This window comes from Coffea eugenioides, chromosome 11, assembly GCF_003713205.1.
Source record: "Coffea eugenioides isolate CCC68of chromosome 11, Ceug_1.0, whole genome shotgun sequence".
NCBI classification, from domain to species: domain Eukaryota; kingdom Viridiplantae; phylum Streptophyta; class Magnoliopsida; order Gentianales; family Rubiaceae; genus Coffea; species Coffea eugenioides.
The window spans coordinates 9,547,357-9,619,445 of NC_040045.1; the positions used below are offsets into that span (position 1 = coordinate 9,547,357).

Consider the following 72,089-nt stretch of genomic DNA (forward strand, 5'->3'; position numbering starts at 1 on the left):
TTTATCAGTGATAGTGCGGCAAGACAGAATTTCCTATCAACTCAATATTTTGTGCGACTTGGGAACATGATAATTTAGCACCGAATGACTCTTTAACCTGCTGGACTCAAGCGGTGGAAACAATATAGCAAGACACGAGCAGATTTAACACACAAGACTCAATGGAATTGGCAATAACGGGACAGATTGCACAAGGTTCAATGGACACAGCAATACGGGGGCGACACTAAGAACACTAGCGGTTTGGTTTTGTTTCTCTTTTTTTTTTGGTAGCAAACTATGGAACACACAATTAGCCCAGACACAACACAATTGACTCTCCGAAATTCCAGAAATTGAAGACGACACAAGACAGAACCAAACAATGACGACCAGACTTGAAAACAAAGGAAACTCGCGGCGCGGACAGAATGCAACGTGCAAAAGATTTTTTTTTTTGAACTAATGAGATGGGCACGAATTAAGACACAAAAAAAGGGATAAATGATGTTACCAACAAGCTAGCTCTGATGCCAGATGATACGAATCTCGTTGGGAGAAGATTCGTGACCCAAGATCGCTTGTTGGATTTGACTTCGGACGCAAGAAACGGTAGCAGCGGAAACCCTACGACCCCTCTAATCCCCGTGACTACGAACTTGTTGATATTATCTCAACCCGTAATCAAACGAATTAGTGAACCTCAGGCAAGTGTAGAAGGCGCCACAATTCAAGTGCGATTCTTGAATTGATAAGCCGAATAAGAACGCTAGAATATAACTCTAAGTTGTTCAAGGGATGCTCGAAAGCTATGGAGAAAATTCTCTCAAGTATTTTATGATAAAAGTGTCTACCCTTCATTGATGTAATATGGTGCCTTATATAAGCTACAAGTGAAAAAACCTAATCTAATAAGAAGAAGGACTAAGGGTGCAGTGGATATGGGCCCTAATAAGAGACGACAATGGAAACGGAAGCTACAGGCTCAACCCTTGATGGGTTAGGCCTCACATGGGCTTTCCTTCCTAGGTAGCCCACTCTAGAAAATAATAATGAACGAAATAGCAATCCTACCCTTGGCGATTCTACGTGCAACATGCACTTAGCCAATTATTCAATCTAATCAACTAATGTGGAAATAACTAACTATGATGCTAAAATGGAAACTAGGGTTTGGCAAAACCCTAATCCTCAGGTGTAGCTTCAATACTCATTACCGGACCGCGATCACCTTCACTTGAGTGTACGAATCTTTCAAAAGACTTGTGTATGGCTTGAATAAAAACATTGAGTTGTTCACGAAGTCTCTTCGCACGAGCCCTAGTAATGGATCCGCTTGGAGTTTGCATGTGATCCTCAGCCCCTCGGTCACGTATCATGATGCTATCACACTCAATCTTACATCTTTTCACCTCAAATTCACCGTACAAACTTAAAACAACTTGGAGATCATCTTGGACTAGGAAGAGGGCTTCATTCTCACAGTTTTCTTGGAGTTCTAGTGACCAAAATTTTCTGGTTTATCATCACCTAGGAGGTAATCATCATCCAACCTTTGAATCTTAGTTCTAGTGAGTTAAATTTCACTTAGAAGCTTGTAGCTTCATGTGGGTAACTTGGGTTGGTTGAAAATCATGTGAGTGGGCTCTATGAAATCCCACAATGGACTTGTTGGGCTGATATCATGATTTTGGATATTATTTATGTTGATTAAGTGTTAGATTAGTGGATATAAGTTGAAAAAGTGAAAAGAAAATCAAAGGAAACCAAAAGCTAAGAAGGGCCGATTCTGCCCTGTTCTTGCCGCAACCTTAGTTCGAAAGTTTTGTGATCAAATTGCCTTGATTTTGATAGAGATATGTTGTATAGGTTGTGTGGAAAGTTTTCACCAAAAATCACTTGATTTGGTTGGCTAAAGGTTGCATTTTCAAAAATTCTTCAAACTTGGAAAACGTGTACAGAGGTGCTCTGGCAGCGAATTTTAAATGATCATAACTCTTTGCTCCGATATCGAAATCGAGTGCCGTTTGTGGCATTTGAAACTAGACACTTCCTGTTTTCTAATGGTGTAAAATGCATCCCCTGATTCGACTTGACTGAACCGTGCTAGCTTTTCAAAATTACCTGTTCTGTTTTGTTGCTGTGCTAGAGAGTCAATGAGGTGCTGGGAGTTGTTGCTTGAATTTAAGCTAGCTATGAACAGAATTTCAAAAACGATTTCTTCTGAGAAATTATACCCTTATGAATGTAGTTTCCAACTCCACCAACTGTGCCCCATTCTAAGTTGAATTGAGTGAGTTATGGCCAAATTACAGACCTGCACCAGAGAAAGAAAACCCTAATTTTGGGCTAGCCGATGGCTTAGCTCGAATTGGGACTTGTTATTTTGAAAATTTTGGTGTTAATCACCTACCAAATGTATGTTGGATGTTTCCTAGATTTTTCCTTCATAAATGAACCATGTTTTAGATGATTTCATTGGCTAAAGGTTCGAATAAAAAAGGAAAACGGAATCATAAGGCAGAATTGCCTTGGATATTCCTGGAACTTTAGTGGTCTTGTTAACTGACTTCCCGTACGAATTTTTGCATGATATTTGATAGAGGAGTAGCCTTATATGGTAGTGAAATCATACCAAATTTGGTGCCATTCCGAGTCTATTTTAATGCCCAACTGAAGTCCCAAATTTCATGTTTCAAATCTGGGAATTCTTGATCAATGAGGAATTTTTATCCAACTTTGAGCTGCTATATCTTGGCGCTCAAAACTTCAATTTTAGTTCCACTTATTGTGTTTTAAACCTTGATTATAATTCTATTTTAGTTTCAAATTTGAGAGGTTAGTTCACATTCTTTGAATTTTTTCGAATTTTCAAAATTTGCCAAAAACCAACCCCGAATCTGTCTTGGGAGTCCAAATCAGCAACTTGAAGCCAAATTTTGAGTGTCTTCCCTTTTGAATCATGGAAAAGTACCTTCTAAGAACTTTTCGCACTTTGGAATTAGTTTCCAACGGTACCAAATTTTCCAATTTTGGACCTACGGAGAGTGAAATATGATTTTTCAAAGAATGCACCTCAAATCTGGAATTTCTGAACTTGAAGGGAATTGAGTTTTTAGAAACTCTCCATTTCCGTTCAATATTGCTTGATCATTTTACACTTGATTTCAAAGATGAAAATCAGTTTTCCTTGTATTATTAAACCCCATTTTTGAGTTTCGATTTACGAGTAATTAAGGCTCTCTTTCATGATATTTTCTTAGATTGTACAAGGGTACAATCTCTTTCTTGTTAATAAGGGGTTTAAAAGTGATAGTGTGTAATTGTAAATTATTTGTTCAGGTACGCAAGGAGACCTTCAAGAGGATCTCACAAGGGACGCCTAAATACTTGACTGTGCACCACTCTTATTTTGATTAGGTGAGTGTCAAGTGCATGACTTGATGTATTTACTTGATCTATTTTGCTCATATGCGTGAATGTTACTTGATGAGACGAGTATGTACTTTATCGTACTTGCTCTCCTTTACTCGAACTTTACTTGCATTAAACTTGATTTTTAAAGTCGATTGGAGTGAATCTCATCGGCAAAATATACCTGTTTTCATGTGCATGTCGTGTTATCGTGCGTGTCGTGATATCGAGTGGAGTGAACCTCCTCGACTTATGGGGACACCCAATTCTCTTAGCCAATCTTGCAACTCAAGCCGGCATGGGCTTGGTCGAGAAGCTTGATGAACCAAGAGAATAACAAAACAAAGCTTGATCTTTTTGAGATTTTGTTCGGCATACTTGGCGAGTATTGCCCTTTTCGTGCGTGTTTGGTTACGGATCCGAGAGTGTGGAATGATGGATGAAGGAAGTAATAAGTGAAGTTTCTATGGACATAATTACTACTCGAATGACGGAGCGTCATCACGAGGGAATATCGGATCGAACCGTGGCAAAGCAAGTGAAAATTAGCTCCTGAGAGCTCCTGTATCCTACTCAAGTGTGTTTAATTGTTAATCGTGAATTACTTGACTTTATCGCTTTATTTATGGTATAAATGTTATTGATACTTGAACTACGTGCTTGCATAATTTTCTTGGCCTCACTGAGTATCGGCTCATCCCATTATTTTGTTTTCCTTAACAGGAACTGGAATGGAAGAAGTTAAGGAAATGCCGACTTGGGAAACTTTTATATTGATGTTTTGATTGTAATCGACTATACACTTTTGGATGTTGTATATTTCGGGGAATGTGATTGTAAGTTTGAAATTGTGGTGTAAGATTAAATATTTATATATGGAAATGACTTCGTACCTTTATTTCGATTTTTATTGTTAGTATTAGACTTTAAGTTTGAATTGGAATTGTCTTGAGTCCTGGCGAGAGTTTGGCAGGTGTCCTGCGGATACCCTTGGATTCGCCCTTGGGAGAAGTGGAGCATCACAAAAAAACAAGATGACTCAAATGATCAAAGGAAAATTTTGTTGAGACTCAAATGTATTACTATTCGAGTAAGCAAAGTGACTGAAAACAAAGAAGGGAAAAACAAGATGACATTGGACATGAAATAAACTTCTAAGTAGAATTGGATTTACTACTTTCGGGTGAGTTCTATTCCTGGCAAGCTAGAAAAAATTAGCAAGATTGGTCGAAAGTCAGCTTTTAGTTTCACAAGCATAGTTCAAAAATTTTTGAGTGCTTTATTTTGTTTACTTGAATAATATGTGTAGAGGTATTATTGTAATTGATGAATACATGCAAATGAAATCTTAAACAACGATTTCAAGATGTGCCATGAAAGCCCAACTTCAGCGTAACGGGCTTCTTCTCAGTCTCAAATGGTTGATGGTAACAAACATATTGCTTTATTTAATTGTATTTAAAATAAAGAGCAAATACCCAAATAATCCCTGAAATGTACATTCTTAACTCATTCCATTGATTTGTTTTTAATTTGCTAGAATTTATGGCCTTTTGGCAGAAATTGGCATTAAAGCGATACCTTATTTTTAAAAGAACATTTTAACTTTCTCTATTACAAGAACTATTTCTCTTAACATTATTTTTGTTTTAATTTAATATGTAAGGCCTTGCATTACACATGCGAAATTGCTAGTAGAGTAAAGTATCGTAGCGCGAAATTTTTAATATGAAGAAGTGAGAAATTACCCAATATCAAGCTTTCAAGCTGAAGAAGAATCAGCAAAGAACAGAGGTAAAGGCAACAAAATTTGCGAATATTTTTGTGGACAAAGCTACAAGTAAACAATTTTTGTAGTTAGATTTAGCGCCTATGAATTCTAAAATATTTTCCAAGTGGTCAAATTCAAGTACTTATTTCTCGTTTGCTAATAGAAATGTGTTTACGGTCTCTAGCCTGATCATCCACTTGACCATAATTCAACTGGATGATCAGATTTTGTAGGACATTTAGAGGCATTGTGGTCAGAGGGCGACCTGCTGTATCTAGGAAGATGTAAAAAATAATAATAATAATAATAATAACCTAAATTTAAATTTAAAATAAAAATTTTATATATGTATCATGCATTCAACCATAATAATGTATATAATAATATATATATATATAATATTAACTCTTATACTGGCATAGCCAAAGCCCAGGAAGCAAGACAAAATAGAAACTCTTTTTTTGTTTTTTAGTATCATGTTTGGTCTGTGAGCGTAAATAGTATGCAAAAGGCTGTTCTTTTCACCGAGACTCAAAGTTTATAACTGAAGTAAATGCTTAGGGGTACTCCACCTGAGTACACGTTTTTGCAAAATCAATAGAAGTTACAGAGGTTACCAGAAAAAAAAAAAAAAGGTTTGTTTCCCGTCCAATATCATATAGAGGAAGAGAGGAAGATATTGCTTTTAAATTTTATTTTCTTTCCATTGCACAGCGCCAAAGAATAAACAAATAAATAAATAACCAAGTTGCCCAAGTTCATCTTCAAAGCTCCAATGCTTCATTACAGTTTACCATCTGATGATGCTAAAGAAAATTTTCATCGGATGATAATCCAATAGACAACCAAGCTAATAAAACTCTAGTATTTCAGCTAGACCAAAAACTTTCGGCAACATAGGATCAGGCGAAACTAGACACTGTCATAACATTCTTTCACAGTATCCATCTGAATACAATTGAAACATGAAAAAAATACAAAGCTTCCCTCAAGCAATAGATAATACGGCGCTATTATGGCCACTTAATGAGCATGAGAATCAACCAAATTTCAAAAAGAAGCGGCAAATTTTGTTTTTATCCCAAACTACATGCAAACCCCCACATCATTGAGCTTGATCTTTCAAGTGCTTCTCAAACTCTCAAATTCTAATATTCATTTCAAGAGCCCTCAATTACTCTTGTTTTCAGAGATACACTCACATAGGAATTATTAAATGCCACGGGGAGTGAATGTCTACTATATGTGTTCACCATTTCAAATGACACATGATCTGCATCTTGCAACAGGCAGAAGCCCGCACAGATAGGCAACAGAGCAATCTCTTTATCCTGGTACAGAGCTTTGCACCAAATGCAACCATATCATGGAACTGCAGCGTGAGCTTTCTTTACTGTCGTCAACAGAAGCCATTCTGGTAACAGGTCATACAGAGTGTGCACGATGCAGCAACAATAACCAATGATGTCAAGATTAAGGAACAAATTACAGCTAAACCAACAACCACCATAGAAGTAAAACGTCTAGAGAAATAACTGACAGCTTATTGCCACACAACTTTACGAGCGTAAAGCACATTGACCCCTGTCAGGGGGTAATAGGGCATCCAGACTTCATAGCATCAAATTTAAGAAAAGTTTCAGTCCAAAACTGAGAGCTTTTGAGATGAAATGTACATTCTTAACATGCAAAGAAAAGATACCACAAAGTACTACTACTATTTAGAGTTTCAAACCGTATATGAAACGCTGAATTGAAGACAGTAATTCCAGACAGAAAGCACAGATCCAATTGACTGAATCAGCAAGGTACAGCCAGAAACCTTTTAAAACATTACAAATAACACCATGTTGAACAAAATCTCTACGGTGCGACCAGAAACCTTCCCAAAATCAAGACATCGCAAAGTTCAGTTTTTCAACCCTATTGGCAACATTAAAATGTGCTCTAAGAAGATTGGTAAAACATACCTATCTAACTTTTCTAGCGTGTCCAACAAGAAAAAGAGTTGACTCCCTTGAAAAACATATTCAACTAACTGTGTTCCTAATTCATGGAACATTCTTTCAAAAGCACGCAATGCTTTTGGGAAAGAAAACACAATTATGGACCAATACTGTAGTCTACTCTTATGCTGGTTGTGGTCAACCACTACTCTGAAATTTAAAATTAGTTTTTGAAAAGAATGGGTGAATTCATAAGTTGCAGGATTACAAATACTCTTCCCAAAACACTACCAACAGGCTGCCTGAAAAAAAACCTAAAATAGAATTGCATGATCATGTTCCCATTAAGGTACATCCAGAACACTACCCCCATGAGTTTGGTTGCATGATTCTTACAAAGATCCCAAATTTGACACGGCTAGAGCTGCAATATGCACAGTTAAGCTCAGGGTTTCTTAAACTGAGGTAGCATCATTTACTTCAGGCACTCAAAACAGTTCTCTCTCTCTCTCTCTCTCTCTCTCTCTCTCTCTCTCTCTCTCACGCAGCCCCCAGATATATCATATCAGCATGGTGTAGTTGCCCAGATATATCATCATGCCCAGATAAAGCTGGAACAAGTGTTTAGTTGCCACAGGTCTAACACCCCAATATTTGGCAGTTCAAATTGAACCAAAAATGAAGCACCATTTTTCTCTTCTTCTGTGAAAGAAAGATGCCTCAGGGGAAGAGGAATGATGCAATGAGAGGACTTTTTCAGAATCGCAAGGATTACTGACAGAAAACAAAGATCTTTGTCCTCTCATGCTGCCTGACCTAGACTACAGCTCACTGACTTGATTTTTAAAAAGACTTAATTAGATGGGAATATGGGAACGGGAAACAAGAAAGCGAAACAACATGCACAAGATTCATTCTATAAAACACATTATTGGTACATCAGGTCTATGATAAGAAAGTATGTTAACACCAGAAAAGTGTAGAAGTGCAAGCTACCACATCTGAGAATAATTTTATCCTTTTAGTGGAAGCATGTATAGATTCTGCATTCTTTTTCTTTTTCTTTTTTTTCTAGTAGGGGAGGGATGGAATTTAAGAAGCGGGGAGGGGGAAGAAGGATTTGAACTCAAGACCTTCTAAGGTTCCGTTTGATAAAACTAAATCTGAATTCTGAAATCTAAATACTGAAATAATTAATTTGCTGAATTTTAAGCACTAAAAAGAAAGATATAAATGTCTGAATTTTAATGCTAAACCTATTTATACTGTTCGATAAACATTTATAACTGAATGCTTTATAAGTTAAATTTAACAATTTTGCCCTTATACCTTTACATCCAAAAAAGAAATAGAACCTATGTTTAATTAGCTTAAAATTGTTAGGTATAAAAATGACAATATTTATTTTTAGATTAAATTAATATAAAAGATGAAATATATTATATGAGGAGTATGGAGAAGGTGTGAAAGTCATTAAAAAGGGAGAAAAGAGAAATAGAAAATCATTAGATAGAGAATATTAGGTTATTTTATTAGATAAGAATTTTGAACATAATTAACAAACAATGATAGATTTAGTAGATAAGATAAGATAGTTGAAGTAATTCTATTGATTCTTATCAGAATTAAGCATTCAGTTAGGATTCTTGTACTGAAAAAAATACACACAAGTTCAGCACTATTTAACAAGTTCAGCAAATGAATTTTCATTTATCAAACACTCAAAACATCCGAATGTCTGAAAAAGTTTAGATGCAGCACTTTTTTATGTTATCAAACAGACCCTAAGTCTTGAGGTCTCAACCTCGGCCACTAGACTAAGGCCTCCTCAGCATCTAGATTCTTCATTCAATTAGCATCATTTCAATTTCAAACATGAATAAAATGCTGAAAATTCGACAAAACATGAATTTTGGTATCAAGCAAACTCTAAGTCTAAAATAAGATCCTCCACTGCCAACAAAAGAAGCCTCAAAATAGTCATGAATCAAGAGCTATAAACATCATTCGAACCTACTAGCCAACACCGCACTATATACACTCCATAAAAGCAAGTTCAAAACACATTTTATTTCCCAAGATAAGAAAAGACGGTTTAAGAACTCTTGATAAATTGCTGAATGGAACTCACTAGCTCATGTTGCTTCCTATGTAAAAGTGCCAGTGCTAGTGCATAAAGGGAGGCTCATATGCATTCATGGCTCATATTTGCAACAGAGGTGTCAATAACCACAAATTTTAATTGGATATTTCATTATAATACCTTATTGAATCCATTTACAATCTACAATGTGAACATGACAACTTGAAAAATGCACCTTCTAAGTATTAGGAATTGTAGATTAAGGTGGTCTCATGGATGCAGGCTAGAGTTTATGCATTGTGTTTGTAACCTGTGTAGAAAACCACAAAAACAAAGATTGGACTCTACTATCCAAATTACACTGGGGAGCTGCAAATATCTCATTCAAAATGGTTACTCATGTTCTCTACTAATCCAAGCAGAACCTGTATATCAAAGACAGCACACACTGTTAACATTCATTGTATCCAAGCTACAACATAGGGCCTTTTTTATAACTTTTATACAACCACCTGAGATGGTGGGGGATTTGTTAGGAGCCCCACCTAGTTTATGTCAAACCTCTTCTCTGCTTCTCTCTTTTGTCTTTTAAAATAAGATGGTCGCTCATGTTCTGCATGAGCGCAGGAAGAACCTGTACATAGAAGACGGGGGCATTCTTAACATTCATGTATCCTGTAGGGTCTTCTCATTTTTTTTTTTTGCTTTTTCTTTGTTTAAATTAACTTCAATACAATCACATGAGATTGAGGGGGTTCAATAGGACCCAACCAGATTTACATCAAAGGGAAAAAAGGGAGGGGTACTTCTCATCTTTTACTTTCTTTCTCGCACCATTTTTGGGTGTCCATGCAAGGATTTTTTTTAAAACAAGTTTTAGCGGCAAAGATGCATGATCAAGCACCTGTTGAGCTTGTAAATTATTGCGGACTCTAAAAATGGCAAGGATGTTTTTGCCATTCTCCTTCCCTTTTGCCTATTTTCTGTGTCTATACACAATAGTGTCAATTACTTTCATGTTGCCACTTGTCTAAAATCAAATCAGAAAAGTTTTCCAACTACAACAGGCTAAATATGTTTAGGCAACCAATAAGCATCATAAGTTGCATCACTATATTCAAGGGGATGATTAAAAAGTATTACTATAATAGTGCATACTCTGCAATGATCAATTGCAACCAAAACAGCAAAATCAGAAATGAACATGAGGAAACTTCTTTACTTTGAGCTATTAGTATATATAATTCGCTGATAATGCATTTCAACTAAATACCTAACATTCTGCACAAACTAAATATGAGCAAAAAGTTTTTAGGTAAAGGCAACTAGCTTTGCATTTACGTACTAGCCATCAAAGCAACAGATATTTCCAAAAAAAAAAAAAAAATTCAGAACCTTACTCATGAGGCGAGTTGAAGATGAACGTAGCCACTACATTCTGAGTGCAATAGTGCCGGTTCCACCTCAAACAACACTGCACCAGAATATGAGAGTATAACTCATTAACCTTCTTTATTCTAATGTAGAAAATATTCTAATACTCTTATAGCCAATTCCACCACAACCTAAAGTAAGTGACCCGTGATAATACAGCTAGTAAGCTGCCTTGTAGGAAAAAGCACAGTGAGTTGGAAGAAAAGAAAAAGAGTAATAATGAGATCTTAACTAAGTACCAACACAAATTTTCAGGATTAACAGGGTACAGAAATGATAGACTACCACTGCATAACTGAAAATCCTACTGGCTAAAGTGGAAATTTATTTTTCCTTTAGAAGGCTTTCTAGAAATCAAATCCAGTAGTAGTATGATTTGTATATTACAAAAATGCACAACATGATTGCAAGACGGCTTTGGTTTTCAAATTATGTGCATTATGATTACCACAACAAAAAAAAAAGGGAAGCCATATTAGCAAGTGGACCAGTTCACCAAATCCAGATTCTATAAACCATTATACATCAGTTAAGATACTTGATTTATTACTTCAGTCATGTCGTCGTCCATACAATCCAAGTCCTTCATATTCACATTAGCTTCATTTTTAGTAGCTCTGTTATTCACTCTCCTACTCTTCAGTATAATCTCTGATTCCTTCATCAGATTAATATACTTCTTCCTCACATTCGCAATTGGATGGGCCTCAATAGCTGACTTTTCACGATAAGCTTCTTTAAGGATAACAGTGCAAGTCTTGTTCCTTAAAGATAGATAAAACATATGAGGATGCCTCTCAAACGCCTTGTGAACTTTCTGTGGCAACCCCAAGCACTTTCTTAAACACAAAAGCCTTTTCCTCTCAGCAGCATGCTCAACAAAGAGACCAAGCAGCTCATGAAGAATACCAACTACCCGCTTCTCAGACAAATCACTATCCATTTTCAAGTCAGAGGAATCCTCATATGGTGAAACATATGGAAGCCTCTGAAATTCATTCATCCAATCAGAAATCTTCCTCTTCAGCCTCAAACCCTTTGATGGAAATAATGGAAATACGATTGCCTCCCTTTCACCACCAGCATAGACTCCTTTCTTCATTGCGTTCTGTTGTAGTATTGACATCATTGCTCCATCATTACCATCACTCCCAACAGCAAGTCCCTTCAACTCATCTCCCATTTCAACAATCCTGAAGTGCCCATCAAGATTGCTTTCCGGGTGCCTTAAAAACTCATCTGGCAGCCCCAAGTACCATTGCAAACCTTGAATTACCTTCAAAGGCAACACTTTTTGCTCTCCAACACTCATTAAAATCAACTTCTTTAACCTATCAACTATATCATTTTTATGTTCTTCATAAACCTCTCTCTCCTCTTTATCAAGCTGAATAGCTGTAGGGGTCAGTTTAAACCATGGTAAATTATATTGAGGACCTTCAAACTCCTCAAAAAAAGATGGGTATTTTCTCAAGAACCTAGCTACCTTAAATGGTATCCCCAATTCCAGACCTCTCTTTGAGACAGCAGAGATGGGGATGCAGTAGTCCTGTGGTGAGGCTGAGACTATGCAGTTTTTCAAGGCGATGATGGGTTTGAGTTCAATTGATCTGTGGATGGATTCAATTGATTCAAAATATGTGTCTTTCTTCCAGTCCATGTAGACATCTACATAAGCACGTCTTTGGATGAATACGTGGGAAAGATTCCGGCAGTTGGAGAGAGAATGAAGCGAATTTTGACAAGAGAAGAAGAAGATTTTTTGCAGGAGGTTTCTAGCACAACCTTTCTGGTTCGGCATGCCTATCTGATTTGAGATTCTGTGGGAAATTTCAGAGTCAATAAGATATTTTTCTCATTTTTTTGCACACCAATTTTTAATTTTGCAGTTTTCACTAGAGTGTTCGGTTTCTGTAAACTTTTAAACACGGTTCTCCCACTAGGGAATCAGAAATCAACAATCGCATAGAAAACAACAACATGAAACAAGTTTAACAGCCCAAAACTAACCTTTTGAAAAGCTACTTATGAGAAGACCCACATTTAAATTTGCAAGCATAAGTATAATTAAGAATTAACTAATAATGAATCTAAGAATTAACTAATATAATCCCAGTGGCCAACTTGAAAACATGAAAAAAGAAAGTACTTAAATTAACAATTACAGGAACATAAGGGAAATTAAATTACAGTTAACAAAAATTTTAGGGACGGAAACCAAAAACAATAAGAATCTGTCTTCCGGAACCTAATTGAAAACTTATCAAACAAAGTTCCAGGGCCAATCTGCAGACATAGAAATTAGAGGCAAAACCGAAAACAAGGAAAAGTTGATGGACTAAATTTAGAATTTTGGAAAAAAAAATCACTCTCCCAAGCGAGCAAGCTTCTGGGTCTCCATTTTCGCTCTGTTTTCTTTCCTCCAAGCTTAAGTACAGCACGAGAAAAAACCTCCTCCGGCCAGCATTTGGGCATTAAAATCTGTTTACTGGTTTCCAATTTTTCTTTCCATTTGGGCATTTTATCAAACACTAAATAGACAAGTAAAAGTCTAAGACTATTCCAGCTACAGAAAAGTCTGAAATTCTCTGTTTCAACCAAATTAACCATCTTTGCAGTAGTAACACAACAAAAGAATCACACGCAAAAAATCACACCACCATGCTAGGTTAGAAGTAAGACGGACAGTAAGGCCAATTTCACATACTCTCTGCATGAACTTCAAGAAAACTAAAAGTTGAAAGAGAAACGAGAATTTTACAGTATTTCTTTATTGAAGAAGGTTGTGGTGGCGATGGTTTTCCTGCAAAAACGACACCGGCTTGCTCCCCAGCTCGTTCTCCCGGTGGATTTTTTTTTTTTTTTGGATTGGGCAAAAATGTTTTATGAGAGATGAAAGGACTCCTTCTCCAGGTAAAGTCTTTTCATGTTGTATTCTTCTTCATTTTTTAAAATTAATAATGGGATTGGGGATTTCTGTTGGGCTCCATTTGAAAAATAAGAAAAGACAATTGGACCTACAATTCAATTGGCCTACATGCATGTTTGTCTTTTTGAACCCAAAAAGAATTAAACAGGAGGTTCAAGTGAGAATTTTCTTTGAATTCATGCCACAAGCCTAAGAAAATCGAGTTTAAAAATAAAATGCCTACACTTTTCAAAAACAAAAAAAAAAAAAGGGGTGCCTACCAGCTAATAATTTCTTTAAGGCTGCATTTGGTTCTATAGAATTGGAATCACAATTCTATAAAATTGTAATTCTATAAATTTTAATTCCAAAGCATTGGAATTCCTTGGTTTGGCAAATGCATAGAATTGATGTGAATTCATTTGAAATTCCTACTTCTTTATTGGACGGTTAAAAATTATTGAAATCCACATAGAATTAAAAATTTGTATACTATTAAATAAATAGTCCATAATAATGACAGTTTTACTATAGCCTACAACTAGATCTCTCTAAAGCTCTATTATATTGCTAGTAGACAATAATTATGTAATTCACCATCTAACATGTTACTATTAGAAATTAAGAATCTAAATTATAGAAAACCAAAATGTTATGTCAAAAAAAAAAAAAACATAGCTTTGACCTTTGACAAATATTTGAACTGTGCCTCCTGCAACAAATTCCAATATATAACTATGAAAGTAAAGTGATTAAACAAAAAAAAAAAGAAAAAGAGAGAAGCACAATTATACATTGTTCATCTGCTAGTAAATCAAAATTATGACAAGATTGTTTCTTTTAGGAAAAAAAGTGTAGACATATCATCAATTGCAGCCCTAACCACAAACATAGGGGCGTCAATTAGTCTAACTAACTCGAACACTTCTCTATTTAAACTTATATTTATAACGAGTTTAAAATTATGTTCAAACTCGTTTGTTCATTTATTGAGCCAAATCCAAATGAATTTTAATCTAAAATCGAGCTCGAACTAAATCTTTTACATGTAAATTTCAAATATTGTATTAATTGAGTCAAACTCTAATGAAATTTCAAGCTTTCATAAACACAAAATGCTATTTTTTTATTTGGTTTTAATTAGTTGGTGAACTAGATTCAAACAAGCACAAATTGAGTCAGAGTCAATTCTTCTATTAAGTATTTTTAGTCGCCGTCAATCCTAATCACAAACAGACATGCTAAAAGTACACACACTATAAAATTTATAACCTAAAAGCCAAAGCAAAAAATGTTGCTAATGAACTAAAGTGGTTGAAAATGTTACCACTGCTATTGATATTCAATAAGGAAAAAATAAAGGCATTCTTAAATCTTACATATATAAAGCGTCAATAGGCTTGTGAACAGTGCCTGGTGGACCGGTTATGCCGTGATTTGTGTGAGCTTGAGGGGCGTTTTGGTCTTTTGCTGATGGGTGGCGGTGGCTCTGCTGGTATTTTGCTTTTGTCCGCTGGCTCTCTTGCATTGTAACTTTGCTCTGTCCGCATGGCTCTCTTGCATTGTAGCTTTGCTGGCCATTTTGCTTTTGTCTGTTGACTCTTCTCAATTGTAGCTTTGCTTTGTCCGCGTGGCTCTCCATTTTGATAGTCAGCAATTACTATTAGTTAGTGGGCGGTTGGTCGGTCAGCAATATCCTTTCTTTTCTCTTAGCTTTTTTCTTCTTCTTAGGTTCTGTTCTTCTTCTTAGTTTTGTTTGGCAGCTTAAGAAATGCCGTGGAAAGTTTTCTAAAGTTTCCTATTGATGCTTTATATATGTAAAATTTCGCCTCACGTGTATGTTTGGTTTCCCAATCTCTTGTGTAATTACAGTTGTTTTGGCTCCCTAGCGATCTCTGGTTTTGCAAGGTGAAATTGGTTTCCCAATCTCTTGTGTAATTGCGATTGCTTTGCCTCCACTGGTGAGTAGGCAGTGGACGGTGTCCTCAATGATTTGTGGTTTTGCAAGGTAAAATCTTTATTGTCTCACTTAGCTGATTTTCTGATGGTTTCTGTAGATTAATGTTTGGACAATGGGTCGGAATAGAGTATATAGAACTTTAGAAGAGGCTAATGCTGAGAAAAATCGAAAGAAACGCGACCAACGTGCTGCTGCTCGCCAAAGGAGAAAAAATGATGCGCCATCAGGAGTGTGTACGCTGGCTGTCACAGCTTTTAATATACATGAACCAAATACTATTAATCAGCCAAATATGAGTGCTGGAGAATCTTCATTAGGCTCGAACCCAGTGCTGCCATCTACACAGAATAATGCAGAGCAATTTCCAAAGGTATGAGATGTTAGCTTTTATCTATTACGGATTAGATTGACTTATTTAAGCGTGTTAAACTCCCAATCTTTAACTATGCTATGGTTGTATTGCAGGAAAATGAACAAAATGTATCTAGCTCTATTGCTGATAGTGCTAACGAGGTTTCATCAACTAATATAGGTATTGGTCAATCACCATTACGTAGAAAACGTCGATCTGTAAGACGCTCTGTTACTGATCCGTTAGCCACGATAGCTACTGAGCCCACAGTATTGCCTGATGTTCCAAATTGTCCGTATTGTCATGCAAAACGATTTCATCACGAACCGACTGGTTTTTGCTGTACCTCTGGTGAGATACAACTATTATCTACTGAGATGCCGCGAGAGCTTATGTTATTGTATATTGAAGATTCTGATCAGGCTGTCGAGTTTCGCAGATGCGTTAGAAGCTATAATAATATGTTTGCATTTACCTCGATTGGTATTCATTCTGATAAATCTTTGGCTGCAAATTATAATGGAGTTTATACTTTTCGAATCCAAGGACAAATGTATCATTATATTAATGCGCTTGTTCCAGAGGATGGTGAGAAGCCACGAAACTTGCAGCTTTATTTTTTTGACACTGAGCATGAAACAACGCAGCGAATTTCAATTTCAGCTAGATTTCAAGAAACACTGGTGACAAAGCTTGAGGAAATTTTAAAGATCAATCCTTACTCTGCATTCTTTCGAGGATTACAAGATTTGCCAGACATGGATGATTATAAGATTGTGCTTGAAACTACGCCTGCTATAGATCAACGAGTTTTCAATAAACCTACTGTGTCACAAGTAGGAGCTGTTTGGACTGATAGTTCAGATTTTGAACATCTTAACTCTAAACATATACAAATTTATGAAAAGAATGGTCAAACGCAAATTGTTAAGCATTACTTTGCTTGTCATGATTCATTGCAATATCCTCTTATCTTTGCAAATGGAGAACCAGGTTGGCATCCAGGGATTGAGAGAATGCGCCGTCCGGATAGAGGCAATATTAGACCAGTTACTTGTGAGGGACAAACTGTTATAGCTACAGCTACAGCAACAACGGCAAATGATATCATTGATGCAGAAAATAGAGGTATTACCAATAATCACCTCCATATAGCATCGTTAACCTATGAATATTACATTTCCTTATCATATATGTTAATTACACATGGTCTATTATCTTTCTTCATGGATAAATAACATAAATATCATTATTTGTTTGTTTCAGCTATTAACCAAAAAAAAAGAAAACGGAACACGGTTTCATGTCGTGAGTACTATTGTTACAAACTGCAAATTCGAGATGCTGATCAGTCAATGTTATTGCATATAGGCAGATTACTGCAACAATACGTGGTCGATATGTATGTTAAGATTGAGTCAATTAGATTAGATTTCCATAGAGGGAGGAACAAACAGGCTCAACTTCGAACTGAGATTTATCAAGGCATAGTCGATAGCATTTCCAATGGTGAATCATCATCATCAGGTATTGGTAAACGTATTTTCCTTCCAGCTTCATTCATTGGTGGGCCTCGAGATATGCGACGCCGATATATGGATGCTATGTCTTTGGTTCAAAGATATGGGAAACCAGACATCTTTCCGACAATGACTTGTAACAAGAATTGGCCTGAGATTAAAAAATTGCTCCTGCCAACTGATAAAGTTGAGAACAGGCCAGATCTAATTTCTCGAGTCTTCCGTGCAAAACTTGAAGACTTGAAAGATGAACTTCTGAAGAAGAATATATTTGGAAAAATAGCAGCTTACACATATGTAATCGAATTCCAGAAAAGAGGTTTGCCCCACGCTCATTTTTTAATAATTCTGAAACAAGGATGGAAGATGTACTCTCCTAAATCATATGATCGTGTAGTATGTGCTGAGCTGCCAGATGCTAGCCGCCATCCTTATCTTCATGAACTCGTTGTTAAGCATATGATGCACGGTCCTTGTGGTGCTATGAATCCAAATTGCCCATGCATGAAACAGCATCTTGGATGCAAGGATAACTATCCTAAGGAGTTTACGGAAACCACACGGCACAGCCACAACTCCTACCCTCTCTATCGACGACGAGATTTTCAGCAATCAATAATTGTTCGTGGTCATCCTCTTGATAATCGATGGGTAATACCATACAATCCCTATTTACTGTCTAAATTTAATTGTCATATCAATGTAGAAATTTGTTCAACAATTCAAGCTGTCAAATATATATATAAATACATCTATAAAGGCCATGATAAAATTTTATATCAGGTGAGTAATACTGTGGCGACCCCACTTCCCCCTGAGGCGAACCAAAGGGTTGGCGGGCCGTCTGCCCAGCTCTCGCCAGGACTCACGCACGCACACTAACCCAAATCCTATCGAAGAATAGCCTAACTATTACAATGTCGCTTCCTTTCAAAATAAGTCAACATCTACCACATTAACTTCAGAGACAACAAGGAACTTAAAATCGCCAATCTATGGCCCTTAGACATCACATGCTCTAGAACCAAGGAATAAGGTCGTTCGTATCTAGTTACATCAATCCATAATTCACAAACACAAATATATTATCCAACCTCCGAAATAGGGTTTACACATTTTCCAGCTTCAAGCGGCAATCCCAAAAACAAAAGTACAGAATTCAAGTTAAAACACAATACAAGCCTACACAATAGCCATAATATTCGTTACATCCCATACGAGAAGAAAAGAAACATGAATAAGTCTCAGCGCTTTCAGTCTCCAGAACCTGTTAAGGAAAACAAATACGTGGGGTGAGCTAAAGCTCAGTGGTGCCCCAAAACATGCAATCACATAAATCGAACAGCGGTTAATAATTTAAATCAAATCGAAACAGTTAGGAAAGCGTGTAACAGCACAAGGTAGGATACAAGGGCTCTCAGGAGCCATTTTCCACGCTTGATCAGATACCATCGTAGTTGACTCTCCGTCAACTTTCCCTACTTAATTTCCATGTAGATACACTTATTTTAATCCTAACCCGTCACCGTTCATACCTCTGCTTTGGGCCCAAACTTCATCTACCGACGCAGTATACTCGAGATATACCCGTAATAAAATTTTGTCGAAGGATTCACCTATCGACTTTATTGTAGATCGATTCAGATGTCGAGGGATTCACCCAACGACTCACTACATTTAGATTCAAGGTTTTTGTAGATCGATTCAGATGTCGAGGGATTCACCCAACGACTCACTACATTTAGATTCACGGATTCATTAGAGAATGTTTCACACATGTCACCACTCGAACGGCTAGTGCGATAAAGTACACACTGCTCACTTCGATGGATCAAAAATCATTCATTGCATTTTGACAATTATCACATAGCGAATTGATAAAGCGCTTAACCACATAACATAGAACAAGCAGGGACACTCACAAAGAGTGAAGTTCAGATATTGGATTGAGGATCGAATTCCGCGTCCTCGTAAAATCCTAGAATATCAGAATTTAAGCCATAAGTCTTCTATTGGAACTTTTGGCTTGCACATGTAGAGTTTTCTAGCATGTTGCTAGTTTACTTTTTCTCAAAATATTTTACTTGGAATCGAGCTTGTGAGAACCGTACAATATTTCTTATAATATTCCTGGAATACTTTTCCTCGAAGAAAATACTATTATTATTTTCTTAAAATAAGTCGGCAAGATATTTAATATCAAGGCTAGAAGTATACCTTGAGAAAAAGTTCCTTTGAGTGGCGGTGCTTGCAAAATCTTTGCTAAGGCTTTAGGGTAAGGTCTATTGAAAAATGTTGCTAGAATAAGGTTTTTCTTTTCTTCTTGCCAAGCAGGTTGCTACGTTTAAAACCAAAATGATCGAGTTTCACCTTTTAAATTTTCCTTAGTTCCGACTAGCCTTAAACGATTTATAACGAAGGAAGGAATTTGGAACAAAACTAAGGTTTTGAGTCTGGGAGAATCTTTTCCCCAAATTGATAAGGCTAGTTTAACTTAAGGGATAAAAGTCATGTTGCCAAGTTTCTAAGGCAAAAATAGTAGACGCTATGTTTAGCAATATGATGCTAAATCTGTACCGTTCGAGACTTAAAGCAAAATATTTTTCATTTACTTAGTCAAGCGTTTACTTGGAGTCACAAGGTCGGTACAACTTCTCACATTTTCGATTCCGATCCAAAATCACGTTTTCTCAATAGTGCACAATTAGAATCCAAACAGTAATAACACTAGGGCTCGTTAACTCTTAGCCCTGTGTTCCAATAAATTTATATCTAGGCATAAGCAGGAAAATTTACCAAGGCTTCGTCGATACTTAGCACTTGGTAATCAGTACTTATCAACTCACAGTTTCACAAAGTAGTAGCACAGATTTCTACACAATTTCAGCAATTCAGTTATCCATGCAGGGTGGGAATTCATAGGGCCCACCTTCAATAAATTTTCAATAAATCAACCAAGACTTCATCAATCATTAGCACTTGGTTTCAGCAACCCAATATAAGCAAATAGAATAGAAGTGAAGTCCCAAGATATCAAATGATTTATTGCCAAACAGATTCCACAGACTACTTGTGCATTTAGTCATGCATTTCGTGTTCCTAACAACTTAGGGAAATACGTTCTAGAGTCAAGCCGGGAATTCTGGTTCTTAAACAAATTCGAGCAATAGAGCTAAACTTCCCAAAATTTTCAAAAATCTGCTTAGTCCACTACGGATGAATCTTGCGTGAAGGAAATTTTCTGTTTTTACTTCATTTACTTGGGTGAAGTAGGCTATTAAGCTCTCTCATTCCCATGCAATGACTTAGCTAAACAATGCAAGATTTCCATTCAGAAGTTGGAGTTAAACCACTGTTAAAATCTTTAAAGTTTCCATGTTCAAGCTATATGTAATTCACAAGGAAATTCCAGTAATAGCAATGATTCCAAAAACATTCCAGGTTCCTACTATAACCATAATCATCACACAAATCCAGAATTTGTGGTTACTAGGTTCGGATGGTAGATCATGCAATACTTTCTGTTTTCATTTTTATTTTCTTGGTTAGCCATGATACAAGACTTCAAGCAAGCTTCGGTTCACATGTTGTTAACTAGTTAGTTGCATTTATTCACTCTAGTCACCACCATAAGACAGATTGGGAATTATTTTTCAGATTCAAGATCTTCAGAAATTTTCAGTTCATAAGAATCCAATTCACAAACCAGAATTTTTCCCAAGTTCCTAGCTTCCTTATCTAATCGTGTAACTCAACATGCAGGCCCCTTAGATATTTTATCTTCCCCTAGTTAGTTAAGATAATAACCACATAACATCAAAATTAGGCTAATTAAACAAACCAGTCCTTAGACATGCTCGGCAAGAGATTAACATCAAACCAGAATTTCTTAGGTTCTTTAATACATCAATTAACATCATAGAATTAACATGCAGGGTCTTAGTCATCATCAACATTGAGATTCACTCGGCTACGCACACTTGAGAGCTCAAGTGATCACAAGCAAATAGAGTTTCAGTTACAATTCCATACTAATTCTCTCGGCAGATTCATGCACAACCAAAACAGGATTTTTTTTTTTTAATCTTATTAGTTCTTTATTTGTTAATAACATCAGTTGAGGTCTTTCAATTTTACTCCATGATTACTGATGCACAAATTCTGAATTTATTAGCTATCAAGTCAGTCCAGAAAATTCAGCTTGGCAGCTACAACAAGACATCCGTATATCTAAAAGGAAATTCTGTTTTCACCTTCTTAAATTCCAGATTAAACCAGGCCCAATTATTCTTATGCATGACACTTAATCAATTACATGCAGAGTCTAATCCTTGATATTAGCTATGTAATGATGGTTATAACTCATATCACAAAATTAAAACCAATTTAGACTGCAAAAATCAAAGTAAGCTCACGGAAATTTCTCTATTATTATGAAACAGAAATTCTTTTCAGAATTAAAATAAAATCCCATCCGGATGCCTTAACCTCCCCATGCAAGCTCTTATAAGACTTGAACTTATGGTTTTCTTTTAATTGGTTAAACAATTAATCACCTCACAGCAAGTTAAGGTGTCGGTCAGAAATTGGAGGAGTTTCTATCCTCTCGGCTCTCACACACGAAGCTGGATTGGTTGTGGCTGGTGGTTGCTGGTTTGATGCAGATGGTGATGGTCAGCAGCTCCTACGATGTCCACTAGCTCTCCCCTTCCCCTCCTCTAGCTCACGAACAGGGATGGGTATAGCAGCTCGGTCTCTCCCTCTCTTCTCTTGGCGATACAAACAAAGTGAAAGCAGAATGCAATCTGCGGTAGAGGTGAGCAGAGGTTATGGCTGATGATGTGGGTGGTGCTGCGGTTTTGGAGGGTGGTTGAGTGTCGACAGGTAAGGTGTATTGCAGTGGTGAAAGTTGTGGTTGGCCAGGCTTGGGCGGTGGTGTGTGGCAGTGGTGAAGTGAGGGATTGGGCGGCAGAGGTGGTAGAGCTGCGGTTGGCCAGCTTGGATGGCTGGTGATCATGGTGTCCGGGGGCTGTTTGGTTGAGCAGGGAATGGTTGTAGCCGTGAGTGGTTTTTGGTGAAATGGTGAGGGTATTTTAGTCTTTCTACTAATTCTCCAATTAGCCACTCCGGTCCTTGGTCCTAATTAAGCTCCAAAACTTGTCCCCAAAATGCTTTGAACGCCTACTAGAATTGCTAATCTTACAAGACTTTGATTGTTGAAATCTTAGGTTATGAATACAGTTATAGTACTTGTATTAATTTAATCTAGAAGTTTATTGATTGTAAATTAGTATTAAGCTCCCTATAAAAATCTTGGTTGGTTAGTTAAACTATTAAAATCAAGTTTGACCAAATAAAAAAAAACATCTAACATTTATGTTAATACAAGAAGAAAATTTAACCGAGCTCTACGAGTCTTAACTTAGCTTAGCGAAACCAAGAAATTCATTACTTAGGAAAATTGTATAAATTCCACGTAAACATGTTTTACGTAAAGAATTGCCAACAAATCAAAGTAGTACTAGGGAATATTAAAGGGCAAATAAAATGCAATTGATACATGGAATATTATTTATATAAGTATTTTCAGGGTTCTCACATCCTCCCCTCCTTACAAAGAATTTTGTCCTCAAAATTCACGCATTCTGAATAAACAAATCAGGGTATTTTTCCTGCATTTCTTCCTCTAACTCCCAAGTTGCTTCTTCAAGCCCATGATTCTTCCACAAAATCTTCACCAGAGGAATTTTCTTATTTCTAAGCTCTTTTATTTCTCTTTCCAGAATCCTGACCGGTCCTTCTTCATATGTCAACGTCTCATCCACTTCAATCTCTTCTAGTGGCAACACGTGACTTGGATCAGAATAGTATTTCCTAAGCATGGAAACATGGAATACATCATGGATCTTGGCCATGCTTGCAGGCAACTTCAATTGGTACGCTACTGACCCAACTTTCTTCAAAATTTCGAAAGGTCCAATATACCTTGGCTTCAGCTTCTTACCTTTTTTAGGCACTACCCCGCCCTTCAGGGGTTTAACTCTGAGAAAAACTTTGTCACCAACTTCAAATTCCAAATCCTTCCTCCTTGTGTCGGCGTAGCTCTTTTGTCTACTCTGAGCAACTTGAAGCCTTTTTCTGATTAATTTTACTTTCTCTTGAGCTTCTTCTATCCAAGGTATAGCTGTAGGGTCTACGATTTTCTTTTCTCCAACTTCATCCCAATGAATTGGAGATCGGCACCTTCTCCCATACAACGCCTCATAAGGTGCCATCTGGATTGAAGCCTGATAACTGTTATTATAAGCAAATTCCACTAAAGTCATATATTGGCTCCACTTACCTCCAAAATCCAGTATACACGACCTTAGTAGATCCTCCAAAGTCTGAATTGTCCTTTCCGACTGCCCGTCGGTTTGGGGATGGTACGCGGTACTAAACTTCAACTTGGTCCCCAAAGAATCCTGAAATTTCTGCCAAAAACGCGAGACAAACCTCGGGTCTCGATCTGACACGATACTCACTGGAATACCATGTAACCTTAAGATCTCTTCTGTGTACAACTTGACCAATTTTTCCAATGAGAAACTCATGCTTACAGGTAGGAAATGTGCAGACTTGGTGAGTCGATCGACTATTACCCAAATTGCATCAAAGCCTTTTTGACTTTTAGGTAAGCCCGTTACAAAATCCATTGTTATGTGTTCCCATTTCCATTCAGGAATTTCTAACGGCTGCAATAAACCAGAGGGTTTTTGATGTTCTGCTTTCACTTGTTGGCAGATCAAGCATTTTTGCACAAATGCTGCCACGTCCTTTTTTAAACCTTCCCACCAGTACAATCCTTTCACATCGTGGTACATCTTAGTCACACCTGGGTGTATGGTATACTTTGATCGATGTGATTCTTCCAAAATTTCTTTTCTTATCCCTTCATTTAATGGAACCACAATTCGGTCTTGAAACCTCAATACCCCTTCAGGCCCTAATTTGAAGTCTAATGATTCTCCTTTTTGTACTTTCTCCAAATTCTTCCGAATCATAGGGTCCGTTTTCTGGGCCTCCTTAACACGCTCTAGTAATGGTGATTTCAGCGATAGATTCCCAAATAATATCTTTGATTTCTCCAAGCGAGGGTTCCAATTACTTATTTCTTCTAGCATGTCCCATTCTTTAACCATCAACCCCGCTATTTGGGCCTTTCTACTTAAAGCATCAGCTACCACATTTGCTTTGCCTGGATGGTATTTGATCGAACAATCATAATCTTCCAAAAATTCTACCCATCGCCTTTGTCTCAAATTCAGTTCCTTTTGGGAGAACAAATACTTGAGGCTCTTATGATCTGTAAAAACTTCAAAAGTCACGCCATACAAGTAGTGTCTCCATTTCTTTAAGGCGAAAATCACCGCTGCTAACTCTAGGTCATGAGTTGGGTAGTTCTGTTCATGAGGCTTCAATCTCCTGGAAGCATAAGCAATTACTTTACCCTTTTGCATTAAAACACATCCGAGACCTTCTCCAGAGGCATCGGAGTACACGGCATAACCTTCGTCTCCATCAGGTAACACCAAAACAGGAGCGGATGTTAAACGCCTCTTTAACTCCTGAAAACTTGACTCGCAGTTTGGAGTCCAGATAAACTTATTTCCTTTCTTGGTTAACTCGGTCATAGGTCCTGAAATCTTCGAAAAATCCTGGATAAATCGCCTATAATAACCTGCTAAACCCAAGAAACTTCTTATTTCAGTTGGAGTTTCTGGCCGCTTCCAATTCATAACGGCTTCAACTTTTGCCGGATCCACGGCAATTCCATCTTTGGAAACCTTATGCCCTAAAAAGGAAATCTCTTCTAACCAAAACTCGCACTTGCTGAATTTTGCATACAACTTATGCTCTCTTAGTATCTGCAATACTATCTCCAAATGTTTAACGTGTTCCTCCTGAGTCTTGGAGTATATCAAAATATCATCTATGAAAACTACTACAAATTGGTCCAGGTATTTCTTAAAAATTCTCTGCATCAAATCCATAAATGCAGCTGGTGCATTAGTTAAACCAAAAGGCATGACTGCGAACTCAAAATGTCCATATCTTGTACTAAAAGCAGTCTTGGGTATGTCTTCCTTCTTAATCTTCAGCTGGTAATACCCCTGCCTTAAATCCAACTTAGAGAAGACCACTGATCCTTGCAGTTGGTCGAACAAACTATCAATCAACGGTAGAGGGTATTTATTCTTAATAGTAACCTCATTTAACCCTCGGTAATCGATACATAGCCTCAAACTCCCGTCCTTTTTCTTAACAAATAGAACGGGCGCTCCCCATGGTGAGTCACTTTCCTTCACGAAACCTTTCTCCAACAGGTCTTGTAACTGGATTTTCAACTCTTTAAGCTCGGCAGGAGCCATTCGGTACGGAGTCTTAGAAATTGGAGCCGTTCCAGGCACCAAGTCGATCTTAAACTCTACCTCTCTCTCTGGTGGTAAAGTCATTAATTCTTCAGGAAAGACGTCCGGAAAATCCCGTACTACGGGTACATCCTCTAATTTTACTTGATCACGGGGAGTATTAATCAAGAAGGCTAGAAAACCTTGAGCTCCTTTAGATAACATTTTCCTTGCTCGTATTCCCGAGACCATAGCAGAAGATGCTAACCTACCTTTAACATCTAACCTCAGGGTTGCTTCTCCAGGTATACAAAACTCCACTATTTTTTCTCGGCAGTCAAGCTTAGCATGATGGTGACCTAGGAAATCCATTCCTATGATAACATCGTAACCTTTTATATCCAAACTGATCAGGTCCACTAACATTTTTCGCTCTCCAATCCAGAATTCGCAATTCCTATAGGTCAAGTTAGTGGTTACCTTCTTATTACCCATTGGTGTCCTAACTTCAAGATCATAGGGTAATCTAACGGGTTGCACATCTATTCCAGACATAAAAGATGGATTTACAAATGAATGCGTTGCACCAGGGTCAATTAACACTTTAGCTAATCTATGAAAAATTGGAAGTGTACCTTCCACAACTTCCGAGGAATCAGGTACGGGTTGATCATCTATAGCGTACACTCTGGCAGGAACTGTTGGCCTGCTCCCTCCAGAAGTGTTTGGTCTAGCTTTCTGAGGAGTCCCTTCCTGCACCTTTGGACATCCTGAGATTTGGTGCTCACTACTTCCACATCTCAAGCACCTTCCTTGCCTCTTCCAGCAACTATCCATAGAATGACCAGGTTTCTTGCAATAAGCACATGTCACTTGAGGAACTATTGCTCTACCCCCTTGCGGCCGATTCCTAGGTTGTCCTATTCCAATTGGTCCCCCTCTAGCTCCAATATTTCGTCCTCTTGCATTCCTGGCCCCGTTTCCTCTTGCTTGGGCGCCTCGGGGTGCTCCAGAACTATTCACTCCACTAGTTCCTCGGCCCACTTTGGCCGGTGGAGCATTTCCAAAAGTCGGCTCCCGACTACTGCTAGGAGCAAATCTTTTCTTGGACTGAAAAGACTTTACTTGAGCTCTGGCTACTTCAACTCGCTGCGCTCTTTCAACAGCCTCAGCGAAGGTATCTATTCTTATAGCGGCTAAGCTTTCCTGTAGTTCCACATTCAAACCCTGCACAAACCTCCGAACACGTCTTTGCTCGGTGGCTATCAACTCAGGTGCAAAGCGTGACAGCTTTGTGAACTGGACTTCATACTCGGCGACACTCATCGCCCCTTGTTTGCATCTAATAAAATCATCCTCTCTCTTCTCCTGAATGAGAGGTGGAAGGAATTTGGCATTGAACTCCCTTGTGAAGTTTGCCCAAGTCCTTGGCGTATGGTTAGTCTCCCATGTAACCCTTACTAGATTCCACCAGGAGCGGGCAGCTCCCTCAAACTGGAAGGTAGCAAAAGTCACTTTTCGCTCCTCGGTATAGTTCAAGGCAGCGAAAATCTCAGTGATTCTCTCCCACCAGCCTTCGGCCACTTCCGGCTCGGGTCCTCCATAAAATTTGGGAGGTCCAAATTTCAGAAATCTTTCCAGTGCCCGATCATCGGAGTCAACTGGGCCTCCTGGTTGATGCACTGGTTCAGTGGTTTGGCGATCAGTCAATCGCTCGAGAACTTCAGTAATACGGTCGATTGCGGTGGCCACCCGGTCTCCGGCCACACCTTCCTGCCCTTGGTCTTGATCGACCTCGGGTTCCCTATCACCACCCGCTTCCGGGTGTTGTCTAGTGGGTCTTCCCCGGCTCCTTCCTATTACTTGGCGATCCATATTCTAAATATGCCTATTACGGAAGGATAGGCCAATTAGGCAAAAGTATTATTTATTTATGATTATTACCATTCTTTTTGATAAATAAAATCAATATGGAAATAGAGAAAAGATAAATAAAACACTTAACATATAATTCCACAGAAAAGTCATACAAATAACAAGTTGGGACATTTCCAGAAGTAAGGCACATAGACTAGCAAAATACGTACAGATAATCCCTTATACAAAAATTAGGGATATTGTGCCTCAAAGGTAAGTCATCCACCTAGACAAAACTTGATGACATAACTAATGTCCCTTTCCTAGCCTTCTATGTCTAGTGTAACCAGGTAAGTCCTAATCTAACCCTGAGCAGGGCTATCCGGAGCAACGTCCTCCTCCGGATCCTCCTTCGGGTCCTCCTCTGGGTCCTCCTCCGGATCCTCCTCTATCCCTGCCTGCTCACCACCCTGAATAAAGCTAGTGGCCTCATCCATCATCATCGCAGCATCAGCCCTGATGCCTGCGCTCCTATCCCGCATCCTCTCTGCTAATCGAGTCGCCCTAGCCTTTTGCCGCTCTATCTCCAAGCGAGCAGCCTCCAGTAGATGATGCTCAGCAGTGAGCCTAACCTCTAAATCAGCTATGCGGTCAAACTGAGTATCCACCATTATACCCAGCTCCTCCACGTCCTGGATCAGGATGGAGTTAGCGTCCCTCAAGTGGTGGCGCTCATCGTCTAAGGATAACACTAGCTCATTGGGATACGCGTACATGGCTCGGCACTGGCACCTAGGGTGCCTGTCAGCAGGTGAGTAACGTATATGAGCTCCTCCACCTCGTGGCCTGTAGGAGATGGATCTAAGCGGCTCTGCATGTCCATTAGCCGCACTACCCCCGTTAGCATGTCCGTTTCCATTTTCCATACCTACAAAATGATCAAAACTTAAAGGTTAGAACTTAAATAGCTAATTGGATCGGATATCACTTAACGTATAAGTAAGGTCTCCATTCTTATTTCTAGGGAGGATTAGGGTTTCTAACACATCTATTAAGTCTCTTGAATAACTTTTCTAATCTAGGCTCTGATACCACCTGTGGCGACCCCACTTCCCCCTGAGGCGAACCAAAGGGTTGGCGGGCCGTCTGCCCAGCTCTCGCCAGGACTCACGCACGCACACTAACCCAAATCCTATCGAAGAATAGCCTAACTATTACAATGTCGCTTCCTTTCAAAATAAGTCAACATCTACCACATTAACTTCAGAGACAACAAGGAACTTAAAATCGCCAATCTATGGCCCTTAGACATCACACGCTCTAGAACCAAGGAATAAGGTCGTTCGTATCTAGTTACATCAATCCATAAATCACAAACACAAATATATTATCCAACCTCCGAAATAGGGTTTACACATTTTCCAGCTTCAAGCGGCAATCCCAAAAACAAAAGTACAGAATTCAAGTTAAAACACAATACAAGCCTACACAATAGCCATAATATTCGTTACATCCCATACGAGAAGAAAAGAAACATGAATAAGTCTCAGCGCTTTCAGTCTCCAGAACCTGTTAAGGAAAACAAATACGTGGGGTGAGCTAAAGCTCAGTGGTGCCCCAAAACATGCAATCACATAAATCGAACAGCGGTTAATAATTTAAATCAAATCGAAACAGTTAGGAAAGCGTGTAACAGCACAAGGTAGGATACAAGGGCTCTCAGGAGCCATTTTCCACGCTTGATCAGATACCATCGTAGTTGACTCTCCGTCAACTTTCCCTACTTAATTTCCATGTAGATACACTTATTTTAATCCTAACCCGTCACCGTTCATACCTCTGCTTTGGGCCCAAACTTCATCTACCGACGCAGTATACTCGAGATATACCCGTAATAAAATTTTGTCGAAGGATTCACCTATCGACTTTATTGTAGATCGATTCAGATGTCGAGGGATTCACCCAACGACTCACTACATTTAGATTCAAGGTTTTTGTAGATCGATTCAGATGTCGAGGGATTCACCCAACGACTCACTACATTTAGATTCACGGATTCATTAGAGAATGTTTCACACATGTCACCACTCGAACGGCTAGTGCGATAAAGTACACACTGCTCACTTCGATGGATCAAAAATCATTCATTGCATTTTGACAATTATCACATAGCGAATTGATAAAGCGCTTAACCACATAACATAGAACAAGCAGGGACACTCACAAAGAGTGAAGTTCAGATATTGGATTGAGGATCGAATTCCGCGTCCTCGTAAAATCCTAGAATATCAGAATTTAAGCCATAAGTCTTCTATTGGAACTTTTGGCTTGCACATGTAGAGTTTTCTAGCATGTTGCTAGTTTACTTTTTCTCAAAATATTTTACTTGGAATCGAGCTTGTGAGAACCGTACAATATTTCTTATAATATTCCTGGAATACTTTTCCTCGAAGAAAATACTATTATTATTTTCTTAAAATAAGTCGGCAAGATATTTAATATCAAGGCTAGAAGTATACCTTGAGAAAAAGTTCCTTTGAGTGGCGGTGCTTGCAAAATCTTTGCTAAGGCTTTAGGGTAAGGTCTATTGAAAAATGTTGCTAGAATAAGGTTTTTCTTTTCTTCTTGCCAAGCAGGTTGCTACGTTTAAAACCAAAATGATCGAGTTTCACCTTTTAAATTTTCCTTAGTTCCGACTAGCCTTAAACGATTTATAACGAAGGAAGGAATTTGGAACAAAACTAAGGTTTTGAGTCTGGGAGAATCTTTTCCCCAAATTGATAAGGCTAGTTTAACTTAAGGGATAAAAGTCATGTTGCCAAGTTTCTAAGGCAAAAATAGTAGACGCTATGTTTAGCAATATGATGCTAAATCTGTACCGTTCGAGACTTAAAGCAAAATATTTTTCATTTACTTAGTCAAGCGTTTACTTGGAGTCACAAGGTCGGTACAACTTCTCACATTTTCGATTCCGATCCAAAATCACGTTTTCTCAATAGTGCACAATTAGAATCCAAACAGTAATAACACTAGGGCTCGTTAACTCTTAGCCCTGTGTTCCAATAAATTTATATCTAGGCATAAGCAGGAAAATTTACCAAGGCTTCGTCGATACTTAGCACTTGGTAATCAGTACTTATCAACTCACAGTTTCACAAAGTAGTAGCACAGATTTCTACACAATTTCAGCAATTCAGTTATCCATGCAGGGTGGGAATTCATAGGGCCCACCTTCAATAAATTTTCAATAAATCAACCAAGACTTCATCAATCATTAGCACTTGGTTTCAGCAACCCAATATAAGCAAATAGAATAGAAGTGAAGTCCCAAGATATCAAATGATTTATTGCCAAACAGATTCCACAGACTACTTGTGCATTTAGTCATGCATTTCGTGTTCCTAACAACTTAGGGAAATACGTTCTAGAGTCAAGCCGGGAATTCTGGTTCTTAAACAAATTCGAGCAATAGAGCTAAACTTCCCAAAATTTTCAAAAATCTGCTTAGTCCACTACGGATGAATCTTGCGTGAAGGAAATTTTCTGTTTTTACTTCATTTACTTGGGTGAAGTAGGCTATTAAGCTCTCTCATTCCCATGCAATGACTTAGCTAAACAATGCAAGATTTCCATTCAGAAGTTGGAGTTAAACCACTGTTAAAATCTTTAAAGTTTCCATGTTCAAGCTATATGTAATTCACAAGGAAATTCCAGTAATAGCAATGATTCCAAAAACATTCCAGGTTCCTACTATAACCATAATCATCACACAAATCCAGAATTTGTGGTTACTAGGTTCGGATGGTAGATCATGCAATACTTTCTGTTTTCATTTTTATTTTCTTGGTTAGCCATGATACAAGACTTCAAGCAAGCTTCGGTTCACATGTTGTTAACTAGTTAGTTGCATTTATTCACTCTAGTCACCACCATAAGACAGATTGGGAATTATTTTTCAGATTCAAGATCTTCAGAAATTTTCAGTTCATAAGAATCCAATTCACAAACCAGAATTTTTCCCAAGTTCCTAGCTTCCTTATTTAATCGTGTAACTCAACATGCAGGCCCCTTAGATATTTTATCTTCCCCTAGTTAGTTAAGATAATAACCACATAACATCAAAATTAGGCTAATTAAACAAACCAGTCCTTAGACATGCTCGGCAAGAGATTAACATCAAACCAGAATTTCTTAGGTTCTTTAATACATCAATTAACATCATAGAATTAACATGCAGGGTCTTAGTCATCATCAACATTGAGATTCACTCGGCTACGCACACTTGAGAGCTCAAGTGATCACAAGCAAATAGAGTTTCAGTTACAATTCCATACTAATTCTCTCGGCAGATTCATGCACAACCAAAACAGGATTTTTTTTTTTTAATCTTATTAGTTCTTTATTTGTTAATAACATCAGTTGAGGTCTTTCAATTTTACTCCATGATTACTGATGCACAAATTCTGAATTTATTAGCTATCAAGTCAGTCCAGAAAATTCAGCTTGGCAGCTACAACAAGACATCCGTATATCTAAAAGGAAATTCTGTTTTCACCTTCTTAAATTCCAGATTAAACCAGGCCCAATTATTCTTATGCATGACACTTAATCAATTACATGCAGAGTCTAATCCTTGATATTAGCTATGTAATGATGGTTATAACTCATATCACAAAATTAAAACCAATTTAGACTGCAAAAATCAAAGTAAGCTCACGGAAATTTCTCTATTATTATGAAACAGAAATTCTTTTCAGAATTAAAATAAAATCCCATCCGGATGCCTTAACCTCCCCATGCAAGCTCTTATAAGACTTGAACTTATGGTTTTCTTTTAATTGGTTAAACAATTAATCACCTCACAACAAGTTAAGGTGTCGGTCAGAAATTGGAGGAGTTTCTATCCTCTCGGCTCTCACACACGAAGCTGGATTGGTTGTGGCTGGTGGTTGCTGGTTTGATGCAGATGGTGATGGTCAGCAGCTCCTACGATGTCCACTAGCTCTCCCCTTCCCCTCCTCTAGCTCACGAACAGGGATGGGTATAGCAGCTCGGTCTCTCCCTCTCTTCTCTTGGCGATACAAACAAAGTGAAAGCAGAATGCAATCTGCGGTAGAGGTGAGCAGAGGTTATGGCTGATGATGTGGGTGGTGCTGCGGTTTTGGAGGGTGGTTGAGTGTCGACAGGTAAGGTGTATTGCAGTGGTGAAAGTTGTGGTTGGCCAGGCTTGGGCGGTGGTGTGTGGCAGTGGTGAAGTGAGGGATTGGGCGGCAGAGGTGGTAGAGCTGCGGTTGGCCAGCTTGGATGGCTGGTGATCATGGTGTCCGGGGGCTGTTTGGTTGAGCAGGGAATGGTTGTAGCCGTGAGTGGTTTTTGGTGAAATGGTGAGGGTATTTTAGTCTTTCTACTAATTCTCCAATTAGCCACTCCGGTCCTTGGTCCTAATTAAGCTCCAAAACTTGTCCCCAAAATGCTTTGAACGCCTACTAGAATTGCTAATCTTACAAGACTTTGATTGTTGAAATCTTAGGTTATGAATATAGTTATAGTACTTGTATTAATTTAATCTAGAAGTTTATTGATTGTAAATTAGTATTAAGCTCCCTATAAAAATCTTGGTTGGTTAGTTAAACTATTAAAATCAAGTTTGACCAAATAAAAAAAACATCTAACATTTATGTTAATACAAGAAGAAAATTTAACCGAGCTCTACGAGTCTTAACTTAGCTTAGCGAAACCAAGAAATTCATTACTTAGGAAAATTGTATAAATTCCACGTAAACATGTTTTACGTAAAGAATTGCCAACAAATCAAAGTAGTACTAGGGAATATTAAAGGGCAAATAAAATGCAATTGATACATGGAATATTATTTATATAAGTATTTTCAGGGTTCTCACAAATACTGGGTCTACTGAAATTGTTGACGAAATAAAAAATTTTGTTTGTGCAAGATGGGTCTCTCCTCCTGAAGCAATGTGGAGAATCTATGCATTTGACTTAAATGAAATACATCCATCGGTAATTCCTTTGCAACTTCATTTGGAGAATAAACAATCAGTTACATTTGATGAAAACCAATCATTGCAAAATATAATCAATAACCCACGTTCCTCACAAACAATGCTTACAGAGTTTTTTAGCATGAATTGTTATGATGAACATGCCAAGCATTTGAATTGTTTATATATAGAGTTTCCTGAGCATTTTACTTGGAATCCACAATCAAAATATTGGACCAGACGAAAAAAAAAGAAGTTATAGGTCGTATTTTAACTGCTCATCCTACTGAGGGGGAGCGTTATTATTTAAGAATGTTGTTAATGCATGTTAGAAAACCTACTTCTTTCCAACATTTAAAAGTTGTCAATGGATATGCATGCCAAACATATAAAGAAGCTGCAAATTTACTTGGACTGTTACATTCCGACAATGCTGCTGAACTTTGCTTACAGGAGGCCTCTGCATACCAAATGCCAAGTTCTCTTAGACAACTCTTTGCATCTATACTGGCTTATTGTACTCCTAAAAACCCACGAGAGTTGTGGTTGAAATATGAAGATTTCTTATCTGAAGATATTCGACATAATACATCAGTCCAACCACATTCTGTGCAAATACGAGTGCTTCAACTGATTGATTCAAGTCTTCGATCTATGGGAAAAAACATTGCTGAATACAATTTAACTGACATTCAGCTTGAACAATTGTCGCAGGACCTAAACAGTAAGGAAGTTGATGTTGAAAAAAGCATAGTTGTATCTAATGAAGATCTTGGTGCATTGGAGCAATTAAACTCAGACCAAAAATTAGCATTTGAGAAGATTATGCATGCTATTGATAATAACATCTCATGTGCATTCTTTTTGGATGGCCCAGGTGGAACTGGAAAAACTTTTTTATACAGGGCTCTACTTGCAGCAATACGATCGAAAGGAGGCATAGCATTAGCAACTGCAACATCTGGAATTGCAGCTTCAATTTTACCTGGTGGGCGTACAGCACATTCAAGGTTCAAAATTCCATTACAAGGTAATGATACATCAACTTGCAATATTGGGAAGCAAAGTGCTATTGCTAAATTAATAAGAGATGCAAAAGTAATTATTTGGGATGAAGCAAGCATGGCAAAACGCAGTTCGATAGAAAATTTTGATGATTCATTAAAAGATATCATGAATAAAGATGCTATATTTGGTGGCAAGATCATTGTTTTTGGTGGAGACTTTCGACAAACACTACCAGTGGTGACCAAAGGATGTAAAGAAGAAATCATCAATGCTAGCTTAATAACATCTCCTATTTGGCCGTACCTGATAAAACTGAAACTATCCCAAAACATGCGAGCTCAGCTAGATCCGGATTTCTCTAAATACCTTCTTCGAATTGGTAACGGTACCGAAGCAACAAACCAGAATGACGAAGTCTGTGTACCTGAACGAATGAATTTGGTATTTCTCAATGATGATTCATCAGTTGATGCCTTGATCACCGCGGTATTTCCAGATTTAAATGCTTTTGCTCATTGCCCGGATTCTATTGTTAACCATGCAATTTTAATGACGAGAAATGATTTTGTATTTGAAATTAATAACAAAGTCATTGCTAAATTTCCAGGTACAGAACAGGTATATTTAAGCTATGATGAAGTCCTTGATTCATCTCATCAATCAGAGACACAAGATTTTTTGAATTCACTAATGCCCAAAGGTTTACCTCTTCACAGGCTAGCATTAAAGATTAATTGTCCTGTTATGTTGATTCGAAACATCAACCCTACTGAAGGCCTATCTAATGGCACCCGATTGATATGCAAAGAATTTGGAAACAATGTAATACATGCAGAGATTGCATGCGGTTCTCTTAAAGGTAAACATGTCTTTATTCCTCAAATTCCTTTGCAAACTCCTGATGATGATTTCTGCTCAGTTCCTTTTAAAAGAACACAATTTCCTCTGAGATTATGTTTTGCAATGACGATTAATAAAGCACAAGGACAAACATTGGATTATGTCGGTCTATATCTAAAAGAGCCTATTTTCTCCCATGGCCAATTATATGTTGCATTATCGCGTGGCAGGACATCAAGCAATGTTAAAGTATTAATACGACCTCCAAATCTATTTTCCAGAATAACAAATCTTACAAAAAATATAGTCTACAAAGAGGTCTTATCTGCAGTCATGAATGATTAATGAATATATGCCAGCAATTCATATTGATACAGACTAAGGTATGTTATCTAACTCTTTATCCTAATTTCCATTTCAAATTTATTTTGTTTATACTTCCTTACTGCTTTCTTTGTGAAAGTAGGTAATGCCAAATTTGTTTCACAAATGAACAAGTCTGCTATTTTCATCAAGCATCATCCATCGGCAACCAATAGCCTGATCATATGATTATTAGTTAATATGTTTGATGGCACGAGTGCAGCAAAAAGTGTACATTCCAAGAAAGAAGAAGGAAAATGTGACAGCCCCACTTTCCCCTAAGGCGAACCAAAGAGGTTAGCGGACTGCCTGCCCAGCTCTCGCCAGGACTAACGGTGCAGTATAGAGCGATCTTTCACGTTCCGGAACTTATAACGCGCGCAAATAAGGCAAAAGGGTAAAATAACCCAAAATAAAAGAAAATGAAATCCGGAGTCGGCCATGAATAGTAACCGACTCGTCCGAACCCAACCAAACATCGAATTACATATACCCCATAACATTTAGCCTTTACAAACCAAAATGACATTTAAAAGTGATACAAAAGTCACTACATATATGGTTTGCCAAAACAAAAGTGAAAATGGCCCTAATGATACATTTAGGGTCCCATTTTATATACAATACAAAAGAGTCATTCATCTAGTTCATTTGGCAACCATTTATCAAAATTCATTCCAAAAGAGTCATATTCCTGTAAGGAAAACAAAAGGAACGGGGTGAGCTAATTGCCCAGTGAGAATACAACTCAAGCAACCAAGTTCATGGATACATCAAGCTTAACAGTCCAATTTACCAAAATAAATAAAGCCACACATTAATAATGAGGATAAAAGGATACGGGTGGCTCTCAAGAGCCCTTTTCCTCGTTTGAATTCTTGATCGGTCTCATTGACTCTCCGTCAATGTTTGAAAAGTAACCAACTGTAGACCCACTTAACTTCCATTCCCTTCCTCCTAACATTCCTCAACCGGGCCCGAAATCCAAACGCATGCATTGTGGTATTACTCGAGTAAACCGGAATCAAGAGTCTCTCATACTACAAGATTCCCTATGATGTTGCCCCAAGGCACATTAATTGGCACGACCAAGCCCTCGCTGGCTCGATTCAATCAACTACCAATGGGGTTGAGCTCATGGATAACATTTGAAGTCATGTATTTCATTTCATATAACATTTCATGTAAAATTCCAATAACTTTTCAATAACATGCGATACAATAAGTGAGAATGATAAAGTACACTCTCACTTCAATTATTTAACATTCAACATCTCAAGTTGAGCCATATAATAGCACATAAGTGAGTAATACACTCACCAAGCTAGCAAATGTAGTTTCAAGCACTTTAGTCAAAAGAACGTTGCACCACCGTCACGACCTAAAAACATGTAAACAAATACAATAAGACTCGCTAACGAGTCATAAACCAAGGCCAAACATGACCCCAATAAGGTTCCATAAGCATTTACAAACATTAAAGGAAACCAGAAATTAAGAAAGGGCTTTAACTAAGGCCTTGATATGAAAACCGGATTTGACCTCATAATGCGGTAATGGCACAACTCTCACTACAATTATCGGATGGGGGTGTAAGACCCACCATTTCGAAGCCAAGAAACAGAACTACAATAATGTAGAAGGTCACTCAATCCAGTTCCTAACACAACTAGGTCAAATATACGAAATACTATACCAGAATTCCCAAAACAGGTTTGCAAAACGCAGAAAACTGTAATCGGTATATCTCAGTCCATACAAGTCCAAATGCCGAAATTCCAAAGGCATATGTTAGCTAAGACATTCAGGTACATTTCATCAGAAGACACCAACTTCAAAATCCAAACCAATTCCAGTCAAAACAGGCAATTTCTATCGCAGTTCGGACATTCTGTGCACCAAAAACAGCAACAGTAAAAACGGCATAACTCACTCTACACTCGTCCAATTGCCCTGAAATTTTGTAGGCACACTAAACTCATCAATACCTAAAACTTTCATGTTTTGAGCAAAGTCCAAATCGGCCTCTAGCTATGACCTAAATTTTCGGACAGAATAGGGGTTCATGAACCCTAACTTTGCACATTTCATTCCAATTCCAAAATTGGTTGCATTTAACAACAATTCACACCCACTAGAGTCATTTCCAACCATTACAATTCATCATACAAGCCCCCAACATCAAGATCCTATTAAACCAGAAAAATTCCCAATAAAATAAAAACTTCACCAAAACAAGCCAAATCAAGAAACAAATCATATATTCCTTCACTCATGCCACCATTAAGCATAATATAACCATCATTAGGTTTAGGGGAGAGGTTGTAGCATCACTTACCAAGAAACAAGGGAAAGAGAGATTGTGGATACCTATGCTCTTCAAAACAACTTCACTACAACCCTTACTAGCACTAGAAGATAGGATTTTATGGAGTGGAATCTTGTTTATTCGGTTGATTTGGATGATTTGCTAGTTGAAAGCTTGAAGATTGAAGAGTTCTTCTTCTTGCAAAAGAGTGAGAGAGAGCCGGCCAAGGAGAAAGAAAAATGAGGAAATTTTGTGAATTTTTGATATTTAATCCTTTGGTCAAAAAAGTCAAGAAAGTGAATAGTAATTCTTAAAGTCCAACCAATGAGATTGTGACACTTGTCACACTCATTAAATGCATTCCTATCTTTCTTTTCTCTCTCACATCAATCACTTCACACACACTACTTATCTCTTAACACCCGATAAATTTTTCACAGTATCCGAAACTTAACCTTATTGGCCGAATTTTTCCGAACTTTTCGCACTAGTGGGTCCCACGTCCAATATAGATTCTTAATTTTCTAAAAATGCACCAATGCTAGAAAAATCATCTTAAAACTATAACTGCTCAGAAAATCCACTAAGAAAATATTTCTAAGCCAGAAAATGCAGAAAACATGCAATTAAGGGGAAATAAACCCTAGGAAAATAATAGGGTTTTACGGGTTCTCACAGAAAAACAAAATGTTCAGCTCAAGGTCTACAATCAAGAAACATGAGCTTTCTTCTACTTCTTAACAGAGAAAGGACTGGTCAAGAACAAAGTCAGATTTCATCAACTGGCTGGAATAGAAGATGAAGAAAAAGCTGTAATTGTTGTTGATCCTAGAAGTAAAGGCAAAATCAGTGTCAATACTGCCAAGCCTATCCCTCCTAGGTAAGCAAAATTAGCAAGGTACACATACTACTCTGCAAGTGCAATACATTTGTAATCCTTGATCAACAATAAGTTATCCATACTAGCTTCAGATCCTGTTAATTATAATACAATTTGCCATGGATTGCCTTTTTCCCCGTTCCATGTTTCATGAGTTGAAAAAATCTGTATCAAGGTGTAGGATTTATCACTTCTTCATTTCCTACTTGATTTATAGCATTTTGATATTGTCCTAAAGTTTAACATTTGAAATGCAATTATTTTTTGCAGAACAATTCCTTCTCTATGATGATTACAGACACTGCAAGAATTGCCATTTGCTTCTCTATTCTTTCCAAGAAACTGACTTTCTTGGAATCTAATTCGTACTTTTATCTGTTGCCATTTGTCTATTTTCATCAGGAAACTTCAATATTTCTGCAAGATAGCATATTCACTACTGAGAAGTGAAAATTTGATCACTCTATTAGAGTTATATTCTGAATTTGGCATAACAAGCTCACAGTTGCTGAAGATGACTGCTGTCAAAAGAAAAAAGCAGAGTTTCAGTAGAATCAGTAATATATCCAGGCAAGAATCTTTAGAGCATTCTGTAATTGAAGGGCCAGGCTTTTCAACATTAGTTTTTTGCAATGATCCTGGAAGGCTTGAAGCAGTTCCATTAAATTACGCAAGCAACTATGTCAGAACTACCAAGTACACTGCTGCAACATTTCTACCAAGAGCATTGTTCGAGCAGTTCAGAAGGGTTGCAAATATGTTTTTTCTTTTCTCTGCAATTTTGTCCTTCACCTCGCTCTCACCTATATCTCCTCTTTCTACTGTTGTTCCATTTACTTTGTCATTGGAATCACTAAGGTGAAAGAGCTTGTTGAAGACTTGAGGAGGAAAAAGCAGGTAACGAGATCAGTATTTGAAATTCCCTATTTGTTTAGTTTCTTTTTTCCGTGTTATACTTTAGTAGTTATTCAGACTTGAATATGAATTGTCTGATTTCAGTACTAGGTCATTTTGGGTACTATATTTGCTTCTAAGTACTTTCTCATGTCGCTGTACTTTCGGAATTGCAAGTTTTATAGGCAATCAGTATTAAAATAATAGCCCATGTAGCAAATTAGGATTCACTAAGGACATTGTAATGAGATAAAATTGTTGCAATTGATACTATATGATCAGAAGGCAGCTCAAAAAACAGAAGGTACATGTTGTAGGTAATCAATTATTGCACTGTTCTGCTAATGCTTCTCCAGATACAACATTTTAGAATAATTCTAAAACGATGATGCACAGAAAACTTTGGCTTCCCTTTTCGTTTTCCTCTTTTCCCTTATTCTCATTTTCCTTTCAGGAGGGAGAAAAGCTCCTACTTCGTCATCCTGTACACTTCTTTCTCATGTTCTTTGCCCAATTTTATCACTTCCAAAGTTTTTATGTCCACATTTGCCTCGTCCTCTTGCAAGTGGCAATATTAGACCAGTTACTTGTGAGGGACAAACTGTTATAGCTACAGCTACAGCAACAACGGCAAATGATATCATTGATGCAGAAAATAGAGGTATTACCAATAATCACCTCCATATAGCATCGTTAACCTATGAATATTACATTTCCTTATCATATATGTTAATTACACATGGTCTATTATCTTTCTTCATGGATAAATAACATAAATATCATTATTTGTTTGTTTCAGCTATTAACCAAAAAAAAAGAAAACGGAACACGGTTTCATGTCGTGAGTACTATTGTTACAAACTGCAAATTCGAGATGCTGATCAGTCAATGTTATTGCATATAGGCAGATTACTGCAACAATACGTGGTCGATATGTATGTTAAGATTGAGTCAATTAGATTAGATTTCCATAGAGGGAGGAACAAACAGGCTCAACTTCGAACTGAGATTTATCAAGGCATAGTCGATAGCATTTCCAATGGTGAATCATCATCATCAGGTATTGGTAAACGTATTTTCCTTCCAGCTTCATTCATTGGTGGGCCTCGAGATATGCGACGCCGATATATGGATGCTATGTCTTTGGTTCAAAGATATGGGAAACCAGACATCTTTCCGACAATGACTTGTAACAAGAATTGGCCTGAGATTAAAAAATTGCTCCTGCCAACTGATAAAGTTGAGAACAGGCCAGATCTAATTTCTCGAGTCTTCCGTGCAAAACTTGAAGACTTGAAAGATGAACTTCTGAAGAAGAATATATTTGGAAAAATAGCAGCTTACACATATGTAATCGAATTCCAGAAAAGAGGTTTGCCCCACGCTCATTTTTTAATAATTCTGAAACAAGGATGGAAGATGTACTCTCCTAAATCATATGATCGTGTAGTATGTGCTGAGCTGCCAGATGCTAGCCGCCATCCTTATCTTCATGAACTCGTTGTTAAGCATATGATGCACGGTCCTTGTGGTGCTATGAATCCAAATTGCCCATGCATGAAACAGCATCTTGGATGCAAGGATAACTATCCTAAGGAGTTTACGGAAACCACACGGCACAGCCACAACTCCTACCCTCTCTATCGACGACGAGATTTTCAGCAATCAATAATTGTTCGTGGTCATCCTCTTGATAATCGATGGGTAATACCATACAATCCCTATTTACTGTCTAAATTTAATTGTCATATCAATGTAGAAATTTGTTCAACAATTCAAGCTGTCAAATATATATATAAATACATCTATAAAGGCCATGATAAAATTTTATATCAGGTGAGTAATACTGGGTCTACTGAAATTGTTGACGAAATAAAAAATTTTGTTTGTGCAAGATGGGTCTCTCCTCCTGAAGCAATGTGGAGAATCTATGCATTTGACTTAAATGAAATACATCCATCGGTAATTCCTTTGCAACTTCATTTGGAGAATAAACAATCAGTTACATTTGATGAAAACCAATCATTGCAAAATATAATCAATAACCCACGTTCCTCACAAACAATGCTTACAGAGTTTTTTAGCATGAATTGTTATGATGAACATGCCAAGCATTTGAATTGTTTATATATAGAGTTTCCTGAGCATTTTACTTGGAATCCACAATCAAAATATTGGACCAGACGAAAAAAAAAGAAGTTATAGGTCGTATTTTAACTGCTCATCCTACTGAGGGGGAGCGTTATTATTTAAGAATGTTGTTAATGCATGTTAGAAAACCTACTTCTTTCCAACATTTAAAAGTTGTCAATGGATATGCATGCCAAACATATAAAGAAGCTGCAAATTTACTTGGACTGTTACATTCCGACAATGCTGCTGAACTTTGCTTACAGGAGGCCTCTGCATACCAAATGCCAAGTTCTCTTAGACAACTCTTTGCATCTATACTGGCTTATTGTACTCCTAAAAACCCACGAGAGTTGTGGTTGAAATATGAAGATTTCTTATCTGAAGATATTCGACATAATACATCAGTCCAACCACATTCTGTGCAAATACGAGTGCTTCAACTGATTGATTCAAGTCTTCGATCTATGGGAAAAAACATTGCTGAATACAATTTAACTGACATTCAGCTTGAACAATTGTCGCAGGACCTAAACAGTAAGGAAGTTGATGTTGAAAAAAGCATAGTTGTATCTAATGAAGATCTTGGTGCATTGGAGCAATTAAACTCAGACCAGAAATTAGCATTTGAGAAGATTATGCATGCTATTGATAATAACATCTCATGTGCATTCTTTTTGGATGGCCCAGGTGGAACTGGAAAAACTTTTTTATACAGGGCTCTACTTGCAGCAATACGATCGAAAGGAGGCATAGCATTAGCAACTGCAACATCTGGAATTGCAGCTTCAATTTTACCTGGTGGGCGTACAGCACATTCAAGGTTCAAAATTCCATTACAAGGTAATGATACATCAACTTGCAATATTGGGAAGCAAAGTGCTATTGCTAAATTAATAAGAGATGCAAAAGTAATTATTTGGGATGAAGCAAGCATGGCAAAACGCAGTTCGATAGAAAATTTTGATGATTCATTAAAAGATATCATGAATAAAGATGCTATATTTGGTGGCAAGATCATTGTTTTTGGTGGAGACTTTCGACAAACACTACCAGTGGTGACCAAAGGATGTAAAGAAGAAATCATCAATGCTAGCTTAATAACATCTCCTATTTGGCCGTACCTGATAAAACTGAAACTATCCCAAAACATGCGAGCTCAGCTAGATCCGGATTTCTCTAAATACCTTCTTCGAATTGGTAACGGTACCGAAGCAACAAACCAGAATGACGAAGTCTGTGTACCTGAACGAATGAATTTGGTATTTCTCAATGATGATTCATCAGTTGATGCCTTGATCACCGCGGTATTTCCAGATTTAAATGCTTTTGCTCATTGCCCGGATTCTATTGTTAACCATGCAATTTTAATGACGAGAAATGATTTTGTATTTGAAATTAATAACAAAGTCATTGCTAAATTTCCAGGTACAGAACAGGTATATTTAAGCTATGATGAAGTCCTTGATTCATCTCATCAATCAGAGACACAAGATTTTTTGAATTCACTAATGCCCAAAGGTTTACCTCTTCACAGGCTAGCATTAAAGATTAATTGTCCTGTTATGTTGATTCGAAACATCAACCCTACTGAAGGCCTATCTAATGGCACCCGATTGATATGCAAAGAATTTGGAAACAATGTAATACATGCAGAGATTGCATGCGGTTCTCTTAAAGGTAAACATGTCTTTATTCCTCAAATTCCTTTGCAAACTCCTGATGATGATTTCTGCTCAGTTCCTTTTAAAAGAACACAATTTCCTCTGAGATTATGTTTTGCAATGACGATTAATAAAGCACAAGGACAAACATTGGATTATGTCGGTCTATATCTAAAAGAGCCTATTTTCTCCCATGGCCAATTATATGTTGCATTATCGCGTGGCAGGACATCAAGCAATGTTAAAGTATTAATACGACCTCCAAATCTATTTTCCAGAATAACAAATCTTACAAAAAATATAGTCTACAAAGAGGTCTTATCTGCAGTCATGAATGATTAATGAATATATGCCAGCAATTCATATTGATACAGACTAAGGTATGTTATCTAACTCTTTATCCTAATTTCCATTTCAAATTTATTTTGTTTATACTTCCTTACTGCTTTCTTTGTGAAAGTAGGTAATGCCAAATTTGTTTCACAAATGAACAAGTCTGCTATTTTCATCAAGCATCATCCATCGGCAACCAATAGCCTGATCATATGATTATTAGTTAATATGTTTGATGGCACGAGTGCAGCAAAAAGTGTACATTCCAAGAAAGAAGAAGGAAAATGTGACAGCCCCACTTTCCCCTAAGGCGAACCAAAGAGGTTAGCGGACTGCCTGCCCAGCTCTCGCCAGGACTAACGGTGCAGTATAGAGCGATCTTTCACGTTCCGGAACTTATAACGCGCGCAAATAAGGCAAAAGGGTAAAATAACCCAAAATAAAAGAAAATGAAATCCGGAGTCGGCCATGAATAGTAACCGACTCGTCCGAACCCAACCAAACATCGAATTACATATACCCCATAACATTTAGCCTTTACAAACCAAAATGACATTTAAAAGTGATACAAAAGTCACTACATATATGGTTTGCCAAAACAAAAGTGAAAATGGCCCTAATGATACATTTAGGGTCCCATTTTATATACAATACAAAAGAGTCATTCATCTAGTTCATTTGGCAACCATTTATCAAAATTCATTCCAAAAGAGTCATATTCCTGTAAGGAAAACAAAAGGAACGGGGTGAGCTAATTGCCCAGTGAGAATACAACTCAAGCAACCAAGTTCATGGATACATCAAGCTTAACAGTCCAATTTACCAAAATAAATAAAGCCACACATTAATAATGAGGATAAAAGGATACGGGTGGCTCTCAAGAGCCCTTTTCCTCGTTTGAATTCTTGATCGGTCTCATTGACTCTCCGTCAATGTTTGAAAAGTAACCAACTGTAGACCCACTTAACTTCCATTCCCTTCCTCCTAACATTCCTCAACCGGGCCCGAAATCCAAACGCATGCATTGTGGTATTACTCGAGTAAACCGGAATCAAGAGTCTCTCATACTACAAGATTCCCTATGATGTTGCCCCAAGGCACATTAATTGGCACGACCAAGCCCTCGCTGGCTCGATTCAATCAACTACCAATGGGGTTGAGCTCATGGATAACATTTGAAGTCATGTATTTCATTTCATATAACATTTCATGTAAAATTCCAATAACTTTTCAATAACATGCGATACAATAAGTGAGAATGATAAAGTACACTCTCACTTCAATTATTTAACATTCAACATCTCAAGTTGAGCCATATAATAGGACATAAGTGAGTAATACACTCACCAAGCTAGCAAATGTAGTTTCAAGCACTTTAGTCAAAAGAACGTTGCACCACCGTCACGACCTAAAAACATGTAAACAAATACAATAAGACTCGCTAACGAGTCATAAACCAAGGCCAAACATGACCCCAATAAGGTTCCATAAGCATTTACAAACATTAAAGGAAACCAGAAATTAAGAAAGGGCTTTAACTAAGGCCTTGATATGAAAACCGGATTTGACCTCATAATGCGGTAATGGCACAACTCTCACTACAATTATCGGATGGGGGTGTAAGACCCACCATTTCGAAGCCAAGAAACAGAACTACAATAATGTAGAAGGTCACTCAATCCAGTTCCTAACACAACTAGGTCAAATATACGAAATACTATACCAGAATTCCCAAAACAGGTTTGCAAAACGTAGAAAACTGTAATCGGTATATCTCAGTCCATACAAGTCCAAATGCCGAAATTCCAAAGGCATATGTTAGCTAAGACATTCAGGTACATTTCATCAGAAGACACCAACTTCAAAATCCAAACCAATTCCAGTCAAAACAGGCAATTTCTATCGCAGTTCGGACATTCTGTGCACCAAAAACAGCAACAGTAAAAACGGCATAACTCACTCTACACTCGTCCAATTGCCCTGAAATTTTGTAGGCACACTAAACTCATCAATACCTAAAACTTTCATGTTTTGAGCAAAGTCCAAATCGGCCTCTAGCTATGACCTAAATTTTCGGACAGAATAGGGGTTCATGAACCCTAACTTTGCACATTTCATTCCAATTCCAAAATTGGTTGCATTTAACAACAATTCACACCCACTAGAGTCATTTCCAACCATTACAATTCATCATACAAGCCCCCAACATCAAGATCCTATTAAACCAGAAAAATTCCCAATAAAATAAAAACTTCACCAAAACAAGCCAAATCAAGAAACAAATCATATATTCCTTCACTCATGCCACCATTAAGCATAATATAACCATCATTAGGTTTAGGGGAGAGGTTGTAGCATCACTTACCAAGAAACAAGGGAAAGAGAGATTGTGGATACCTATGCTCTTCAAAACAACTTCACTACAACCCTTACTAGCACTAGAAGATAGGATTTTATGGAGTGGAATCTTGTTTATTCGGTTGATTTGGATGATTTGCTAGTTGAAAGCTTGAAGATTGAAGAGTTCTTCTTCTTGCAAAAGAGTGAGAGAGAGCCGGCCAAGGAGAAAGAAAAATGAGGAAATTTTGTGAATTTTTGATATTTAATCCTTTGGTCAAAAAAGTCAAGAAAGTGAATAGTAATTCTTAAAGTCCAACCAATGAGATTGTGACACTTGTCACACTCATTAAATGCATTCCTATCTTTCTTTTCTCTCTCACATCAATCACTTCACACACACTACTTATCTCTTAACACCCGATAAATTTTTCACAGTATCCGAAACTTAACCTTATTGGCCGAATTTTTCCGAACTTTTCGCACTAGTGGGTCCCACGTCCAATATAGATTCTTAATTTTCTAAAAATGCACCAATGCTAGAAAAATCATCTTAAAACTATAACTGCTCAGAAAATCCACTAAGAAAATATTTCTAAGCCAGAAAATGCAGAAAACATGCAATTAAGGGGAAATAAACCCTAGGAAAATAATAGGGTTTTACGGGTTCTCACAGAAAAACAAAATGTTCAGCTCAAGGTCTACAATCAAGAAACATGAGCTTTCTTCTACTTCTTAACAGAGAAAGGACTGGTCAAGAACAAAGTCAGATTTCATCAACTGGCTGGAATAGAAGATGAAGAAAAAGCTGTAATTGTTGTTGATCCTAGAAGTAAAGGCAAAATCAGTGTCAATACTGCCAAGCCTATCCCTCCTAGGTAAGCAAAATTAGCAAGGTACACATACTACTCTGCAAGTGCAATACATTTGTAATCCTTGATCAACAATAAGTTATCCATACTAGCTTCAGATCCTGTTAATTATAATACAATTTGCCATGGATTGCCTTTTTCCCCGTTCCATGTTTCATGAGTTGAAAAAATCTGTATCAAGGTGTAGGATTTATCACTTCTTCATTTCCTACTTGATTTATAGCATTTTGATATTGTCCTAAAGTTTAACATTTGAAATGCAATTATTTTTTGCAGAACAATTCCTTCTCTATGATGATTACAGACACTGCAAGAATTGCCATTTGCTTCTCTATTCTTTCCAAGAAACTGACTTTCTTGGAATCTAATTCGTACTTTTATCTGTTGCCATTTGTCTATTTTCATCAGGAAACTTCAATATTTCTGCAAGATAGCATATTCACTACTGAGAAGTGAAAATTTGATCACTCTATTAGAGTTATATTCTGAATTTGGCATAACAAGCTCACAGTTGCTGAAGATGACTGCTGTCAAAAGAAAAAAGCAGAGTTTCAGTAGAATCAGTAATATATCCAGGCAAGAATCTTTAGAGCATTCTGTAATTGAAGGGCCAGGCTTTTCAACATTAGTTTTTTGCAATGATCCTGGAAGGCTTGAAGCAGTTCCATTAAATTACGCAAGCAACTATGTCAGAACTACCAAGTACACTGCTGCAACATTTCTACCAAGAGCATTGTTCGAGCAGTTCAGAAGGGTTGCAAATATGTTTTTTCTTTTCTCTGCAATTTTGTCCTTCACCTCGCTCTCACCTATATCTCCTCTTTCTACTGTTGTTCCATTTACTTTGTCATTGGAATCACTAAGGTGAAAGAGCTTGTTGAAGACTTGAGGAGGAAAAAGCAGGTAACGAGATCAGTATTTGAAATTCCCTATTTGTTTAGTTTCTTTTTTCCGTGTTATACTTTAGTAGTTATTCAGACTTGAATATGAATTGTCTGATTTCAGTACTAGGTCATTTTGGGTACTATATTTGCTTCTAAGTACTTTCTCATGTCGCTGTACTTTCGGAATTGCAAGTTTTATAGGCAATCAGTATTAAAATAATAGCCCATGTAGCAAATTAGGATTCACTAAGGACATTGTAATGAGATAAAATTGTTGCAATTGATACTATATGATCAGAAGGCAGCTCAAAAAACAGAAGGTACATGTTGTAGGTAATCAATTATTGCACTGTTCTGCTAATGCTTCTCCAGATACAACATTTTAGAATAATTCTAAAACGATGATGCACAGAAAACTTTGGCTTCCCTTTTCGTTTTCCTCTTTTCCCTTATTCTCATTTTCCTTTCAGGAGGGAGAAAAGCTCCTACTTCGTCATCCTGTACACTTCTTTCTCATGTTCTTTGCCCAATTTTATCACTTCCAAAGTTTTTATGTCCACATTTGCCTCGTCCTCTTGCAAGTGGCAATATTAGACCAGTTACTTGTGAGGGACAAACTGTTATAGCTACAGCTACAGCAACAACGGCAAATGATATCATTGATGCAGAAAATAGAGGTATTACCAATAATCACCTCCATATAGCATCGTTAACCTATGAATATTACATTTCCTTATCATATATGTTAATTACACATGGTCTATTATCTTTCTTCATGGATAAATAACATAAATATCATTATTTGTTTGTTTCAGCTATTAACCAAAAAAAAAGAAAACGGAACACGGTTTCATGTCGTGAGTACTATTGTTACAAACTGCAAATTCGAGATGCTGATCAGTCAATGTTATTGCATATAGGCAGATTACTGCAACAATACGTGGTCGATATGTATGTTAAGATTGAGTCAATTAGATTAGATTTCCATAGAGGGAGGAACAAACAGGCTCAACTTCGAACTGAGATTTATCAAGGCATAGTCGATAGCATTTCCAATGGTGAATCATCATCATCAGGTATTGGTAAACGTATTTTCCTTCCAGCTTCATTCATTGGTGGGCCTCGAGATATGCGACGCCGATATATGGATGCTATGTCTTTGGTTCAAAGATATGGGAAACCAGACATCTTTCCGACAATGACTTGTAACAAGAATTGGCCTGAGATTAAAAAATTGCTCCTGCCAACTGATAAAGTTGAGAACAGGCCAGATCTAATTTCTCGAGTCTTCCGTGCAAAACTTGAAGACTTGAAAGATGAACTTCTGAAGAAGAATATATTTGGAAAAATAGCAGCTTACACATATGTAATCGAATTCCAGAAAAGAGGTTTGCCCCACGCTCATTTTTTAATAATTCTGAAACAAGGATGGAAGATGTACTCTCCTAAATCATATGATCGTGTAGTATGTGCTGAGCTGCCAGATGCTAGCCGCCATCCTTATCTTCATGAACTCGTTGTTAAGCATATGATGCACGGTCCTTGTGGTGCTATGAATCCAAATTGCCCATGCATGAAACAGCATCTTGGATGCAAGGATAACTATCCTAAGGAGTTTACGGAAACCACACGGCACAGCCACAACTCCTACCCTCTCTATCGACGACGAGATTTTCAGCAATCAATAATTGTTCGTGGTCATCCTCTTGATAATCGATGGGTAATACCATACAATCCCTATTTACTGTCTAAATTTAATTGTCATATCAATGTAGAAATTTGTTCAACAATTCAAGCTGTCAAATATATATATAAATACATCTATAAAGGCCATGATAAAATTTTATATCAGGTGAGTAATACTGGGTCTACTGAAATTGTTGACGAAATAAAAAATTTTGTTTGTGCAAGATGGGTCTCTCCTCCTGAAGCAATGTGGAGAATCTATGCATTTGACTTAAATGAAATACATCCATCGGTAATTCCTTTGCAACTTCATTTGGAGAATAAACAATCAGTTACATTTGATGAAAACCAATCATTGCAAAATATAATCAATAACCCACGTTCCTCACAAACAATGCTTACAGAGTTTTTTAGCATGAATTGTTATGATGAACATGCCAAGCATTTGAATTGTTTATATATAGAGTTTCCTGAGCATTTTACTTGGAATCCACAATCAAAATATTGGACCAGACGAAAAAAAAAGAAGTTATAGGTCGTATTTTAACTGCTCATCCTACTGAGGGGGAGCGTTATTATTTAAGAATGTTGTTAATGCATGTTAGAAAACCTACTTCTTTCCAACATTTAAAAGTTGTCAATGGATATGCATGCCAAACATATAAAGAAGCTGCAAATTTACTTGGACTGTTACATTCCGACAATGCTGCTGAACTTTGCTTACAGGAGGCCTCTGCATACCAAATGCCAAGTTCTCTTAGACAACTCTTTGCATCTATACTGGCTTATTGTACTCCTAAAAACCCACGAGAGTTGTGGTTGAAATATGAAGATTTCTTATCTGAAGATATTCGACATAATACATCAGTCCAACCACATTCTGTGCAAATACGAGTGCTTCAACTGATTGATTCAAGTCTTCGATCTATGGGAAAAAACATTGCTGAATACAATTTAACTGACATTCAGCTTGAACAATTGTCGCAGGACCTAAACAGTAAGGAAGTTGATGTTGAAAAAAGCATAGTTGTATCTAATGAAGATCTTGGTGCATTGGAGCAATTAAACTCAGACCAGAAATTAGCATTTGAGAAGATTATGCATGCTATTGATAATAACATCTCATGTGCATTCTTTTTGGATGGCCCAGGTGGAACTGGAAAAACTTTTTTATACAGGGCTCTACTTGCAGCAATACGATCGAAAGGAGGCATAGCATTAGCAACTGCAACATCTGGAATTGCAGCTTCAATTTTACCTGGTGGGCGTACAGCACATTCAAGGTTCAAAATTCCATTACAAGGTAATGATACATCAACTTGCAATATTGGGAAGCAAAGTGCTATTGCTAAATTAATAAGAGATGCAAAAGTAATTATTTGGGATGAAGCAAGCATGGCAAAACGCAGTTCGATAGAAAATTTTGATGATTCATTAAAAGATATCATGAATAAAGATGCTATATTTGGTGGCAAGATCATTGTTTTTGGTGGAGACTTTCGACAAACACTACCAGTGGTGACCAAAGGATGTAAAGAAGAAATCATCAATGCTAGCTTAATAACATCTCCTATTTGGCCGTACCTGATAAAACTGAAACTATCCCAAAACATGCGAGCTCAGCTAGATCCGGATTTCTCTAAATACCTTCTTCGAATTGGTAACGGTACCGAAGCAACAAACCAGAATGACGAAGTCTGTGTACCTGAACGAATGAATTTGGTATTTCTCAATGATGATTCATCAGTTGATGCCTTGATCACCGCGGTATTTCCAGATTTAAATGCTTTTGCTCATTGCCCGGATTCTATTGTTAACCATGCAATTTTAATGACGAGAAATGATTTTGTATTTGAAATTAATAACAAAGTCATTGCTAAATTTCCAGGTACAGAACAGGTATATTTAAGCTATGATGAAGTCCTTGATTCATCTCATCAATCAGAGACACAAGATTTTTTGAATTCACTAATGCCCAAAGGTTTACCTCTTCACAGGCTAGCATTAAAGATTAATTGTCCTGTTATGTTGATTCGAAACATCAACCCTACTGAAGGCCTATCTAATGGCACCCGATTGATATGCAAAGAACTTGGAAACAATGTAATACATGCAGAGATTGCATGCGGTTCTCTTAAAGGTAAACATGTCTTTATTCCTCAAATTCCTTTGCAAACTCCTGATGATGATTTCTGCTCAGTTCCTTTTAAAAGAACACAATTTCCTCTGAGATTATGTTTTGCAATGACGATTAATAAAGCACAAGGACAAACATTGGATTATGTCGGTCTATATCTAAAAGAGCCTATTTTCTCCCATGGCCAATTATATGTTGCATTATCGCGTGGCAGGACATCAAGCAATGTTAAAGTATTAATACGACCTCCAAATCTATTTTCTAGAATAACAAATCTTACAAAAAATATAGTCTACAAAGAGGTCTTATCTGCAGTCATGAATGATTAATGAATATATGCCAGCAATTCATATTGATACAGACTAAGGTATGTTATCTAACTCTTTATCCTAATTTCCATTTCAAATTTATTTTGTTTATACTTCCTTACTGCTTTCTTTGTGAAAGTAGGTAATGCCAAATTTGTTTCACAAATGAACAAGTCTGCTATTTTCATCAAGCATCATCCATCGGCAACCAATAGCCTGATCATATGATTATTAGTTAATATGTTTGATGGCACGAGTGCAGCAAAAAGTGTACATTCCAAGAAAGAAGAAGGAAAAACAAAATGTTCAGCTCAAGGTCTACAATCAAGAAACATGAGCTTTCTTCTACTTCTTAACAGAGAAAGGACTGGTCAAGAACAAAGTCAGATTTCATCAACTGGCTGGAATAGAAGATGAAGAAAAAGCTGTAATTGTTGTTGATCCTAGAAGTAAAGGCAAAATCAGTGTCAATACTGCCAAGCCTATCCCTCCTAGGTAAGCAAAATTAGCAAGGTACACATACTACTCTGCAAGTGCAATACATTTGTCATCCTTGATCAACAATAAGTTATCCATACTAGCTTCAGATCCTGTTAATTATAATACAATTTGCCATGGATTGCCTTTTTCCCCGTTCCATGTTTCATGAGTTGAAAAAATCTGTATCAAGGTGTAGGATTTATCACTTCTTCATTTCCTACTTGATTTATAGCATTTTGATATTGTCCTAAAGTTTAACATTTGAAATGCAATTATTTTTTGCAGAACAATTCCTTCTCTATGATGATTACAGACACTGCAAGAATTGCCATTTGCTTCTCTATTCTTTCCAAGAAACTGACTTTCTTGGAATCTAATTCGTACTTTTATCTGTTGCCATTTGTCTATTTTCATCAGGAAACTTCAATATTTCTGCAAGATAGCATATTCACTACTGAGAAGTGAAAATTTGATCACTCTATTAGAGTTATATTCTGAATTTGGCATAACAAGCTCACAGTTGCTGAAGATGACTGCTGTCAAAAGAAAAAAGCAGAGTTTCAGTAGAATCAGTAATATATCCAGGCAAGAATCTTTAGAGCATTCTGTAATTGAAGGGCCAGGCTTTTCAACATTAGTTTTTTGCAATGATCCTGGAAGGCTTGAAGCAGTTCCATTAAATTACGCAAGCAACTATGTCAGAACTACCAAGTACACTGCTGCAACATTTCTACCAAGAGCATTGTTCGAGCAGTTCAGAAGGGTTGCAAATATGTTTTTTCTTTTCTCTGCAATTTTGTCCTTCACCTCGCTCTCACCTATATCTCCTCTTTCTACTGTTGTTCCATTTACTTTGTCATTGGAATCACTAAGGTGAAAGAGCTTGTTGAAGACTTGAGGAGGAAAAAGCAGGTAACGAGATCAGTATTTGAAATTCCCTATTTGTTTAGTTTCTTTTTTCCGTGTTATACTTTAGTAGTTATTCAGACTTGAATATGAATTGTCTGATTTCAGTACTAGGTCATTTTGGGTACTATATTTGCTTCTAAGTACTTTCTCATGTCGCTGTACTTTCGGAATTGCAAGTTTTATAGGCAATCAGTATTAAAATAATAGCCCATGTAGCAAATTAGGATTCACTAAGGACATTGTAATGAGATAAAATTGTTGCAATTGATACTATATGATCAGAAGGCAGCTCAAAAAACAGAAGGTACATGTTGTAGGTAATCAATTATTGCACTGTTCTGCTAATGCTTCTCCAGATACAACATTTTAGAATAATTCTAAAACGATGATGCACAGAAAACTTTGGCTTCCCTTTTCGTTTTCCTCTTTTCCCTTATTCTCATTTTCCTTTCAGGAGGGAGAAAAGCTCCTACTTCGTCATCCTGTACACTTCTTTCTCATGTTCTTTGCCCAATTTTATCACTTCCAAAGTTTTTATGTCCACATTTGCCTCGTCCTCTTGCAAGTCTTGAACTTTCCATTGCTGCCTTCTTCTGTTGTTAAATTGCTTAAAGATTGCTGATCTGCAATTGGTTTTGATTTGTTTAATCTGTATTTCATGTTTTCTTTTTCACCCAGTATATAATAAAGATTTGGGAATAATACCAGGATATTGAAGTAAACAACAGGTTAGTTAAAGTATACAGCAATCATGGAAGTTTCCAATACATCAAGTGCATCGATTTGAAAATTGGAGATGTAATAAAAGTGAAGAAGGATGAATTCTTTCCTGCTGATCTTGTTTTGCTTTCATCAAGTTATGAAGTCCAAATAATACCGTACCACGACATATCTGGAATAGTCGAAGCAGGGCAGCATTAGCTGCTGCAGCGACAGCTTGTACAAATGCTGCTGTTTGAAGCTGAACCATTTTGAAGATTCATTAGACATATACTGCCATAGGAAGGTTATGTTTATGGCTATATGATTTTTGTGGCTGATTCTGTTTCTACAGAGCATTTGGTTTTGGTGTTGCACTTTGTCCTTTTGTTGTCAAGTGCCATTTTCACTAAGTATAAGGGTTTTCATTTTAGAAATTTGTAAGTTTATTCTCCAGCTTGTGAAACAAGTATTTGCGGTCCAGTTCTCCCTGTATAATGTTTTCATCTTTATTAGGAAAATATTAGCCGTACATCTTTCATTTCTCCTTAACTACTTGCCTTGCTTGGAGCTTTCTGGTTCTGAAAACTTTCCTGCATAAAAGGTTTTGAACTACTGCATTAGTCATTATTATAATCAAGTGACATCTTATCGCTTTTTTTTATTGACGAAAAATTATGAAATCCTTCTTAAGAAATCATGATTACAACAAAAAGTTTACGATTAAATATAAATTACACATCTCTGTCAAAATTCCAGATTCAACTGGAATATGCAATTAACATGTTTTTTCTGAGTCTCATTTAGGTCAAAAGACCAATTAGAGCATTGGAACGAAAGTCTTGGATTCAATGACAAGTCCTGGATCTAAAATGGCAAAGGTGCTGCTTGACATTCTTATACAAATCACAACAAATTCAAAAAAAAAAAGGTTAAAGAAAGCTGCTATTACATAAAACAACAGTTCCAGTAACCAAACGATGTCCAAATTGAAAACAAATGGTTCTCTTGCATAAATAGCCAGCTGACACCCTTTACACCTCTAGCAACGCACCACAGAAGATACGAGTCTAAGGAAATTAAGAACATGGTAAGAAACTCTCACTCACTACCCTATATACCCTGTACTAGGAAATGAATATGGATAAACTACTTAGGGGAGAAAAAATATAGAGTCAAAAGGAAAATGAAAAAGCACCTTTTCTATTTTCTTATAAATTCTGTTCGCCAATTTTGATTAGAATAAAAAATATAAAGTCAAAACCCCCCCCCTCAGAATTAGACCTCCCACTTCCAGGTACTATCTCCCAGCTCCTAGCCACTGCCTCTCTCTTCATTTCCTCTCCCCAGGTACCTTCAGCATTGTGTATGCGCAACAATTCATTATATGCGATGAAGTCATATATTGTATCAATGAGCCACGGAATACCAATTCCCATGTAGATATTCACCAAATTGCTGCAAAAACAAACAACATTGAGGATACAAGTCTAAACAAAATGAAAAAGGAGAGAAAAGGAATCTATCATCCAACAACTTGCTCAAAACAAAATGGAGAACAAAAGAAAGACCTGCAAGTAATGTTTCCTATAGCAAAACCAGCAGTAATCCACTACTCTGCTGCAATCTTGCTTGCGACTAGATCCAGCCACAAAGTCCCACCAGCCAATGCCTTAAAAAGTATGACATTCCCACAGGTTAGAAGTGCTCACTCAAATGCAGGCTGTCATGATTATTTAGAGATCAGAAATTATTGCTAGCTTTGAAATACATCTAAGAAATAAAGAGATTATAACAGATCCAAAGGAGTTTTATTTTGCTAACCTCCGCAATCTAGATACACAAGTTGGTGACAAAATTAATTGTGCGGTACACAAATGTCTTCAGAAGTGAAATTATTCAATATATCCTGAACAACAATGTTGTATCCGGCCTTGTTTTCTCATTCTTCTGCAATATTAAGAATGCTAACTAAACAACTCATGAAATTACAGAAGCAACTCTCAATGACTCTGCCTCTGATTCGATATTAATAACAACTAAGCCAATGCATGACTTTAACTACGGAAATAGAAAACTCAAAATCACAAAATAAATAATTTAAAAAGCAGAACTTGTCTGATACATTCTATTCCTTTTATTTATATTAGTTACCCTACTAATTATTCCATTTTGCTAAGCTCAACAACGTACTGACAAAGCTCCATTTACATCGCTATTTCACCTATTTGAAAACACAAGAAAGAGGTTTAATCAAAATCGCATAGCAATATAGCAGTTTACCAGCTTAGAGCCTTCAACAGCACCCGACTTAAACACCTGTACCTTCTATATTGCTACCTGTATCATGAAAGCCATATCCAGATGTCCTTCATAATATGCAGCAATCGTTTCTAATTTCATTGCATGACACATGTAAAACTCATTGGTAGGTGTAACACGTAATCTCTATCTGCCATGCACCATTTTAATCATTACATGCTTTCTCTGGCAGCTTCTAATCACATGCAATTAGATACTGTCTCCCATTAACAATGCGACAGACCAAATGCTCATTATCACATATCACTCATTCCACTATCCTTACTCATTATATATAAATCAATTCCATCTCAACAGACACATCTCATTAGCTTGCACAGATTCGCAAACCTCTTCTTGTGCTTCTGAATCTTTGCTCTCCAATCTATCCAGGTAATTTCATTCCTAGCTTTCCTTTGCAATGCATTCAAACAAGCTCTCCTGAAACTAAATCCTTCACATATATAATACACAGAAACTTTTACTTTACTTATTAATTAATTTTACTTTGCTTCCTCTTTTTTCAGTATCAGCATGGAGGGAAAATGCGTCCTGATACCAAAGTTAACAGACACGAACTCAAATTGGTTTGCTAAACTTATTGTGATAGAAAAAAGTGCAATTCGTTATAGCAAAGAAGATGGAAGGCCATATCAAAAATTAGTGTTCGCTGATGCTATGGTAAGATATATCAAACCAAATAAATTTTTATTCATCTATCTATTATCACACACATTTATACACAAAATCACTCATTACATCTCTTCAATTTTTAAATGCAGAAAAACACCATCCAGGGAACTATTTTCGAAAGAGACATTCAAGACATCGAGCCAATTCTTCAGCTTTATTCCACCTACTACATTGGAAATGCTTGGGTTACAAAAATAAGCATCCCTTTTTATCTTGCATCTTCACCATATCAGTTAACAATCTTGAAAAGAACATTTATTCAGGCTGTTTCATCACATGATGCATTGCCCTCTGATGATTGCTATGAATTAACATCCTTTACACAGCTACATAATTACATTGGCGATTACTCAACAAGAATAAGTATGATTTTCATCCACCGCCTTACACTGCCTTTTACAAAACATGTAGTCTAAATACAATTGATCTCTGATGTACAGATATCCTCTGTGCTGTCCTGCATGCGCTACCTCCTCGCTTAGTGCCAAGAGGAAAACGATATGTGCCGATCCAAGAATTTGCTGTCGTTAATGAAGAGTACTTGCCAATTCTAACTAAAAGTTATTCTCTACCATATGTTACTAATTCATAATATTTACACTTCTATGCATGCAGAAAACGACCAATGACTTTTACGATGTGGGAAGAATTCTTATCTGTCGAAGGATCGCAATTAAAAGCAATGGCACCTCAGCAGCCTATCATCTTACTGGCTAGACCAAAAGTCAACTCGTATCACAGTAAGCATATTATTTTCTGATACAAATTTACAACTATATAAAATTATCACACACCTTCACAATCTATATTCTTATTTACATTCATTTGCAGCAATTTCTCTGGGAACACAAGCAACCACTATCATATTATTCAATCCAGAAATCCCCCAAGCCACAGCTTTGAGAAACTGGTAATCCTATTAGTTTAAACTATATAATCCTCATATCAACCAGATTCATAAACCCAACTTTTATGCAGGATAAAGGAAAATAGCTGTTACATACAAACAATAATCAAAGAAAGACTATATGAAAAAGCAAATCAAATTATCCATCCACCAACCACTGCACAACTACAAGAAATAGCAACAATTCCTATGACAGCTGAACATGTAAGTCTTAATCATACTGCTATTAATCATTTGCAGATAAAATTACCAATACCTAACATATATCGTATGAAATCGCAGACCAGGCCCTTTTGGATAAAAGCTCAGATTCGTATCTCAGTGACAAACACACGTTTTTACTACCTAAGTTGTCCAAAACCTGATTGTTCAAAACCAACAGGAGTTGATACTGATACAGAATTCAAATGCTTTTACTGCCATCTCACTTACCAAAAACCATTACCAAGGTTCGCATTTAATTTCTATGCTTTATCAATTACTACTTAATTTTGTACCTATTCTAATATTATGCTTAACAATTTGATGTAATGGCAGGCTCCGTTTTGAAGTTCAACTCTTTGATGGTACAAGTATTCTACCAGCATTAATTGAAGACAAATATGCAGAGTCTATTCTTCAAATGTCAGCCGAGCAAATCATAAACATGCAAAAGATACATGAACAAATCAACATCCAACTAATCAATAACAACCTCCAAGATACCCAATTCTACATCCAACTACGAAATATCATTCGACCATCAGAAACACTTCAGCCTGCACGATACATTGTTGTTGCTTATCTTACAATCCCTCTCACCCCAAACACTATTCCCCATCTAGCCACCGACAGCAGTAACCTTCAGATCACAACTGTGATTGACTCTACCGAACCAAGCACATCCCAAGAACCTACACATGAACCATCAATCGATACCACCATCAATGAGCAAATTACGTCAATCAAGCAACAAACAACATCAAAACACCCCCTTCAGCCAGTTCAAGAAGCCCACAACAAACGCCCAAAGCCATAAACACCTCAGCACCTTCTAAATCTCTCACTCAACACACCTTCTATCACTTTTGCTCAGCCCTACCATCAATATTGTATCTATAATCAACCTCAGCAATATTGCAAATGGCTAATGCAGGCCCTGCTTAGACACTTTTATATCTAAGGCGCGGAATGTACATAAACGCCAGTTACTTTAGCAATGCCACTTTTGAATACATCTTGCTCTTGTTGCTCTTGTAAATGAAATATATGTAACATATAAGTACTTATCCTATTCCTACTCAAATTCGCACATATCTTACGTAGACATTGCTTAAAGTTTGATTTCTTCTTCTTATACACAATTATACCGCATCAGCATAATTCAATTACAGCTACATAAATATTAAGCAAAATGCAACAAGAGATATCTAAAAAATCCTTCTAAAAACAATCAAATAATTCACCAAAAAATACTTCTTAAAAAAGCAAACTTAGATTCAATGATACCACTCCAAATCAGCCAAAGAAAAAAAAAAGAGGAAAATCAAACGTCCAATATTCACAAACCACTATTACATACCAACTATTATAACATCAATGAAATAACAACCGTAACATACCACACCAAAACTACAACTATGCACAAATCACTCTTAGATACTAGCTATTATAACACCAACAGAAATAAAATAACAATAACGACATAACACACCAAAACTACAACTATGGATCAGCATAAACCACAAGCGATGCCAAAAATCCTTCATTTTCATTGCTCAAAAGCCAGTATCACCAACAAATGTATCATACCAATGCCTTAGCTGCTGAGCCACGAGCAAATTAGGATTATACATAATAATGGTAGTCGCTTGAGTTGCAATAGAAAGACCTGCGAATAAAAATAAATACAAAAAATATCTACATAAACAAAATCCTAGACACAACCATAAATAAATAATAGAAAACTAAAATCAAACCCATAAACCATGAAGATGACTAATACGTGGACGACAAATCATAACAACTGGTCGCTCGTTGATAAGTTCAACTAAATGCATGCCATCATCCTCAAAATAATCATCCTATACTGAAAACACTATTGGTATCCTCCTGCAAAAATTATATACACACTAAAATTAAACAAACACAGTTAAAAAATGTAATTATAACTATATTAGCTAACCATACAGAAACTGATAACATACTCTTCATTCAAGATAATAAACTCTTGCAGATGAACTTGTCTATTTCCGATGGCGTAAAATATTGCCGGACCAGCATAAACAGCTACACCAAGCAAAGCTATCATATAAAAATAACAAATTAGCTTGCAATCACACCAATAATACCTAAACTTACTAATATACCACAACCAAAAAAACAAAAAAGAAGTTATACTTATCCTTGCATCTGGATTAACCCTCAAAGAATCCAAATCGCAAAAACGAGTCAGTTCATAGAAATTTTCCACCCGTAATGCATGCTCAGGTAAAACACAATTAATTACAGTATTATGTGATATAATAATCTCATATGGAACCATCCCAATCTGCATCCGTGAACTACGTAGACACTGTATAGTGGCATTTGCAATATAATATGTCCCATGCAACTCCAGTGCACAATCCATAGCATCTAGATCAGATAAATATGTTATTCCTTGAATTGTATCGCCCTGAAAAAAAAAAGAGATACCTATTACCCATATCAACAAAACAAAAACACAATAAAACTTACAAAAACAAGTCTAAGAAGCCCTTACAGAAGCATCAGCAAAAACAACTCGAAAAAACATTCGAGTCGAATTCCGCGGTCGCCGAAATAAAGTTTTTCCACGACAACTAACTTAGCAATCCATCCTCGAATTCTATCATTCAATCCGCAAACACTAACACACTGCGACTCCATCCAACTGAAAAAAACACACACTTTGCAAATACAAATTACTACCTAGCAAACCAAAAATATATCACACATATCCATTCCCAAAACACGAAGGTCCTTATATGTAGTAGCAAGAAACTGGCCACGTACAAAGAAAATCAGCACAACTTGGCAATTTTTTCCTGACACAATCAATGCATGAAACACAAGTAGCAATCCTACTCATGCAAACTACAAATCAGATACTACAAAACCACATAAACAACACCTGGCTAACGCCAATACAAACCACCGCCACAGCCTCACCTTTCTCAACTTACTATTCTTACCAACTAAACAATTCTTTCCTACCTACCTGACGCATAGCGTCAGGGCGAAACATCTAGTTGATACATAAACCAATAAAACAATCCCTATTGAGTCTAAATTTCTATTTCCCTTCTAGAGACACCTTACGTATATCTATTTCTACTTCGAAGGCAACACTGAAATCCTTCATTATCTTTTTCTTCTACCACCAAGCTGCTAACATGGCCACAGTAACGAAATGATATGCCACAACTACTCTACATTTTTGCTTTTTGCTCATCTTTATATTGATCTATATGGTGAATCGGTGATCCATCTTATGAAATTCAAAAGTAAGACAAGAAAAGGGCAAGTGAACCGATGAAAAATACTTCGACACAACACACCAGAAGAAAAGGAAAAAATAATGCACACCAGACAAATAGCAAAGGCAAGTGAACCTTACCTCCCAACACCAAAGAATAAGAAAGTGTGGTCAACCAAAGCTTAGGAGGCTTGCAAATTCTCCGCAAGCTGCGAAGATGGAAAGGGCAGGCAAATTAAAGAAAAATTGGATCGTTTACTCTTGTAACATTAGAAAGTACCATCAAATATATTCACAGTAATTTTAGCGAGATTATTGCCATGCTCTAAACAGTTCAAAGGCAAGATTACCATTGTCCCACTAAATTAAATGAGGACAAAGATTTTTGCACCAAACTAGTGGGAGCAACACTTATTGCAAATAAGCACAGCAGAGTCCAATTTATGCATTAAAAACATCAACAAACACATAGCCCTATATTGCCTCACCACTCAACATTAGGCTAATAGTACGAATTAGTGTCCTAGTTTTTAGTTAATCATTAAATCAAGCAGAATGCAGTCCATATCTAAACCTTCTTAAACCATATTAGTGAACGAGCTTTGCTTTACTCAATTAATGCCTTCGCTCAAGTAAACTCATTCCAGAAAGTTCTTATTAAGTCAAACAGTATAAATTTTAAGATTACCAAAATACAGTGTAAGTCATCCTTGCAAAACATTCTTCAAAGCAAAGACAAGATCTTATTACCCCCTAAAATCACTCCAAAATCACTGACAAACCAAACGGACCATCGAAGTCATTTTCTTGAAAAATTACTTCCTTCTCCATAATTTTCCAATGTTTGGTTATTTAGTGAAAATATTTTCCAAATTCCTTTTTTCATAAATTTCCGATGTTTGGTTTGTCAGTGAAAATATTTTCTAACTTCCTTTTTTAGTATTTGTTGATATGTTGCAAATGTTTTTCTATTCTCAAAGCATTCTTCTCATTACATGTTATTTTTACTTTCTATCCATTATAATCATATTATCATTTTTATAAAATACTTATTCAAATTACACCATGAATTCTTAAATGGAAATATTAATGACACTAATGAATTAGCTTTTGATCTTCTTTTTAAAAAAATATTAACGGGTGAAGAATCTCTTTTATCAAATTGGATGCCGCAACATTTTGTTTGTTGTCTCAAATCAGTGATAATAGAAAAAATTAGGTAACCTCTATACTAGATGCAACATCTTTCATTAAATGAACTAAATAAAACACATTTTTTTGGTTCGTTTTTCATTATTGCACTTGGGCTGGGAAAGAAGAGTTAAAAGTCAAGAAAACCTAACTGAACACTATTCTTATTGGTATAGTATCATGTCATTATCTTGTACCATTGAAAAAACAAGGAAAATAAAAAATTGAAAGATTGGTCTAGTAGAAGAGTTTCGGTGACTGTTATGCTGGTGCAGATTTATGGAGAAACGGACTTTAGAAGTAGAGAATAGTGATAAAATCAGAGTAAAAGAGGAAGAAGTAGAAGATAACATAGGAATTAACTTAATGAAGTATTAATTAACATATAAGCCGCCTAAATGAACTGATAATGAGGGGAGATCTGTTGTGAGAGATCCTTCTCTCTTCCTGCTGCTGGTCCTTGCCTTTCCTGGAAACTCAATAAGTTTTCTCCATGTATCTTTATCATGTTCCTTACCATGGTTCTCCTACTATAAGTAGAGCTAGATGCTTAAAGGTTAACCTCGAGTCCGAAAATTTGACAGGCATGCGCCATGATATATCCTTTTCATGCAAAACATCCACAAAATGTCACTGGAACAGCCAGGGAATAAAGGCCACAAGTATAACTACTATAGTTCCTTAAAAGAAAAGAGAAAAAATAAACCTTTGGCTAAATCCTATTTTTGTAGGTTTGAATTTTGCCAACAGGGAGAGAACCGGAACAGTTCGCTAAATAAACATAGAACATTTTTTATTGTGAGACATTATGAAACATAGTAAGTGCTTCATTCGACATTTCAATCTTTCTTGAATCTCTCGAGAGAAATCAAACGAAGTCTTTGATTCTTCGTCATAAATGCTTTTCCCAGCTTCTCATTTTGCACCAAATGATTGAATACCAAATCCAGAAAGTCTTCGTTATAACCTTCTATCTTTATAATCTCATCATGTAGTTGGTTGATATCAAGCTTGTTTGTACTAATTTTGTTCAAAGCCTTCTCCACGTTGTTGAGACATCTTTTCAATTTCTTTTACGTTGTTGTTTGGTTCCGATGATGTTACTCTCACTTCGAAAGATCTTGCACTATTCACGTTCTTTTGAACACTTGTCTCTACACTTGTCTTAGGAAGAAATCTGAGTTTTCAAATTCACATCGATAAATGATTTTGCATAAGACCCGGTGGCCAGATCTTTCCCAGCCACAACAACCATTTCATCATACAATTCGATTTTATTGTGAATATAATTGTTGTGAACTGGATTTTTCTGCATATCATAAACCAGAAATTTCAATCAACCATAGAACAGAATGATCGTGAGAAAACTATTTATACACACATCAACCTTGCAGCGAGTAGAGATATGACACAATTTAGAGACATCTATATAATATACAATAAGAAAAATAAAAATCTTATATAGACAAAAGATGTAAATACATGAAATTACCTGAATATAGGCATGATACACACTGGGACTGGGCCCTATACAAAAAAGTTGATATTAATCTTAGATAATTTCTAAGGTGCATGTATTCTTTTATATTGTCTATTATTTGCTAAATTATATTTTCAATTTTTTGATATCTATACCCTAACTAACACTAAGTTAATAGAAAAAAGGTACAAACCAAATTTGTTTTTTATGTCCTTGTCTAAAATACCTTTATTTGATGTCCCTAACTCATCAATGTATAATACAAAATTGTGGCCATGAAATTGTGGAAAAAGAATAAATTTCTTCAAATAATTTTTGCATTTTAAAATTTATTTCCAAAAATTGAATTACATGGTGTGTGCGCGTGCGCGCGTGTATATTGGTCAAAGTTGAATGGATGCCTAAAGCAAAAAAAAAAAGGAAAGGAAAATTTTCTTGTAGTAGTATGTATTTTACTTTAAGAAATTAATTCTCACACCATTTTTCACTTCCCTCCGAAATTTCCCTCTTTAAAATGTTGTATTTTTCAATTTTTGTTAGAATAACAACCGTGTATTACTAAACAACCGATTATTGGGAGTAATCTATACTATTATAAAAGTGTCGATGAGTCAATTGTTTTCTCAATTGTCCAATCAAATTGCTCAATTGGAAAATTGGATTGTCAACTTGCAAAACTGAAGACTCTGATTGGTCCAATTTCGGTGGCGATTGCTGTAACTTTGAGCAATTTTAGTGGCAATTTCATAACGTCACCACTAACCACTGAAATTCGTTAAATTACCAAATAACCAGCCCAAGCAATCAACCTAAACGATCAGCGCCTCTCACCGGTGACCCTTGAGATCCCAAGTTCTAGTCTCCGCTCCGCTGGGTTCCTCCGCGCACTTAACGTGTTCGGGCCGGGTTGGGGCGCTGGGCCCGGGCCGCAGGGGATTAGTCGGACCCCGTAAGGATTGACCCGGACACCCCTGTGTCGACAAAAAAATAAAAAATAAAAAATAAAAAATCAACCTAAACGATCAATCACAATGAATAAGCAGATGAATTCAGTTCTCACCCGCAGTGGCGTCCTCCTCCTCTTTCCTGAAGTAACAAGGCTGTGGGTTGGCTGTCTATAAATATTGGGATACCCAATGCCAAAGGTAAGAATTTTATACGAAATTTTCATTAACCTAAAGGCATTAAAAACTTTTCTTTTTCCCTCACTTTCTGATTTTTGGTTTATAATTGTACAATTTCTCACCTAAACCTTCCATTCTTCTCCTCAAAACTTCTCCCACGCTTCTTGCCATCTGCACCTCCTTCTTTGTGACCTTTTTATTATTTTTCCTAAGGAATTTGATTCTTTTCATATCCTTGGTATCGGTTGGACTATTTAATTGTGAATATAGAACATAAAAAATAGCCAATTTTTTTCCAATGTTTAATTGCTAGGCATCTTAATGATTGGAGCCTTTTAGAATTTGACAATATTAAAAGTAGCCAATTTTTTCCCAATGTTTAATTGTTGGCATCTGAATGATTGGGGCCATTTAGAATTCAATATTATTATTTGTGGATGATTTTTAAATTTCTCAAATGCTAATGGTTTACTTTTTCTTTTTTTGTTTTTACTCCATTTCTAACCATCTGTCGCTTTCTTTCTTGCCAATGGCATATTCTGATTTTTGGACAGTTTATTGATACTTTAAAAACTAAGACTCTACACTTCACATCAACTCGAATTATGTCATTCCAAAGAGTAATATATACATATTATACTTATTAGATGAGTATATAGAAAGGTAAGTAGTTGGCTAAAATATTGAGAAAGTGGATGATTAATGGCCTAAATATTCTATGAGCTCATTTTTCTTGATAAATACTTTATAATAAAATTAAACACGGACTCAATTATATCTTTTGTATTCCATGGTCCATAGTCTCTCATCTTGATTATATATATAACTATCTTAGTCATTTTTCTGTTAGTTTATGCTATGCATGCTGCTTTTGTCAAATCATGTATGCAGTAACAAGTCGGCTATATTGCACGAATGTCCAGATTCCAACATTCAGACAAATGTTCAGTCTCTTCTGAAAATATAAATATTGTCACCATCTAAGTTTTTATGTGAAGAAGGTTTGCATATATGTTAACGTATCTGTAACTTTACATATTTGTTTGATATATCCTAGAAAATCTATAGCCATATAAGAGTTCCAATCAAATTTCTCAAAATTATATCTATTACTTGTTATGGTGGTTATCTAAAATTAACCATTGGTGAAAACCATCACCTATTAAACTCAAAATCTATATGGCGATTATTAAGAAATAAATTATTGATAAAATTGCGGAAGCGTGTCTGGATTCATATCGACAAACTGATATATGAATCTCCAAGGGTATTGGGGTGGTCTTCCAGGTCAACACGTATTTATCGATCCTTGAGAGAGCCCTTTAGTATCTCTCTGGTATCTTTCTTGACGATGGAATATCAGGGAAGAGCTATATTTTGTGGTACTAGAAAATACGACAATTAGAATGATACGTGTGATCTGGGGACCATAACCCTATTTATAGGTAACATTCCTGTTACCTTTTGGAATCCTATTTCAGTCCATCATAGAAATAGGAGTTCTTAAGTCTCTACACATTAAAAACTCACATCCTTTTAGATATATTAAGTCCAAACCATATTTGATCACTTTAATTAGACTTAACCTTATTTGACAGTTTGCAACCCATAATTATTCACATACAAGTCCAACGTTAGATTAAGGATCCAATAATCTCCCACTTGAACTATATGTGTAACCTTATAATTATGTTTCGCAATTAACCGTATGAGCTCAACTTTACTGTCATTGCTAAAATGTATCTGTAGCCAATTCGGTCCATCAATCACACCAATATAGGATTAAAGCAGACTTTGTTACAATTTCGTAACTTGACCCATCAATAGTCACATATATCGATACAATTGAATGACATGAATCATGATGTGGATGTGTAGTATGGAAATTTCATATAATGTGATCAAAACATGCCTATTTCCAACTAGTTCACTTTAAATTTTTATGAGATAAAATCATACCAAAGTCAGAGTGTAAATAAATCCAAACTTTATTTATGCGTAAAATATCCTTAAATCATTAATAATCAAAAAGTATCATAAGAGCATTTAAAATATCAAATTCCCGCTAAAACTGTACATCATTTAACAACATGACACCCATAAGAGTAGTATGTTCATGAAACATTTTGGGTGGCAATTCCTTAGTAAGTGGATCCGCAATCATGGAGTTTGTCCTAACATGCTCTATCGACAACTGTCCACTCTGTACTCTTTCTTTAACAGACAGGAACTTGATATCTATACGTTTAAATTTCGTCGAACTCCTGTTATTATTGCAATAGAGGACTGCTGACTTATTGTCACAAAATAATTTGAGTGGTCTTTCAATACTATCCACTACACGTAATTCGGTGACGAAGTTTTGCAGCCAAAATCCATGGTTGGATGCCTCATAACAAGCTATGAACTCTGCAGCCATAGTGGAAGATGCTATGAGGGACTGTTTAGTACTCTTCCAGGATATGGTGTGACGCCCCCACTTCTCCCAAGGGTGAACCCAAGGGTATCCGCAGAACGCCTGCCCAACTCTCGCCAGGACTCGATATAATTTCAATTCAAACTTAAGATAAACAACTAAGGAATGACAGTCGAAGTAAGAAAAGTCACTTCCTTAAACAAACTTTCAAGTGTTACAACTCAAGTTCTCAAAAGTGCATCACTTTTTCCAAAATACAGTCTCCCAAAAGTCGTCTAATCAATTACATTAAAATTCTAATCAAAGGGCCATCAAGTTGACCTCTCCATAATTCCTTCCATTCCGACCCCTGTCAAGGAAAACAAAACTAATAGGATGAGCTGCTGTTCAGTAAGGCCAAGAAAATCATGCAAGCACGTAATTCAAGTAGGAATAAAACTTATACGAGAAATAAAACTATAATATTTAAGTAATTCTTGAATATTCACAAAACAGTTCATTTCCACTTGTTTTGCCAAAATTCAATCTAGTATTTCCTCCTGATGACACTCCATCACCCGAGTGGGTAATTAAGTCCGTAGAACTTTACTTATTCCATTTATGATTCTGAATCGACATGAGAGGTACCTCCCACCCGAATCGGTGTGGTACATGCTATCGCCCAGGGAATCGATTATATGTTTGTGGTTCTGAGTCGACATGAGAGGTACCTCCCACCCGAATTGGTGTGATACTTACTATCGCTCAGTGGTCGATAAGACATCACTCCAATCGATTTAGAATGATTTGTGATTTTGAGACGACATGAGAGGTACCTCCCACCCAAATTGGTGTGGTACTTACTATCGCTCAGAACTCACAAACTAAACATATCCATGTGAAATTACCAATCATATCTATTCATGTAATAAGTACCACGTAGTTAAAAGAGAGAGAGAATGAGGGCGATAGAGTACACTCTCGTCTCGGCAAGTTTACGTATCATGTATAACACTTGTACAATTAATATTTCAATCACATAAGCATTTAACATGCACTTGACACTCACCTAATTAAAATAAGAAAGTGGTGCACAATCAAGTATTTAAGCGTCTGCTGTGAGGTCCTCTTGAAGGTCCCCTTGAGTGCCTGAACAAAAATAATCGATGATTACACGCTACCACTTAAAAACCCCTAACTATCGGAGAAGATTGTACCCTTATACAATACTTAAAAAAATATCGTGAAAAGAGCCTAAATTACTCGTAAATCGAGACTCAAAAGTGGGGTTTAATTATATAAGGTAAAACTGTTTTCCCTCAAGAAATCAAGTCTAAAACGGTCATTTAATATCGACGGTAATGGAGAGTTTCTAAAAACTCAATCCCCTTCAAGTTCAAAATTTTCAGTTTCGAGGAGCAATTTTTGGAAAATCATATCTCACACTCCGTAGGTGCAAAATTAGAAAACTTGGTACCATTGGAAACTAGTTCCAAAGTTCTAAAAGTTCCTAGAAAACACTTTTCCATGATTCTAAATGGAAGACACTCACATTTCAGCTTAAATTTGCTGACTTGCACTTCCAAGACAGATTCGGGGTAAATTTTTGGTAAACTTTGGGAATTCGGCAAAATTCACAGAATGTGAACTAGTCTCTAAAATTTGAAACTCAATTAGAGTTACAATCAAAGTTTAAAACACAATAAACAGAATAAGAATCGGAGTTTTGAGCGCCAAGATATAGCAGCTCAAAGTTGGTTCAAAATGACGACCATTGGGCAATTTTTCAGATTTGAAACACAAACTTTGGGACTTCAGTTGGGCATCGAAATGGACTTGGAATGACACCAAATTTGGTATGATTACACTACCATATAAGGGCTACGCCTCTGTCAAATTTCATGCAAAAATTTGTACGGAAAATCAGTTAACAAGACCACTAAATTTTCAGAAATTTCCAAGGCAATTCTGCCTTATGCTTCCGTTTTCCTTTTTTCAAACCTTTGGCCAATGAAATCAACTCAAACATAGTGAATTTATGAAGAAAATATCTAAGAAACATCCAACATACATTTTTTAGGTGATTGGCACCAAAAGTTTCAAAATAACAAGTCCCAATTCGAGCTAGGCCATCGGCTAGCCAAAATTAGGGTTTTTGATCACTGACGCAGTTCTGTAATTCAGCCACAACTCACTCAATTCAACTTGGAATTAAGCATGATTGGTAGCTTTGGAAACTACATTCATAGGGCTCCAATTCATCAAAAGAAATTATTTTGAAATTCAGTTCATAGCTAGCTCAAATTCAAGCAACAAATTCCAGCACATTACTGACTCTCCAGCACAGCAATAAAACAGAACAGGTAACTTTGAAGAATTGGTACGGATCACTCAGTTTGAATTAGGGGATGTATTTTATACCATTAGAAAACTGGAAGTGTCTAGTTTCAAATGCCACAAACGAAACTTCGTTTCGACATCGAAGCAAAGAGTTATAATCGTTCAAAGTTTGCTGCCAGGTAACCCCTGTTACCCGATTTCTAGCTTTGAAAGATTTTCGAAAATGCAACCTTTACCAACCAAATCAAGTGATTTTTGGTGGAAACTTTCCACACAACCTATACAAAATATCTACATCAAAATCAAGGTCATTTGGTCACAAAAAATCGCACCAAGTGCTCTGCAAAAACATAGCAGAATTTGGCCCTTTCTTATACAAGCTTTCCTTTGATTTTCTTTACACTTTTTCAACTTATATCCACTAGTTTAACACTTAATCAACATAAATAACACCCAAAATCATCATATCAGTCCAACATGTTCATTGTAAGATTTTATAGAGCCCACTCAAATGATTTTCAACAAAATAAAGATACCCACATGAAACTACAAGCTTCCAAGTAAAATCTAACTCACTAGAATCAAGTTTCAAAAGTTGGATGATTTACTACCTCTTGGTTGATGAAACTCAGAAATTTCGGCCAGTAAGAGCTCCCAGAAAATCGTGGAAATGATGCTCTCTTCCTAGTCCAAGTGAGTCTCCAAGTTGTTGTGAGTTTGTGTAGTGAATTTGGAGTGAAATGGTGCAAGATTTGAGTGAGAAAAATGAAGTTTTGCTCCTTCTTCTTCCTTGAGGGTTTCGGCACCTTTAAGAGAGAAAAGAGAGAGATGGTGCTAATATGGGAAGCTTCTTGGAGAAGTTTGGTGGTTGGTAGCTTTAGGTGCACAAAAGTCAACTCTCAATAGTGCGTGTACGAGCGTGTTTCGTATCCGTTTTCTCTCGGGTTTGTTTCACTTGTGCACTAAACCTCTAATGCACTTCCTTTAACACTATTATTATTCATTCTTAGTAGTCTAACAATAATTTTCTAAAGTCCTTCAATTAGTCACGCGCGTGAAAATACGAACTTCCGACTCGCGCGTGATAAAGTGCAATTTCTAAGAAATTCTTGTAACGATGATATAACTAACTAATACTAGGGTAATTAATCATAAAAATACCTATTTTAAAACTAACGCATGAGTCCTCAAATCTCCAAGGTCACTGTACTCTCAAATTGACTATTGCCTCCAAACGCGTACTCACTAAATCTCACTAAACGAGTTTCCAAAAATTAAATGTATTAATGGGACATTTTAAAAATATATGCAAGTCATAGTTCCATGTAAATGATTCTAAAAGGGTTGAAATAAATTATTCGGAAAAAACGGGTGAAGAAATATTTAAATAAGCCAGTAAAATAAGATAAAAATAAGTAAATTTTTGGGTCCTCACATCCTCCTCTTCTTAAAAGAATTTCGTTCTCAAAATTCATAACTTGATTTTTGTGTAACTCTAAATACTTCTTTCGGTCTCCTCTTCAACTTCTCAAATTGCTTTCTCGATTCCATAATCTCTCTATAAAACATTTATTAGAGGGATTTGCTTGCGTTCTAACTTCTTCACTTTTCGATAAAATCTTTACCGGTCTTTTCCTCACGTGACCAATTTTCATCACTCTTATTTCTCCCATTCAAAACTCACACTTATTAAACTGAACTATCCTCCGGTGCCATTCAAGATCTTATTACAGGTCTAGAGGTGTGGAGCAATAGATTACATATACATATAAACCGTAAAATCAATTAAAAATAAGGTAAATTTTCATATATCATAAAAGATCATAATAGTT

General features: G+C 36.7%; 3 protein-coding genes across 9 annotated transcripts; 1 reads left to right on the plus strand and 2 right to left on the minus strand.

Annotated features, from left to right (window-relative positions):
• Nucleotides 1-5,925: 5,925 nt before the first annotated feature.
• Nucleotides 5,926-13,530, minus strand: LOC113751294 (protein WHAT'S THIS FACTOR 9, mitochondrial). 7 transcript variants are annotated; one of them, XR_003464814.1, is made up of 4 exons: nucleotides 13,389-13,530; nucleotides 10,589-10,667; nucleotides 9,739-9,827; nucleotides 9,337-9,618 (listed from the first exon to the last, which is right to left on the minus strand). XR_003464814.1 is itself a non-coding variant. In XM_027295249.1 (2 exons), exon 2 carries the CDS (start codon nucleotides 12,426-12,428, stop codon nucleotides 11,157-11,159), a length of 1,272 nt encoding a protein of 423 aa, XP_027151050.1. In that variant the 5' UTR covers nucleotides 12,429-12,447; nucleotides 13,389-13,530; the 3' UTR covers nucleotides 10,962-11,156. The 7 variants fall into 7 exon arrangements, 1 of the variants encoding a protein (XP_027151050.1); XR_003464813.1 differs by having other exon boundaries at nucleotides 9,706-9,827; XR_003464811.1 differs by lacking the exons at nucleotides 9,337-9,618; nucleotides 9,739-9,827 and adding an exon at nucleotides 5,926-6,578 and having other exon boundaries at nucleotides 10,594-10,667.
• Nucleotides 13,531-15,787: 2,257 nt separating this feature from the next.
• On the plus strand, nucleotides 15,788-22,067 carry LOC113751927. Its single transcript, XM_027296073.1, has 4 exons — nucleotides 15,788-15,865; nucleotides 15,961-16,975; nucleotides 17,219-18,018; nucleotides 22,032-22,067. The coding sequence occupies exons 1-4, from the start codon at nucleotides 15,788-15,790 to the stop codon at nucleotides 22,065-22,067; spliced, it is 1,929 nt and encodes a 642-aa protein (XP_027151874.1).
• Nucleotides 22,068-23,003: 936 nt separating this feature from the next.
• LOC113751928 lies at nucleotides 23,004-27,632 on the minus strand. The gene is made up of 6 exons (XM_027296074.1): nucleotides 27,219-27,632; nucleotides 25,839-27,125; nucleotides 24,917-25,643; nucleotides 24,561-24,604; nucleotides 23,520-23,777; nucleotides 23,004-23,393 (listed from the first exon to the last, which is right to left on the minus strand). The coding sequence occupies exons 1-6, from the start codon at nucleotides 27,630-27,632 to the stop codon at nucleotides 23,004-23,006; spliced, it is 3,120 nt and encodes a 1,039-aa protein (XP_027151875.1).
• Nucleotides 27,633-72,089: the final 44,457 nt, after the last annotated feature.

Coding starts and splice junctions, on each gene's coding strand:
- LOC113751928 (XM_027296074.1), bottom strand. CDS start 27,632: ATGGATCGCCAAGTAATAGGAAGGAGCCGGGGAAGACCCACTAGACAA. Junction 27,126..27,218: donor CCCGCTCCTGGTGGAATCTA/GTAAGGGTTACA, acceptor CCTCTCATTCAG/GAGAAGAGAGAGGATGATTT. Junction 23,778..24,560: donor CTTTAAGTAGAAAGGCCCAA/ATAGCGGGGTTG, acceptor CCCCAAACCGAC/GGGCAGTCGGAAAGGACAAT.
- LOC113751927 (XM_027296073.1), top strand. CDS start 15,788: ATGAGTGCTGGAGAATCTTCATTAGGCTCGAACCCAGTGCTGCCATCT. Junction 16,976..17,218: donor CATTGATGCAGAAAATAGAG/GTATTACCAATA, acceptor TATTGCATATAG/GCAGATTACTGCAACAATAC. Junction 18,019..22,031: donor ATCCTCTTGATAATCGATGG/GTAATACCATAC, acceptor GGTTTGATGCAG/ATGGTGATGGTCAGCAGCTC.
- LOC113751294 (XM_027295249.1), bottom strand. CDS start 12,428: ATGCCGAACCAGAAAGGTTGTGCTAGAAACCTCCTGCAAAAAATCTTC.